Below are 61,191 nucleotides of genomic sequence, written 5' to 3'. Positions count from 1 at the left end.
ACTGCAGAGGAAATAGGAAACCAGCAATGATCACGAGGCTAAGCTTGGTATTTCTTCGAAACTGTCTACCAACTGGTTGGGCCGATGCTATCTCTTTTGTACAAGGAGCAGAAGTGGGCTTCCTGTGTCAGCTCAGGCAGTGCACCAGATCTTTTCACTGTGTTCCTACCTGCAGGTTCACCATTTAAGATCCCACTATGAAGCATTCTGTTAGTTCTGAAGTCGTTTTTATATTCTGTATTGAAATTATGTTTATAAACATGTAACTGCTAGTGCTGGAACCTCAGTCATGTGCATTATAATAATTTTTAATATTTTTTCAGGTTGAGTTTTCTTTTTTAAAACCTGAACCAGCTTGAAAGGAGACAATAACTTGCATCTAGTCCAACACACTGCAAACACAGATATGCAATTACAGAACGGGCTCAGAATGCATATTTTGCAAATGATGAAACACTTCCTTGGTTTCAAACAACACTGTGTGTGACAACAGAGTCGAGGTGAAGCAGCCGTGTCTAGGCTAAGAATGGAGTGTGTGGCAACCTTGCTGCAGGTGCATGCGTTGCCCCTCTGTGTTAAATTATTTTCACTGGTCTTGACCGATGTGTCATGTTCGAATCATTTACACGGCATGCCAATACATCTTGCATTTCCCATCATGTAGCATTTGTGTGTATGTATGTGTATGTGTTTCTCATGACTGATTGGAGGGTGGGGAACAGGAATGGGTTTGCAAAGAGGCAGGCCTGTAGCCCAAAGTAATAAATGCCCTTTATTGTATTTTACTTTAGTGGAGAGCCAAGGCTAAATTGGTGCTACACCTGAATCACCTTGCATTCATTTTGTTTTCCTTTTAGAGCTCTGCCTCTCAGTAAGAGTCTTTGAAGAGTCTTGTCTCGTTCTTCACTCTGCAAGGCGCGGCAGGTGTCGTGCACAGTTTCACTCCTGAGTGGGATGCTGCAGCACAACGGTTCCCATGGCAGAGCAGCAGCATCGTGTACTTGTGTGGACTAACATTGCCATGTTGTGTGTATACTTCGTATACATTTGCAAAATATGAACAAAGAGCACAAGCGTGTCACCCCAGTGTCCTGCTGCACGGGGAGAGAGTGAGCAGCACATTAAGTGGAAATAACAGCTACAAAAGATTGTTGAATTGAACTTGTGAATAGAGGATCTATATGTTACATAATTTCACAGCAAGCTGTTCAGTGTCGTGACCCTGGAAAGTGATTATATAAGAGTGCAGTAAAAGTGACAGCTAAGCTGAAATTTACAAAAGGAGGAACATGTTGATTACTGACAGGCTGGACTATTTCAGTCAAAATTCTAACTTACATTTATGATTAGAAGAAAGTGCCATCTTACTAAAAAGTAAGTTGCAACTGAGTACAGTTTTGTAGATTTCTATTAGCGAGTGGGCCAAAGTTTTGATTTAATCAGACCCTTAGTGATGGAAAGAAAATGTGTAAAAGAATTGATCAATACCATGTGGGAAACTGCACCATGGATCACCATCAACATTTAAGGCAGCTGTCAATAACACATTTCAGTTCCAATACTAATGGGCACTTTTTATTTGACAGAAATTTCTTCCTTCTACCTGATGCAAACCAGCTATCAAGTACAATATTTTTAATTTTCCCACGGCTTGTGGGTTTAAATCTTCCATAATAGGAACCTAATGTTTGACAATTTAATTGAAAATGGTAGATATGGATCCAGTAACCGCATTCAGTGCAATAACAGGTACTTCTTACAAAAACCTTAGAAAAAACAGTGTTCTTTAACTCCCTTATCTGGGCACCATGTTGGCGTCATAGAAACCTCAGAACTATATTTTTGTTGACTGTAATCTATGGCTCATTATCTTCATTTGTAGAGATGTTTTAACTCCTTGTAATGTTGTGTACACATAGTACATTGTATGCTAGTCAGAAAAACACTAAGTCATTTTGGAAAAAGTCTTCTGTCAAACAACATAATACTATTACCACTTCTAATGACAAGTGCACATTAGATTAATATTAATTATGGACATTCAAAGTTTGCAACACTCTCCTCTTCATTGTTTATATAATTGTGTAGATTTAAGGTATTCTAGTAGAGGACTGCACTCTTGGTTTTGTCAAGGTATGTCACCTATGCCTTCTGGCCTCCTTTTGCCCCTTTAATCACAATGGAAGGAAATGAATTAAATAGATAATACCTTCCTTTGTGGTGCGATATTCTGAGAACACTCTTAGTTTAAGATTTTCCTTTCAAGCACAGACCTGCTTGAAACATCACTGCATGCATTCCAGCCTTGTCTATGCTTAAGAAGTGTTGCACACTTTACTATGATTGTGTATAATAGAGTTTGAAAGAGTATAATATTTCTTATTTACAAAATATAGGGCTTGAGTTTTTCATTTGATTATTTTGTTAGACTATCTACATAACATGCATACAAACTGAAAATGTTTAACTCATATAAGTGTCATCAAAGGAGCTTTCTTCTAAAATTAAAACCACTATTTCTCTTTAGTACCTTTAAAGATACCCTTGGCACCTTTAGTAAATAAACAAACACAACGAGTATTCTGACAGGTAAACTAACAAAGTTAAACCTGCAGTTCAGACACAAAGTTTAAGCAACAGACATGGTATCCCTTCATTGTTTCTTGAGTAGTAGGGTATGTGATTGTGTTAGGCGGGGGTTGTTACACCAGAGCTGTTATTTTGGCTCAGCACTATCCAAGTACTTGTTCCCAAATTCAGAGCCTCTATATTTGTAATACTTTTCCCTTTTGAGCTCCCACTATTGATAAAAAACATATTCATATTAAAGCTCACTGCATTCACATAACATATGTTTGTTCAGTTCTACTAATCAGGCAGGAAATATGCACCTTCTTCAGACCTCAATTACTTTGCAATATGATATTAGCCTTTGTGCTGAATTATTGCAGCATGGCTGTAGTCAGCTTGGTTTCATCTGCAGAATGGAAGCAGGGGTTTAAGGTGATAGTGGGTTAGAGAAACTTATCATTGCAGCGGATATACTGACATCCTACTGCTAACAAGTGTAAGCTACTGTAGCAAAGCAGCTCTCTATGTTAGCCAAAGCTTTTGGTTACAGAGGCAAAGCTTGTCTGGTCAGACTGCTTGACAAACTGCAGAGCAGATAACACCCTCCACGGATGGGCAGCTATGTAAGTGGACTGTGGGTCTGATGCATTTTAAAATTTATTTTAAGCTGCTGCCCCAGTCTTCCTAATGGGTACTGAAGCAGAACTAACTGCAAAAACACTTAATGTGCTTTTAGTGATTCTCTCATGCAGAATCTTTCTTCAAATAACCTATTTTACTCATCTCCTGGTCAAGGCCCTTATTAGTCTAGTCTGTATAACTGCAACCCTTTCCGGCAAGCTGCCCTCTCCAGCTGATTTGAAACTCTGCTGTTATACTATTGCTTTCGTTTTTTGTTCGTCCTTTTTCAAAGTAGCTCCTTTGTTTGGGACTTTTCATGGGCTGCATATCTTGGTTCACATTGAGTTCAAGATCCTTGTTTTTCTATCACGCTCTTTGTCACTGTGCTACTTGCCATCTCCGATCCTGTATCTCCAAATATATCCCCTCTTGTATTCCTTGCACATCCCCAGCAGGTTGATAGTTTGTACCTTCCTTCCTATCTCACCTGCCTTCATCCTCCTCCCTAGCCACCTATGACAGAACCAGCTACCTGTGAACATCAGGACTGAGCCGTAGCTAACCTCATTTTGTAGCCACTTTCAAACTTGCCTATTCAGCATTCACCTCAACATCCTACGACTCCAATCTCTCGCCTCACAACTTCACACCACCCACACTGAATATGAGATGACATTAGAGACTGAAACTTCTCCTACTGCTGCATCCTCACTGCTAAGGCATATTGCATGGGGATATTGCTATTGCTATTGTTTGTGGTTGGTCTTACAATATCTTGATCTGTATTTTAAATTCAGTGTTTACACTTATTGCATTAGGATAATATAAATGTTATATCATATAGGCTATATGATTTATTTTCCTGAATATTCCCTAAAAAAAATCTGTTATCTGTTATCGTTGGCTACACTTTACTGCCCATGACTCTATACAGCTAGAGAGAAAACAAAATACAGTAAAGAACATGGATTTAATACACTTCCATTGTTAATTTTATTGAAGTTTTTGAAAGTGCATATATATTTATATTCAGCATGTACTTTCCCTTAGCAAACAACAATAATACATTATTACAGTGTGATTATATGTTGTACAGTTGTTCTGCATAATTGCATGTTAATAATAACAATAATAATAATGTTTCTGTGTGCATGAGTCTGTCTGTATATTTGTCTAACTCTACAGCCACCTTTTGAAACAACACTATTGTACTGTACTGTAGAGATTATGGCCATAGTATCATTCAGACCCAGGGTATAGCCAACCATTGCAGTTCAGTCGTTGTTGTATAGCCAACTAAGTTTGTATTCTGTTTTTCCCAGGATTTAGTTTCAGTTCCTCAACACAGAGTAATGAACTTGCATATGCTGCTTCAAAATGGCTTCAGGCAATGCATATGACTCACATATAACAGTGTGTTAATATAATGTATATAATGTATAATATAATCAAACTTACGCGGAAAGCCACATTGGCGGAAGTGACGTCGCATCCCTGATACAAGTTTATGTTGGAAACAGTTGCTAGGAACTGGAGTGTCTCCCTCAGCAGCAGGAGCGACTGAGAGCAACATCACCTAAACTCTGCTGTTTCATTTAAAACTGCTCTTTGTATCCTTCTGTTTCAAACAACTAGATACATACATTAACATGGCATCTGTTTTACAGCCGCAAAAGGAGGCTGCCAGTGGCACGTACACGTTTGCCAGCCGCCCCAGGGCTGTGCAGAGCCGAAGCAAGTACAGAGAAACTGTGTCAGAGCAGTAAGTATCCATCGTCTTGACCTACAGATACAGATAACAACCACAAAGCCCGAAGTCGTGCGGGTAGACCATGAAAAAGGGACATAGAGGCTAAAATGTAATACAATTTGAAAAATGCCCAATTGCTGTGACCGGTCAGCACGATTTTCAGACTGCTCTAATCTGTCTGCAGCTCTGATGACATCATCCAGTATATATAGGGTCCCATTTACTTCAGGTTATATATTTGTTTTGTCACATGACTGTCTTCAAAAGTCTTTACCCAATTATGAACTCTGTATATATTCTTTAGCCAATGTGGTCGGGATACTTCCATATACTTTTTGGTTTTGAATGGTTGGTCTTATAAAAAGTTATGCCATAAAATGGGAATTTAGATATTGGATGATATACTGACCCCTGATTGGTGGAAGTAATGCAAGCTAATCCTATCTGTTGAAACTGTGGGCACAGGTCTATTCGCAGAGCTACATTCACTCTTATTTAACTTCTGTTAAATACAAATACATGTGTTTTGGGGCTTTTCTATAGATAATTACGTTCATTTCACAAAGCTGTGGAAATAAGTCTCAGACCACGTAATTAAGCATGATGTTAAGATGAGGAAGTTTGTTTGTTATGTCTATATAATATCATGAGAGTTTGTTAAAAAAGAAATTACCATTCCCACTAACTCAATCTTACTTAGCTATAGAAAATAAGAAAATGATACATCTTTTTTTCACTCCCTGGTTATTTGTATTACAATATGTCATATAACTGTATGCAACTTGTTTTCTTCCTTGTGATATAGAACGGAGGATCAGGTTAATTATGGAAATATTATGTATGACCGCCGAGTTGTCAGGGGAAATACATATGCTCAACACATACTGCCAATTGTAAGTACCATGTGTCTATACAGTGTGCACCCCAAAATGTACTGAACTACTTTAAAATCCACATTCTGTTTGTTTAGACTAAGATGTAACTAAATCAGTGTATCAGGCCTTGCAGTAATTTCCTGTAATGTGTGAGCACAAAGAGGAATGGAGAAATTGAGTCATGTCTTCCTCACTGTAAGAGCTTGATGCTACATGGCTTTGACTGGGGACTCAAAAGGCCAAAGTCATGGTGTTTTCATTTCATAGGCAGAGAATAGCAGAAGTAGCTAATTTATGTACTGCACTATTTTGGTCAAGATTCTTATGTCTTCGAAACCTGAAAGAAACAGTTTTCAAGATAATTAAATGCACATGGATCTTCAGCCAATGCTGCGTTGGTTTGTCAAAATGAACAATAAGCAGCACATCCCTCCTGTGCTTTATGTTGTAGTGGTTTAGTATGTCCCAGGATACACTAATGAAGAAGTAAAAAGTTTATTACAGAAAACATAAATACAGGTTAACCCGGAGCTCTCCTCTCACATGAAGTGAAGAAAAGAACTCAAGATAAGAGTTTGGAGACGCTTTTTGTACCTTCAGATAGGCAGTAGGTTGCAGTCTTATCTATCAGAAGTGATTACATCTCATTAAAATACAGTTGTACAAAATAGTTTACCACATGCATAATAATTAACATAAACCTAAGTTTGTTGTTGATGTTTAAATGTTTGATGAGTTGATTGGTGCTGGTCAGCATTCTTAGGCAGCAGATGTTTATCAAAGAAATTGTTGTAAGTCCTTAACCAAATACCTGTGCCCCGAAACACACAATTTCTATACTGTTTGACTGTTTCAGCTGATTGAATATCCTAGAAGACAGTGGCTGAATGAAATCATGAGAAGACAATGCTTGATTGAAGTAACCTTTCAGACAGAATAAATACAAATTAATGATTGCTTCATAGATAAATCTGAAACAATGTATACTATAACAACATGAAACAATTAATAATATATACAGAATATAAAGGAAATAATAAAAGTAAATTTTCCCACTACGGTGTTTTGTTTTAAGTATTATTTGTTATCTCCCTTTTCTGGATTTAGCGCTGCGTGTGCAGCTTCAACATGCCTTTTCTTTAAAGAAGCAATATAAGCTCGTCCTCAGTGCCCGTTTTCTGTAGTATTGAAGTTCAAAGTGTAGCTGAAGCAAATGTTCTTAAGTGCTCTCTAAAGCCCCCTGATTTGCAAAGTTGTTTCTTTATAGACAGCCCAGGCAGACCCCATAGAGGTGCAGAGACAGCAGGAAGCCAGAAGGAGGGCAATAGCAAGAAAACGGGCCAAGGAACAGTTTCGGCAGAGGACTCCCGAACCATTGGAAGGCAGGAAACATATTGATGTGCAGACAGGTACTAGTCCACAACTGACACACGCTTGAAAGAAGACTTCTCAATTTTATTTTATTTATTTGCAAACATACAAGTTTTTATTTTAAAGGTTTGTGGAGCCCACTCTCTAAAACCCATCGTCTGCAATAAAATGTTTTCCGGACTCTCCTCTTGTAGTATCAGCTGTGTTTGTTGCTTTCAGAGTTATACCTTGAAGAGCTGAGCGATCGCATTGAGGAGGCCAATGTGGAATGTCAGACTGATGCCTTCCTAGACAAACCGGCCACGCCTCTCTTCATTCCGGCCAAAACAGGGAAGGATGTGGCCACTCAGATAGAGGAAGGAGAGGTACTGCTTTTGGGCTCATACGTAGTGGAGCAACTAAATGATCTTAGATGTGTGTTATTACAAATTCAAGTTCAAAACTTACCATTTGATTCACATATGTATTTAGTTGCTTAAAGAGATCGCAGTGTCTTTTGTGTGTTGACCTTTCTTAGACACCTAGACAGTAGACAGTAGTTTGTTAAATATATACTACACATGAATTATAACTTTTAATGCTTTTGGCCCGGAATCAGTGAGTCCCTTTGTCCACCTCCCTCTGCAGCTGTTTGACTTCGACATTGAGGTGAAGCCAGTCCTGGAGGTGCTGGTGGGGAAGACGGTGGAACAGGCCCTGCTGGAGGTGATGGAGGAGGAGGAGCTGGCCAGCCTGCGCGCCCAGCAGCGGGCCTTCGAAGAGCTGCGCAATGCCGAGCTGGTGGAGGTGCAGAGACTGGAGGAGCAGGAGAGGAGGCACCGGGAGGAGAAGGTAAAACGGTGGGCCGGGTCTGGGGTCACAGGGAGGAGGAGACTCGGATCAGCAGCTGATGTTCGATTCCACTAAAGTAATTTAGTGAATGTGCGGAGTGTTTTGTTAGGCATGTTTGGTAGGCATGTTGAATGGAATGACAACAGAACTGAAGTGAGCTATATTGTTTCATCTGTGTCTCAGGAGCGCAGGGTTAAGCAGCAGAGGGAGATTCTTAGGCTGGAAAAGGAGACTGCAGAGAAGATCGCAGCGCGCGCATTTGCACAGCACTACCTGGCAGACCTGCTCCCCTCTGTGTACACAACACTGCGGGACAATGGCTACTTCTATAACCCAGTTGAGCGGGGTTAGTTCAATGCTAATTTGTATTTACTTTGTCATGGTGCTTTCCGTAAATGTGGATATTATGTGCTGCTATTAAGAAATGTTTAAATGAATTAGGTGTCAGCCATGACTGATGACATTTTTGGCTACTTTCTCCTGCTTTGTCCATCGTGGTTCTTTTTCTTTCTGTCTGTTTGTAGATGTGGAGACGGGATTCCTGCCTTGGTTAATGACAGAAGTCACCAACAAATTGGACCGGGGTTCCCTTGGTAGAACAGCACTGGACAGTAAGTTATCGTGAGGAACAAGCATACACACAGGAGATGTTTCCCCGACGCTGACGCATTCGTATTTGTACCACACACGTGTACAGATTGTATTTTCAAAGTGCTGGTGTCTCAGTAGGACAAGGAAAAGTCTCTTTCCCTTCCTCTGAAGTCTGACGTAAAAGAGGTTCAGTGGCTTGGCCTCACTGGTGTTGTGTATTTTTAAAACTGGGAAGTTGGTTCTTCCTCCCAGCCTCCTGTGGTCACATGCTGTATTGTTACCTCTGTCTTTTGGCCACCAGCCAGAGACACACTATATGCATTTGGAGAGAAGGAAACAAAAGTAGTGATCCTCAACAGTAGCCCTTGAGGACCACAGGCTTTCCATTTTCATTCCACTTGAGCTCTGGTTGAGAAATGTGAACCAAGCATTCATGTAACTGGACCAGTTGACCTGTCTCCCCGGGTCTGAAGCCGGTAATGTCTTAAAGAAATGTATACATCATGCTGGCCTGTGCCTCTAAACTGAAGCAATTAATAATTTAAGGAAGTATGTGGAAGTTGTGGCTTGTAATTTCAATTGTTGTTGGCTGTCCCGCTTCCTGTGTCATGAACTGAATGCACCATGCACAGCAGTCATGTTTCATTGACATTTTTTTGTTTGTGTTTAGTTTGCGTTTCAATGATAACCATTTACACGCCAGGGAGACGCGTTCAGGTTTCTTGTTTAACCAGCATGTGAGCACCCCCATGTGGCAACTTTTGACAGAGCAGACATAGACAATGAGAGCAGTTCAGCGTACTGTACTTCACAGGTATGGAAACTAACTTTCTGAGGGAAAGGACAGTGAGGCCTATTATAGGTATAGATATGTGCTCAAGCTGGTGTGTTTTTATTTATCTATCTATCTACCTATCTATCTATTTGTTTGCTGAGCTATTCCTGAGAGAGGGAATTTAGTTGCCAGCCACAACTCAATAGGAAACTGAAACAGTCAACGAATAAAGGCATGTCTGTCTGGCATGGAGGCACTGTGTTTTCATATCTGGCTCAGATTGCTTATATGCAAAGAAAACAATGGTGTTGCCCATATTAAGCACTCAACACCATGACTGATTATTTCTAGGAAACGACCTGACAACCTCTCATATTTACAGAATACTTTCTCAATCAGTTGACTTTGAATTTGTTATTATCTGCAAAGTAGAGTTATTTACCTACGCACTAATCTTCCATTCCATTCTGATCTTCCACGTGAGCAAGATTGTCAAACATCATCGTCGTGGCCTGAACTCTCCATCATGGTGCTGGAGATTAAAAGTCTTTGGGTTCACTTTGCCCATGTCACGAATGGCCACTTTTTTGTGGGGAATAAAATCAACATGTTGGCTTGTCCAGCAGTTATCTCTGACCTTGCATCCATTGAACGTGTTGAGACATGCTTGGCAGGCGTCTCCAAAAGCACTGACAACTCCCACAGAAACTACGGGAGTGGCTCTTATAGGAAGAGCTCCAGTTTCTCAGGCAGAACTGATTCAGCTCCGGTAGAGGCCTGACACATCCCTGCCAAGCCTGCCTCGCTGTTAATGAGGATGACTGATGTCATATGAGCAATGACTGTGAAATGCTTCGACGTTTTTCCTTAAATGTGCCACTGAATTCACTCCCAGATGATGAGGCATTTCACAAAGTTACCTGTGAGTCTCTCTCATGGAATGCATTTCATTATTGTAATGATGTGTTGGGTTTCACAATATTAGATGAAAATCACCTAATTTTGTGAGCAGTATATATTCAAATTAATCATTTTATCATTTTTATTCTTACCAAATTGTATTCTTTCATTGCTGAGGTTTTTAAAATGCAAAGCAATTAAAACTTAACTGAGAGCTGGAAATGGCAGTGAACTTCCAATGAAACAGGACCCCACAGCTGTCGAGGCATTATTTTGATATCTGGGGTTGTGGCATCAAAATGCAAGAAAACACAAAACTGCCATGAAGTAGTATTTTTACACACAGTGCTACTGGAAGTGTAATGAACAGTCTGCTCCAATTACACTTTTCTTTTTGCATTCCTTACATTTTTTACATATTCTACATTCCACAGAGTGTGCACTATAGATTAGGATGAATGCAGAAAATGGAATACAATGTTCAAATCATGACCAACATTTTTGTGTTACTAATAACATTAAAATTGGTTTTATTCTGATTTATTCCCATATAACAGCCATCAAGTTTGGAGGTTTCTCATAACGTGTCATAACCTTTTTGTCTGTTTACAGTGCTCATCCGCGATGTAGTTGACAAGAGACTTAAAGACTTCCAGCAGATGGAGCAAGAGCCACCTTCTTCAAACTGAGAAATTGGCAGTGCCCATACGCCGCTTCACTGGGTAGCACTGCATTGCTTTTCTTCTCAAATCTATAGTATGAGAATACTTTATCACCATTGTTTTCACTTCTGTTGTCTAGAGTTTACTTAACATGTTTGTAGCATATTTTTTTGCTTTTTGCTGGCCTATATTTAGAGACGTAAAATGACTGAGAAATTGGAGAGAAGAAGCCATTTATCCTGAAAAAAGTAGATCATTACGTTAAGCCCTTTTTATTTTAAACAATACCTTGAAAAGACTGATCTGGTGTAAACAAATGCTTTTCTCTTTACAGGAGCAAAACTGCTGTGGGAAAAGAAAAATGAACAAAGGATATAATTTCATGAATGAAAAGTAAATCTGACATGGAGTATACTAAAGGGCTATTTGAAAATGAATATCTAAAGAATTTATATTTACATGATTCTGGCATATACGAAAGGTTGGCAAAGATCAGCTCAGCTCTTTCAATAATTGTTTGTTGTTTAATATTTGTATCCCTTATTTATTAATTATTTTTATTCCTTGCATGCATATGAAGTTTCACAGATTTATTCCCCGCAGACTTGTCATAGTACATGTTACTATTATTGCCTTGACTGTATTGGTCAAACATTTTACATACTAGGAAAGTATAACATTATTAATATTAGATTAGCATTTGCATTTGGGTTCATAGACAAATCTTCGTACTTGCACTAGCATGGGGGTTATGAGTTATTTAAAAAAAATTCCAGTTATGGGAAATTTAAGATAATACCACATAATAGAGTAACAGGTGTAGCTGCCAAAACTCTGTGTTTATGGGTTGATGATATAATTTACAGAATGGGACCAAGAACACAAAATACATCAAGAGATAAAAATGGTTTTAATAGCAATGTTTTTTTCTTGTCTTGACTCATTATATAATACGTATTTAAAGCCTAGTGATAAAATGCTCTTGTTAAGTGTAGTATTTCACACCACACTGCAATTTCACAGTGATGATCCATGTTCTTTGGTCAAGCACGTTACACCTACTGTTCAAAATCTTGAGGATATACAGACCAGCCTTAATAATTAATGTATTTCAGTGCTCAACATATTCTACTATCATACATGACTCATTTCTGATAAGCCTATTTGCTGATAGTAAATCATCTTGGCTGTGGGTTTGCAAAGCCAAGGAAATATGTAAGACCCATTGGATCCAATATGTGGAACACCTCTAGACAAGAATTTTCCTGAAATTTCTGCTGGTTCTAACATCTGAACATTGTGATGACTTGTGTGATGACTGTAATCTTAATCTAGTTTTACGTGCTGACTGTCTGGCACTGCTGAAACCCTTTAGGCCATATTCATAAAACCTTTACTGTTGGGCTAAGTAAATGCTTGTGTTAACACAAAGAAGTGGGGAAATGACACATTAAGCTTTCAGAGAGCTATTGTAAGCTCGCAAAGTTATTTTAAATGATCTGTAATTTGTACCATTGTTGATTTTTTTTTTCATCTGTTAAAAAGTTAACATGATGTTAAAGATGAATATGCATGGAAAGAAATGTGCTTACACATTCAGGTAGTAATCTGCATGGCTTATAGCCTATGCTGCAATAAAAACTCATTCTTGGAAATCATCCATAAAACTGTCTCAAACAATCCTTGTCATGATGCCCACGTTGACAATTATACTTCCAGTCAACGCTGTTTCCACAGAACCATTTTCTGAGGTTTTTAAATAAGGTATGTACAATATGTTTCATTAAGTCTTAAACATTTAATTTGTATTCATGAAAAAGAAGATAAACGTCACTTGATACAACTTCAGAAGAAAGCCAGAAAGAGAGTTAAGTCATTCCTTTTTGCCGTGGCAGATTGAGTATAAGAGTTGTTGGTCTAGGTAATTGTTAACCCTGTAATAACTGTCATTTGGGATGTTTTTTTTTAAAGGATGAATGAATAACTAAAGTGGGATGCATAAGCTATATAAAATAATACTTAAATGTCATGGGAGAACTCCTTACAGACATTGGTGATTGAGGCAAAACTCTGAACAGCAAGTTAAATCCTCTGCAATATTGTACGGAATATGCTACACTCTCAGCTTTGTCATATGGCAATATTGTGTTGGTTGGTGTCATGCCCTCAACATATTATCAGTACAACAGCAGATAACACAATGTGTACTGGTGACCATGGAGCTTTTACAACAAAACAGCCTTTCTGATGTAGTACATTACCCTTGGTATATTCTTATACTGCTGGAGGCAGGTTTGTCCCATTAGTTTTTGGTACTGAGTGTGTGTGTGTGTGTGTGTGTGTGTGTGTGTGATCCGTGATGTACTGGATCCTAAGAGACAAATCTGACCAAGAAGAAGACTTGAAAAATTGCAGGTAATTTGCCGTCAAGGAAAACTGAAGACCGGTGCAAGAGTCTTGGGAGGCCTCCTTCCCTCTGAAGTACTCTAACAAAGGCTTAAGATTATTATTACACACACACACACATATATATATATATATATATTCCCCTTATGTAGCTGTTTCAGATATGTGTTTTACGCATGCAATTATATTACACAATAGCTCAGTAATGCTATTTTGAAATGTTGATGTATATATGTGTGTTTGTGTGTGGTTATGTAAGCTACACAACAAAGGAGCTAAGAATGTTTTTTAAATAATCTGTATAGAATAAGACAGACAACTATTTTGACGTCATACAATGGTTGTATGCTTGATAATATATAATCTACTACATACAGTGTAACAAGTCCCGTTCTGTAACTTTCACTTGAATACAGAAGTGTCGCTGTTTTATAAAACTGAGCCTTATTGAGAGTTAGTTGAACACTAGACCAAGCACAGGCAGTGCTCATGAACCTGTTGCATGCAGGTTTACTTTGCTCCGCCGCATGGACCGCGATATATACGACTCTATTTTAGTCCTGGTCTGCTATTGGTCGCCTCGGCCAGCTATGAAACCTCCCCACCTAGATCACAGCGCCACCGAGTTTGTCATGGGCGTGTGTTCGTGTCAAACCCATTGAACACTCCCACACAGTACAATTAGAAACGCAAGGCTGGCTGTACATATGGCTGGCATCATGCAATAATAGACACACATACGTGCACATATTCGCTGCCGGACACTGTTGCTATGACATGCTTTGTTGTGCAGCACCGTGAGAGTGACGTAATGCCACAGAAACTGCCCTCGGCCACAGGCTGGAGGCTGACGCTATTTTTACTGTTTAGGATGCTGAAGCTTTCTGCACAGGAAGATAATGTCTAAAATAGTATTGTATTGGGAAAAACCCGCCTATTGTTCATTAATGAAAATAACAGCTAGACGGCTTTAGTTCCCCGAAAACCGGTTTTATGCTCTATTTCTTCAACGGTGGCTTATCTTGATTTTGAGAATTAAAAAAATATCACTCCTAAAAGCTTTAGAGATGCGTTACTCTTTTTGGTGCAAATGAAAATGAAATGTAGAAATCAAACTAATTACTGTTTATATTAAGAACAATATGAATAATTATACTACATGTAATATGACTAAATGTATTTTAATCATAGTAGAACACAAAATGATCACTTGATGAATTCTATTCCCAAAGAAAATACTATACCCCAGACATTTATTATATGCACTTCACAATAAAAGACATATCGGTTTCAGATACAGATAGGTATTGCCTTGTACACATTCTAGGAGTTATGTTGTGATTTGTGTGCTAATACTGATTAGTGATATAGATCACATTAATAGTGCATGGTGACAGTGTTGTAGTTCTGTGTCAGTTTTCCACATTGTCAACTGGAGGCCCAAGTCCTGCTAAATGAGTGACTGCCACGTTAGTGAACAGCTTATACTTTGCAAACATAAGGTTCAGTTTTAATCAGACTGCTTTAATCTGCAGATTAAAGAAGTCCTTGCAGGTGCTGTGGTGACCTTAGCATTGTCTCAAAAATGTCCTTTGAGGAAACCCAGTGGGGCTGAATTCAGGACTTTGAAAGGATCAAGGATCTACCCCATTCATTATTATACATTTTTGTCCCAGACCTTTTTCCATTTTGTTCATGCATACCTTGAATCACATCATTAATATTATTTATTGTATTAAACACACTCACTGAATTCCTCCAGTTACAGACAAGGTCCCTGGCTTGATCATCATTCACAACAGACCAAACAAAGACACCAGAGACATTTTGCTTTAGGGTTTAACATTGCATTCAGAATCTCAACTTAAGACAAATACATAAAAACATTTTGACTGTCCATAGATGTTATTCTTTCTGACCAGTCCCCATGAACCCGGTGAACCAGTCTAAATCTACCTTGGATGGAGTGGCTCTGTAAAAAGTACTTTTTTGTCTGTGCCTCCTGTTGTAGGTTATGTCACAGGAGGGCTGACATTGGACTGTCAATCAGACCCTTACCATGTGGTGTAAGAGTTGTTCTGACAATAGAGCATTATGAGATACTGTCATTGGTATTTGAATGATTGTAACGATTAACGAAGTGAATGTATATCTAGGGATACAGCTTTACACAAGCTGTTTGAGATATTACTAAAAGAGCAGGACACAGCTCACTTTTGCTTTCAATACATCTCACCTACTATCTATCTATTCAAATCAATTTGTTTGTCCAACAGCCCTTGTCAGGGACCTTATGGCCACCACACCTCAGTAGCATTTATTTTTAACATTAGCAAGCGTGACTCATTGTACCTCCTATATTTCTAATCTTATGAAGACAAGTTTAGTTATTTTCTTTTAACTTTTTTAATCTTAACTGCTGGGACTTCAAGTGAATGAAAAGAAAAGAGATGGCAAACAGTTATATATTTCAAACTTCTAAGACATATATTTATAAAATAGATCTAAATATAATCCAATAAATTAAGGTGGTGCATAGGTGCTCTGGATTATCTGGAATGGGGTTAATTTCTCAAGCAGGATTCACGTGATACTGCATTAGTATGGGAAGTGAACTTGCTGTGAAAAGCAAGTGCAAGTACTGTCTAAATGAAGACAAAGAAAAATACAGGAACAGAAATTAACAATACAAAGGGCTATGACCTCAAACAGACATCGTTGGTTCTGTCTCTTTGTTGACAGTGAAAAGGTTAAAGGAACTGAACCTCCTTAGTCTACAATAGAGGAAAACTGAAGATTTGGTTCTGGTATTGCAAATCAACCCAAAAATCAGCAAAAAGGATAACCAGATTTAAGACTGAAAGAATTAAGAAGTATATTGAGCTCAAATGTTGCTGCAACCTGACAAATACAAATTCTAGGTATGTCAGTTTCTGGTCATTTTCATTACGCCATATACTTCTTGTCACTTGTAAAATAAGAGGCTAAGTCTAACCTTTCAATTGCGAAAAGTGCGAGTCATCAGTGGGTTGAAGGCGTTGCACAATCTTAAACCAGTTACACAGAATCTAGGAGTTCCAGTAAAAGATAAAACAAAAGTCAGTATAATAGTGAATAAAGAATATCCATTGTTTCCATCTCAGCTTTATATTAGATATCATTATAATCATTCAAACAACAGACATTTATCAAATTTAATTTGAACAAGAATTGTTTACTAACTGATGAGCCAGTAAACTCCTATACTAATGCAAATGTGTTTATTGCTTAATGGGAAATTTTAAAGAACATTTAATCTAATCCTTTCAACAAAAATATTACTGCTTCTTAATCCTTCTTAATACCTGATGTGTGAAATATTGTAATTACAAAAAGGAATGTGAATGTTAAATACTAGGAACCATACCTTAACAAGTATTTTTCTCTATATTTTAAAATGCAAATATCCCTTACATTACCATAAAGCATTACAAAATACTTATATGTTTTACTCTTCAGATAAACAATTCTAGAAATAAACCTACCATATCCAATTGATAGATTGGCTACATACACCGTGTCATAGGAACTTGTTATCTCTAAAAGATAAAGTCGTCATAAACTTCCCATACTTTAGGGTGGTTTCCCTACACCCAACGGCTATAGCAGAATAGACAGATAATAGATTAAATAATAATAATATAATCACCAGTATTGGCAGTAAATATTCAGTTTAACTTGCATTCACTTCAAGTCAAGCTGCAATACAATCTTATGAAGTTGCACTTAAGATTTCCATTAGAGGTGCATATTCATTTTTGTTTTCATTTTTATAAAGTGTAATATAGATATCTACAACACTACAGACAATCTGTTGCGACAGGTTGGACTTTGCTATTACAGATTGTAACAGCTCCTCTGAGATTGAACAAGAGTCCTGTGTGTTGCTTTACTCTGCTGGTTCTCATCCCCCCTCCGCGGAGGTAGGCCTTGCTGGCGGCCGGTAGGAGGCGCTGTTGGGGTCGCTGCCCAGGAACCTGGGAGAGGACTAGCAAGCGAGCTGTAGGACAGGGAGACGGGTCAGCCATATTGCAGTGCCACTGACTTCATCTGAGGGAGGGGGTGCCCGCGGCGGCTGCTATTTCTCACTCTGCTGAAATCACTCCTGCTGGGGCGAGAGCCACCGTGAAGTATTTTACAGTAAGTTCAGTGATTTTGTCCGACAAGCCGGGCGACGGTGCGGGCTGTACGGCAGGGCTGGGTTCTGCACTTGTTCTGAGACTTACAAAGGAAATCTCTCAACAGGTGTCATAGGGATTAATGTGGGCTGGGGTTTATAACAGAAGCTTAGGCGCAACAAATGTATTTCTAATTGGAAATGGTAAGAACTAATAATGATACCAGTCACGTCGTTGCACTCCTCTGACTTGAGACAAAGTAAGTTTGGGCTACAGCTTCATACAAATCTGACTGGGAGGAGGACACAAAAAAAAAAAAGTTAGACGTGCCATTTTAAGCAGGATTTTATTTCTCTACAAGACAGCAGCAAACACACTTGTGGTGATGTGTGACCTGCTCGTCTTTTCAGTTGTATGTATCTAATGGGTGATGCAATCTAGAACGTCGGTGTGATTTTAGAATGCCACTCTCTAAAAACACAAGCGCTTCACCAACTATAAAATAACACGGAGTTTCTTCCCTGCTTTGGCGTGTTTTAAATCGCGTCGTTGTTTTATTTCCTACGAATAAAAGGGAAGGTTTCGGAAGCCATAGTTCCTATCTTGATCAGTGACTAGTATATGATCTGTGGTGCATTTAGTTCTGTACGTCCAAGGGTCACACCTTGCTTTAGATGTGCTGAGGTAAGTATTTACCAAACAGGGTGGAGACTATGCGACCTTTAACTAATTGTATCACACACTATCGGACGACTTTTTTTTCTTTTCTGTTTTTTCCTCTCTCTCTCTCTCTCTCTCTCTCTCTCTTTTGGGTGAGGCCAGGGCGCTACATATCTAATAATGATTCATAAATGCATACTGGCGTGCCTGCCTGTCTGACACAGTATCACAGTTGAGCCACAAAGGACGGGTTTGTTCAGAGCTGTTTCTGTTTCTGCTCTCAGACCATTTCTTGCTTTTTTTAAGGGGCAGACTTGAGAGGCGACCAAGTGATCAGTCCTTTCCGCCCGAAGACCGTTTCTCACAACTGCGGGTGAAACTCAACAGAACTGAAAATGCCCAAACCAGTAAGTCATATTTCCTTTCTACTCTTGCCTTATTGTTTTATTTTGTTAGAATGGGTGTGTATACATACAATACAATGTATCTTTTCGTCCATTAAATGATTCAGTACATTTAAATTGTATCAGGGTACCCAGTAAGTTGAAAGCATTATTTGGAAATAGTTTCCCTGTGAGCTTATTTTAGTAGCTGAACTTCATACTCTGAGGAATGCAGAGAAACCGATTCTGAACTTTCATAAATGCACCTCAGATGCTTGGTCTGTTTAATTGCGGTGTAATTCCCATCACTTTCATGCATCCTTTAGCATGTCTCACGATTGTAGGGCAGAGGGGGTCAACCCTCCCTGATGGTGCCTCTGAAGTGTGTGCCACAGCAGCGGGTTTGTGATGGGATGATTGGAGAGACTCTCTTGATTGATCAAGTGTCTGGAATGTTCTTTTCATGACCGTAAAGCACAGCTCTCCTTGTACTTTTAAACATCATAAATCATACAGGACTCTCAGGTCAGCTTTCATCCATTACAATCCCTACACCTATGATTGCACCATTGGTTTTCACACTGTGGTTGTGGTAGTTACTGCTTCGGTAGGCCAGTGGAGAAAGTTAAGGTTTGCTTGAACCTTGATATCTCAAAGAAAGGAAATGGAAGCACACTCTCAGTGAAGTCCCTCGCCTTGGTACAAGCAATAATAATTTAAAAAAGCCTATTTTTCAATACATCTATTCTTTCTTTTCATGCTACATGTCTTTGCTAGATTACAGATGCAATACAGATGATAGATTACAGATTATTTTTCCTTTCTAATATATGGAGCTGATTTATTTAGATGTCCTTAATTGTGGACCATGTAGAGCCATGTTCTAACCAGACAGTATTATTACAGTGGTTTTAAATGCTTTTGTAATGATTGATCATCTGCCATCAACATGTCTAATGTCTATTTTATTGTATGAGCCATGGATTCATGTAAAATGGGAGCCCACAGCACCTTGTGGTTGATTTATGGCAGTCTTGACTGCTGTTTGACTATCAAAGGTATAATTTTATGTTTTGGTTTTGCTGTATATTTTAGTGTTTTATATAGTAAGAGGTTAAAACTGGCTTCAGCAGAGATCTCTGTTCTTCATCCCAACTCCCTACTGCTATAGAAAAGTTGTATTATTATGAATGCTTCCAGTTCAGAGTGCTGGTTATTTCCAATTCCTTACTGAGAAGTCAATTTATGATAAATGGCTATACTAATTTCTAATGGCTTTTGTTAGTCATAAAATTAATCCCTGTGGGTGAAACCGATCATTCTCCTGTTGCATCAGCAATCATGATGAGAATCTGAGAAATATAAAATGTATTTCAAGGTGATTTGATTAAAGGCAGCATTTGGGGAGGGGAGGCAGGGAAAGAAAATAAAACGATGCATTAAAAACGTTTGTTACACTAGAAGCCCTATGCATTCATGCAGACACTGCTGTTGTGTGGCTAAATGTTATTGTCATTTTGTAAAAAATAAATCTTACAGAAAAGTTCAATCACTCCAAGACTTTGGTAAATGGAAATACATTTTAGCTGAAGGTATTGTTAAAGCTGTATTCAGTAACCATTCCCCATAATTGATTATACAGGTTATGCAGAAGGGGTTTGTACTCTATATTCTGATTTGTTGCTTAAGTGTCGACCCGGTGCAGGTACAATCTTTCCAGTGAAGCTTGCAGGTGAAATAAAATTGTGTTAAGCACAGAGGAAGAGGAAGACCAAGCCCCCGTACAAGTCGAACAGTTCAAGTTTAGAACAGGTTTCATGTTGGAATGTGTGATTTTGTGAGAGAGAACAGGTTGGTGGGGAGAAGACATTCTCTTAGGCTAGTTCAGGAATCCAGTTTCAGCAATGCACGTTTTTAACACTAACGCAAGAGACATTTTAAGCCCAACAAGATGCATTAGAAGGGCACGCCTTGTTTAAAATCATGTGCCGGTGAACCTCTTGTTTTTCCACACTCTTGTTCTGAAGCAAAGCACCAAAATGTCTAAGTGGCTTCATGCAAGGTGTGGCTTTAATCCACTGACAGCTCTTTGTTGTCATCATTTGTTTTGCTGAATAATTTATTTTAAAAGTAATGGTTGGTACACCTTCAGGGTGTATGCTGTACCGTTGTTATTGCAACAGTTTAGTATGTTCACGATACCTATTCGACTTCAGAGACTGCAGATGTTGGGAGGCCAGCTGATGTTCTGTTTACTCTTCCTGTGGCTCCTTCAACATGATCTTTTTTAGACGGAGAAGTCAGTCTCCTAAATAATTTGCCCATATTAATATCTCCAATATCCAAAAAAAACAATGCATCCATATGAAGGTGACCAGTATGTGTAACAGTTTTCGGGAATAATTAAATTAAACTATTCATACAGTACTTGCAGACTGTTCACAAATTCTTAAATAAGTGCAAGACATACCATGCGTCTCTTAAGAAGCACTGTTTTAAGATGCATTGCTTTGTATTCCAAACAATTGTTTTTTATTCAGTATGTTTTTTTAGAAAATGTTTATGTGACTATAAAACAAATGACCAAAAACTGCTTAGATAGCCCTTGTGTTCCTGGTTTGTTTATAAATTGAATCTTTTATAAATGCTAGGAGAAACATTGTAGTTTTATTGTGGGGGCATAGTCTCTGGTGAAATGCTCATTTCCCCTTTAGGCAGTTCCAGCAAGCAGTAGGTCTATATGCTTTTTGTTGAGTAGCCTAAAGGCCTTGACTAGGGCTTTTATTGTTAGATGTACAATTTAATTTGAAATTCTTCATCAGTGAAAATGAGCATTTAAAAAAAAAGAAAATGAGGTGGAAATTGCCAAATCTTAAATGTGTTTTGTGTTAATAAAGATAAAAATACATTTTCTAGAAGGATATAGGAGGTAATAGGCAGAAATGTACTGCTCAAAGTTGCTGGTTTCAGATTATTTTTCTTCATACACTGATTGTATGCCATGCAGTGTGTTCTTATAGTGCTAGTGAAACATGCATTGATTCCAAGCTAATTAAAAGTTCCTCCTATTTATGAATCTAATGTATTATAGGAATGTAGTGACATTGAACAGGCATATGAAACCTTGAGAATACATGTTGCTGTGTGAACACTTTTGTGCTTATCAATTTAATTATTTTATGGAATGCAGGTTCAAGTCTGAGTGAACTTGGGCTCAGAAACTGTAACGGGTTGATTTAATAAAACCATAGGCTATTTTGTGAATCTCTGCTCGTCTGCACCAAACATCTCGGATGTAGAAACGGGAAGAGATTTAGAATTATGAACACTTGTACTACATTCGTTGTTCGACAGGGTAGGTGTGATAAAATGGTAGCAAATGTTTTCTCTTGAGCTCAGGCAAACATTTAGCCTGCCCTTTGTCAGCTGAATATATTGTATTGGGCCTCACTGTAAGCATTCTTTATGCTCAAAGTTCAGGGTGGCTAACTTTTCATAAAGCTAATTATTTACAAGGCCTAATTTAAATCTTTCACAGTCTCAAAATTCAAGTATCAGGCTAAGAATTGTTTTCCCATCTTGACGGTCAACTCGAGGGCCTGGAGAAGAGGGCAGAATATCTTTGTCCAAAGATGTTTTTTGTGGTGTTAAAAAGTATCTTGTGATCTGCAGAGGTTTCTTATGCCATGCAGTGTCTGTTTTCATTTTAATATATGAGGCAGCTATTATTTTTTTTTTTTGCTGAAACAAACTCAAACATTTAATCCAAGGCACTGTTAAAATGCTAGGAAAAATCCATAGCGATGAATGAAATCCCAGGGTTTGTGAGGTTGTGCTTTTACAGTGCTTTTTCTGCTGATTGGGCCATTCACTTTCCCTGTCTGGATAAAACAGAATCTGCATGTGCTGTTTGCACTTGCAAGAAAAATTAAAATAAAGAAATCCATTAAGCCAAATAAAATATGTAAAAATGCACCACTGAAAACAGAGAACCATTGAATGAAGCTGATGAATGCAAAGCATAGTCAGTCTTTGCTCTCTCTTCTGTGAAAGTAAGGAAGTAGGCTCCAGAAATCCTAAAGTAAATCACATGGTTAAGGTTGGTTAAATAAAACGAAAGCAGGCTATACGTCTCTGAGATTGTGCATCTGTCTCAATGCGGAAAATGTTATGTCTAGTAGAATGCGGAAGTTTGAAAAATATGATTGTAGGTCTTAAACAAAAAACAAAAGCAGCTTACAATTGTTAAGCGAATAGAGGGATGTTATCAAGTGTATATTGTCATAATGTTCATAATTATTTCACTGCCTCAAAGGAATAGTCGGAATAAAGAATGGAACCCAAAACCAGCTTAGTGCTTCAGATCTGTCCTGAGCTATGGAGTCTATCAAGACATTTTAATTACTTTAAACATCGGTTTAACACCTTTTATACGTGGGTGTGTTTCAGTCAGCTGTTTGTAATGAGAAGGCTCGTTTCACAATCGATGAGGCTCTGTATACACAGCAGATGAGCCCAAGCTGAATAAGACAGTTGAAAAGCACCAATTTACTGTCTATCACAACCAATATTATCAGGAAGACTATACTTGTTTGATCTGTAACTTTAAGAACTTATGCTTTTGCCCAACATCTTCAGTGGTCATTTTCCACATCAGACCAGGTCTACACTTATAATCAACCGATTACAGAACATTAAAGTAATTTGATTTTATGTATAAAAAAATATAAATAAAAGTGGGTACTTGTGTAGGTGCTGTAATGGCTGGAGCAGAATTTTAAAGTAAGTTTGTACATGTACAGGACAGTATCAATGTTTCAGCCCTCTGTGTTTATGTAACAAACATTGCAATTGTTTTGGAATTGAATCACATTTCTAGGTGCTGTTTACATGATTTTTGTTTTCTTTTCTTTGAATGCACGCTATACCAGAGACCATACTTGCTGTCAGTTATGCTTGTGGTCCAGATTTAGGCCTACAAGCTCAGACAGTTTTCTAAGGCTCTGGTTCAGTGGTTGTGTTAGGTAGCTTTCAAAACAGTGACTCAATAAGAGATTTATGAAAATTTCCACAATTACATCATTTTTTAACAAGTCTGCCTTTATTTGCAGTTCTATATGGGGAGGGAGGTTGTTTTTTTTTTCCTCCTTTGGGATATTTTAAGTTCCTCTTGATCCTAAATGACAAACTGGCAATTGTAAAGTAAACTGTCAATATTTATGCAAGTTTCCCTTTCGTGTCATGGTTTGAGCTCTACTCTAGTGCTTCCTAAATCTGATCAAATATGCAGACTCCAGGGTCAATATCCTCAGCAAATGTCCGGCTTCATCTTTCCCAGGATGGAAAAATAATGGCATGTGCTTTCAAATGTTAGGAGAGTCCTCTAAATGTCTCTTTCACGATCACCCCACAGTGTCTGTTTTTGTCAGACTTATCCTGCCCATTGAGAGGGAAGCAGCCCCCATTAAAATGCACAGTGTTATGAATGTACACTCTAGCGCCAGAAAGAAACGGTTGGGAATGTGTATGTGAAAGGAAACCTTTGTGTTGCTATGGGAATGGATTTTGTTTCTGGGTGAAGTTTCCCAGGGGCTGCAATACTTCTCTGAAGGGCTTCTTATGTTAAGTGTCAGGTTAGATGTGCTGCCTGGGACTGATGAATGTGGCTTTAAATTAGGGTTTGAAATCACATTTACACATTCTTTAATAACTTATTCCGCGGGATAGACATTCAAATGTACAATTTTTCTAGTTTTAAAACTTGAATACAATTGCGGGTTTTAATACCATTTGCCTTTAGTGGAAAAGAATAGGCTACCCCTCTTTTTTGTGGTATTTTTCTTTCATCTGAACAGTCAAAGTAAGACCAGTTTATGAAAAGCAGTACTTTTGTTGTTGACCCTGTGATGGTTAGATTTGTATTTATATGCATCTGAAATGTGTTTAAAATGTTAAACAAAACAAATTTGGCTAAAACTGAACAGGCTGTCTTTGTTTGCAGTTGGGACGTCACCAGCTGCTCTCTTGCAAATGTATTCACTGTAAATTCAAGAAGTGCCTGTGAGGGAAGTGACTTTTTTTTATTTTATAAAGGGTCATGTTACCCAGGCAAAATTTATAATTTAGCCGAAAGGTGCTGGGCTTGTCAGGATAGCAGTCATGCCTTTTATTTGGCTGACCTATCCAGAAAGAGTTTGGGCTGCTGGATGGAACAGAGCATTGTGTGTGGAAAAATCACGCTCAGTGAGATGTATCATGCTCAATTTTGTCCATGCCCTGTAAAATGTTGAAAATGAAGGCTATAAATGTCATCCTGCCGCAGGAATTTTAGTCATCTGGTAGTTTTACCCAGGGTGGTGATGGGAGCATCACCTTGGTTACCACTGGGTCTAAAATAGGATCATACGCACAGGAAAGATCAAGTCTGCATCATCCTTTGTGTCTGCTTTGTATCTTCTGGTGCTGGTGCCCTTATTAGAGCTGAGGGAAGATCCAGAAATCTGCCAAAGAACAGGTTCCCCCTGTCAAGAAGCTTAAGCCTGGTCACAAATGGGCTTTCCAGATGGATAAATGATCTGATGGCTACATTCAATCTATGGCCAAATGGTCAAAGAGGCGCACCATCAATCATCAATTTCTTTGAAAAAGTGTTAGATTTTATTTAAATCCCTGCCACTCAGGAATAGTCAATTGTTACCCGACCAGGATCATAACTGCAATCCTCATTTTAGAGTAGAGGATATGTATACAGATGTTGCCTGAAGTGTCCCCTGTCCAGCCAGCCATGATTGTGCAGCGCAAATGGTGTAGCCTTGCCGGAGAGCACTAATGCAGCTCTTGCTAATAACACTGTAATCCTCACAGTGCCTGTAGTATGGTGTAATTCATGGCTAATGGCACACCTAACTCAAGTTATTCACCATTCCTTGGGCTATCCCCATCGCTGTCTATTCTGTAGTAATCCACCTTTGGACCAGCAATGCTTGGGGTGTAAGGCCCAATCTGCATCCCGAGGTGTGGTGTTAACTGGCCGAGCCACTTTGGAAGGCCAATTAGTTTGCCGATTTTGTTTTCTTTAATAATACTTTTTCAGTATTCCTCTTCTCGTGATTCCTCCTGCACTGACCGCATGGTGAACTTCATATAACTTCCTCTTCCCTTCAAACTGTGCCTAGTTATTCCAGGTAGGCATCTATATTTACCTAGCCGGTAGCAGTTAACAATTTTTCCATGTCCATTGTTGTAAATGACGAGCTCTGCCTCAAACAACCTGGCTATTTCGGGCAGGTGCAGTCATTTGTACCTCGTTCAGGAGCAATAGCTGTGAATATTTATTCTGCAGTGTTAGTATAGTGGTTTGGACGAAAGAGCAATGCTGGCTATTGTCAGCATATTAAGAAGTTTTGTGATTCAATGGCAGGTTTAGAGTTTGAGGTGAACAAACCAACACTGACAACACAGAGATCCAAGTTAGCGCTCACTTGGGCTGTCACCTAGGTAAGCCGGAGACATCACGTTAGACACTCTGGTGGCACGGCAAACTAGGGATCACACTACACGTGTTCCACAGTCGGTGATGAAAGCTAACAGGACCCAGGTATAATGAGGAAGATGCAATGCCAACTCCAGTGTGACATTAGAAGTTGCAGTCCTTCAGGGATTTACTTGCCTACTTCTGGTGTAATGCTGGGTTACTGTTTGTCAAATACAAAATGGGTGAACAGTTATGGGTTGTACAGTGGGCAAAAAGCAATCGTATCATTCGCTGGCAATGAGTGGGGGGTCTGTTAGAACATGGACTTATTCTCCTTAAGACAACCTGACATGTACCAATTAAGTGCTGTATAACCAGAATTAATTGGGAATACTGTGATTCAAGACATGCTGTTTCAGACCGAACTGTTTAATCATTAGCAATTCTATAACAAGGCATTTTTACATATGAAAAATAAATAAAGCAAAGAAGGGAGAAATGAGGATGATGGCTGACGATGGTTCTGCTTCACTCTTCTCTGTCGCATTCAGGGTTGCCCTCGGTTGTTAATGATTTGATCGCATATCTGAAAGCCAAGGTGTTATTGTTGTATCAAGGTTCAAAGGAATTGCATTGGTGCTCTACGACATCTATACAGTAGTATACTTGGCCCAGTGTGATTGTGTGGTGCAAGAAGCACGCATGCTTTAAGAGTTTATAAAATTCAGCCTATATTACCCATTACATTCATTTATGCAGGGTTTTAGAATGTATTTTCTCTTTGTAAGAAAGACAGTGTTAAAATATTTCACTTGGAACGTTTCTCTTCTCAGAATTCTGAGAATAGTGTAAAATGCGTCGCTTGATTTTTAAAACTACATTTGTAATTTTAATGTGTATTGAGTGAAGATTACAAGAAAAATAGTTCCAGCTGATGTGCTTGAAGTGGTATTTTAGTATTGTAACTTTATTCTGCAGGAGGTGTCCAATGGTTGGGTGTTGCAGAGGTGTGTTGCTCAGACTTACCTTGAATTGTCCCATAAAGAAGTCCAAAGTCTAGATGGAAAGGAATGGCCAAAGAATGCTTTACATACGGTTATGTTGCTGTCATGCACATTTAAGTCACACGCCTTGATGTGCATTTTAAACATTATGAGCAGGTACTTGTAAGTCTGTCCCCCACCTGTTTTTAAAATGGTAGTAATTGTACAGTGTGTATGCAGAAAAAAATATATTGCCCCTGGTGATGTTTAAATCTCCATTGTGTATAAATTTCCTTACCATCAGCCCATATTGATCCACTGCTGGATGAAGGGCTCCCCAAGATATTTTCACTTGTTTCAGTCTACAGCTTCTCTTTTCCATGTCACGTCACCAAAGTTTATTTAATCTTCCCAACTTTTGTTTCATGGTCTTCTACGTCTTTCTTCATCTCGTATAAAACTTGTTTTCTCCTTCACATTTAACCGTTTGTTTTACCTTTGGGTTGAACCCTGTCCGTTTTGCCTTTGCAGGTCAATGTCCGAGTCACCACCATGGATGCGGAGCTGGAGTTTGCCATCCAGCCCAACACCACAGGCAAACAGCTCTTCGACCAGGTTTGTTCTTACAATTCGGTGTCAGAGGTGTTATCTCCACTTACGTGCAGGTTTGGTATGTGTGGCAGTAAGTTATCTGCTTTCTTTCAAGGAGCATGTCAGCTGTTTTAAAGAGTGCTAGTATGCATGAATTGATTAGGGTTTTTTTTTTTTTGTAAGATTTTGCAAGAGATAAAATATAGTGTAATTTACAGAAGGTAAATATTTAAGAGGCTGTTCTCTTCTTCAGTTGTAACGAATTGCTAACACAGCACTGACCTCTATACAATAGGCCATGTCATTCATTAGTGGATCAGCAAGGAACTCTTGGTCTTTAGGATAATTATTTGTGTTGACAAGCCATACAGCACCACTTCTCCTGCCTCAACTGTAGAACACTGTAAGAATCTGAAAACTAATCTGGAACACTTCAGTACTGTCATTTGAGATTTGTTTTAATTCAGTTCTCTTCACGTGCCTACATGCAAATTTAGCTGATGGTGATAGCCTGACACAATGGCCATCCTCTGTGGCATGTTTAGAAATTAAGTTTTCAGAAAGGAGGTTAATAGTGTTTGCTCTCTTTATGGCCTTCCTTCTCCCTGAAAAAGAGACGCACATGAAATGCTATACCATTTGAGAAAATGAAGATTAACTTATTTTGAGTTTGTCAAAATACCACATCTGGAATAAGTGCCTCCTCTCACCCCCTGTTGGAAATCTTTCATTATAGGTGTAGAGGTCCCACATGTTATATTGTAGGATTTTGGGTGGTAGCTACTTCCTGACTAACCAGGTTTTTTAGTATTCGGGTAAATATTGGGATTTACCCCAATGCAAATACTGTTGTATGAGCAATTTCACAGTGCAGCGTGTTAATACTTTCTAATCAAAGGTGTTGAGCTAATTCACTCATTTGGACATCGTTGTCATCACTTCTAATAACTGTATGGAAACCCACAAATGACTCTTTATCAGAATGTAGACTTTAAGCAGGTGTCTTCTACATGGGGTGTGTCTCAATTACTTTTCATAGTTCTTTTTGACGTTTGTTAGAATGAGATCATATTTTTGTGTGACAAAAATGTGGATAAATCTGTCTTTTACCCTTCTACCAAGGTAAAATATAGTCTAGGAGTCTCGACCTGAGGTACTATATATACATGTGCATATGCAATTTGGGGATCCACTGCTTTGACGACGTAAACTCAACGTAATGTGGTCAGAGCAGTGAAAATAACAGCTGACTGCCTTGGCGCACGCATATGAGAGCCGATCTGTGAGAAGCTTGACTTTGCCCCAGCATGGCCCCTCTCTTCTACTCATATCAGCTACTGTATCAGAGAGTCATTGACTCTTCCTAACTCCACTGTGACCTCAGCCCAACTAAGCTGTAGTTACATATGCTAGAACCACACCCAGGGGTGAAAAGCCTTGAACTCGAACATGACTGAGTTTGGCATTCTGTAATGAATGGCAGCCAATCCCATCTGATGTATTCAGGAAATGTAATGTTTTTAAGCCTCTGCTGCGCGTTTTTGCTCGGTTGAACATTATGGTTTAATTTTATCTTCGGTTTTAAGATGGACACTACAATCTTGCTTAAATTATCCTGCAGCTTTACGAGACAAATTTTAAAAATCAATGCAAAATGTATTCCCTTTTTTTGTGTTAATACACTTCGATAACATGACATTGTCGTCTCACATTTACTTCATTTCTGTACTTTAATCTTATTTTAACATCGAGGTGCTTAATTTGAATAGGTTTTGTTCTTTTACTGATATGGTCATAATAAATATGAAATAATACTGATTTAATCTTTATTTGGGGGAAAGATTGGTATCAACATGCTTTATATACAGTGACTTCAATATTTTCAGACAAATCCACACAATGTACGCTACGCATTTTATTTTTTCAAAACGTGTTCCTTCCCTAAACTTTATCCTCTCCTGGGTTTGTGATGCATACTTTTGCTTCACATAACCGGTTTCACTTGAATTCCAGCTCTGTTGACAGAATCAAAATTGTAGCTGTGATCTTCTCTTGGCTTTGAGCTGAGACAGGGTGTGACGTTCTTCAGAATAGACTTTGGAACTCTGTGAGTCAGAGGATGCAATAAGTAATGTAGTGTAGGAGAATAATAATTTAAAAAAAAAAACTTGGCTTCACAGAAATGTTATATCTTAACTTGTAACTGGGATTCATTACTCAGTGCCTTTCAGTGTTAGCCCAGGTGTGTCACAGTGTAAATATACTTAAGATTTAGCGGTACTTCAAAATAATGGCCTCCTTTCATGCAGAAACATCTTGCCTTGTACGAGTGCAGACGCAGTGCCATGATTTTAAGTGAATGCGTTTGACTTGTCGTTGTGAAGTCAGTACTGGGGTGAAGTGCCATGTACAACATCAAGTCTCCTGCTATCAGCTGTGTCCATGAAAACAAAAATGAGTTCTGAACATTGAATAAATGATTGGCTTATTAAAGTAGATCAGATTATTTAGCTTTAATGCTGAGGTATTGTTTCTTTATAGATAGGATAAGGATTTTAAAGTTTCTTTAAGGACACAGGGATTTAAAAAAAATATATATAATATTGCTCACTATCAGTTGGACACATTCACAAACACCTGATGATGCTATTTATATTGTGCAATATGATGCCAATTAAGTTTCTCTTCTGCTCATGAGCTTTAAAGCATCTAATCAACTTCTTGGGGTGTATTTAAGAAAACAACCTAAAAGTAAATTTTCATGTTTAAGGTATTTTAACACATTTCTTATTTTTACATTGACACACTGTTTTAGTGTCAACATTCCCCACCTTGATTCCAAAGTTATGGAAAGTGAAGTAGTAGATTAAGAAATAAAGGAGTGTTTAATTTGTGTTTTGGCTTTAACCTTGAATACAAGTCTAATCTGATAAACCAGGCTTGGTCTGAGTACTTTTATATTTACTCATGCTTCAATGAAACTAATTTATGACGAGGAAAGGGCCTCTTGCGTTCACGATAAGGCACTGAAAAAGACATGGCATGGCCCTGAGAATTTGACATGTTAAATCCTTGAGACGTCTGCATTAACCTTTTTGAAGAAATGCGATCGGATATTAACTTGTCAGGTGCCATGTTTCGTTTGGATCAAAAAGGTTGCGAATTTATTATTTTATAAGAACATAAAGTTTACAAACGAGAGGAGGCCATTCGACCCATTGTGCTCGTGTCCATTAATAACTAAGTAATGTTCCCAAATTTTCAGCTTCAACAACATCGCTTGGGAGTCTGTTTCAGATTGTAACAGCTCTCTGTGTGAAGAAGTGTCTCCTGTTTTCTCTCTTGAATTGCCTTGAAGCCCAATTTCCATTTGTGTCCAAATTATGTTTTGCATAGAGGAAGACTATCTTCATATGTAGGGAGATTTTATAAATCAAACTTTCCACACTTACTGTACTGGAAATGTTTTACAGTTTCACATGTATTGTGATTGTATACATTTTTATGCTAGGTGGACACCTGTGTGGCTCAGTTCAAGGGGCTGTGTGAACAAGCAATCCCACTTTGATTTACATGATTGCACAATTTCAGTTTTAAGAAGTCCTACCCCATGATCCCCATCTAACACCCCCCCACCACCACCACTCAGGAGCAGAATTATTTGTCTTGTACTTACTGTGGAATGGCTGTGACATTGTCCCTCTGTCTTTCTCTACAGGTGGTGAAAACCATTGGCTTGCGTGAAGTTTGGTACTTTGGACTTCAGTATATGGACAGTAAAGGATACTACACCTGGCTTAAGCTTGATAAAAAGGTAAAGTAACTCCCCTCCTCCCAGTTCTTCTGTTACTAATACTTTTTATTGGTCATGTATAATAAGTGAAGTTTTTCCTTTGTTGTGTGTGAGAGTATAGCAATGAAGCTTTGCAGTAACTGAGGACTTAACGGAGGTTGGTTGGCACATCCCTTCCTTTTCAGAACAGATACTTCAGGCCTGCTGAGATTAGTCCAATTATGTATTATCAAGCAGACAGTCATGAGTGATTGAGTGAGAGAATGTGCTGTGTAATGCCTGGTTGCTGTGGCTGTGACAATGAGCAGTGAAATGGCGCTAGCCCTGCTAACCTTTGTCCAAATGCTAATGCTTGTTAAATTGTTTCACTGTGTGTGGCATTGTGCTGATGCAGCAGCCCAGTAGGACACAATGTAACTGTTAACTGGATGCTTCCAGCCCTATGCAATCACAGAGTCGCTCTCTCGTTTCATTTCAGTGTGTGACCCTTATTTATTCAGTTTCATCTTTCAATGTGCAAAGCACGTGCTTAGCAGCAGGTTTACAAAAATGTTTGATTTGAGCAAATCAGTTGGGAATGTGTTTAAATGTAGCCAAAGCATTGTTCTGTAGTAACTGCTGATAATTATAACATTCCACTCTTTTGTGGATATGTTTTCAATCCCATTGTAGACTTTTGGTTGAGGGAGAAGGCCCAAAAATGTGGCAGTAATCCCACTTTGTTTGACTTACAAAGCATTTCACACACCCTTGGTACTGCTAGAATAACCTTTGTCTTTGTACAGTTATTTGCAGAGAGGATATGTTCTGCCTTTCTTGCTTTGTTCCTTTTAAATTCGGAATATAATTGTATCGAAGCTATTCAGTCACTCTCAGGAGGTCCTGTCTGATTAAGATAAGTGTGTTGGTGATATTTGGCATGGTGTGGTTGCCATGGTCACCGCAGTACAGTTCAGAGGTCATCTGCATGCCATATGGTTATCCTGCCAGAATATACCCTGCAGCATTGTAATCAATTCAAAAGACCCCAGATAAGTAATGTTATGTGACAATTACACACAGTCACAGTCTTTTTTAAAACACATCACAAGTCACCACAAATTGAACATTTCAGTCATGTAATTTTAATTTGATCTTTAAAAGATTTTCCAATAGAATATAGAACTGTATGACATTTTGTTCCAGAATTGTATTTCTAAGGATCAGTTATTTGGTTTGTGATTTGTTGCATTTATTACATTGTAATACAATTTTTTTAAACAATTTATGTTGCAATACTTTAAATCAATAGTTTGGCTTGTGAACCACAGGTGGTGAAATAATGCATCCTTTCTATATGGTGTCATAAATGGTTTTAATGAATGTTGGCTAATGGGTAGATGAATAAGCAACTGCTTGGAATTCATCAAAGTCAGTTCTAGGATGCACTCAGTGATGCTTTTAAGGAGGATGCTCTCTAATCCACATCTGTTCTCCTCTGCAGGTTTCCTCACAGGATGTGAAGAAGGAAAACCCAATGCAGTTCAAGTTCCGCGCCAAATTCTTCCCCGAAGATGTGTCCGAGGAGCTGATCCAGGACATCACGCAGAAGCTGTTCTTCCTGCAGGTGAAGGATGGCATCCTTAGTGACGAGGTCTACTGCCCGCCTGAGACGGCTGTCCTCCTCGCCTCCTATGCTGTTCAGTCTAAGTTTGGAGACTTTTCCACGGAATCTCATAAGTCTGGATACCTGACCTCTGACCGCCTCCTCCCTCAACGGTGAGTGAAGTTCGTTAGACTTCTAAAGCTCTAGAATGACTGGGGAGGGCACGGAGTTGGTTGGATGGTGGGATTTATCAAGACCGCACAGCTCGGATTGTGTTAGCACCTTTATCGATCCTCCTCTTGATTTACCTGAGTGAGAGACCTCTTATTTATTCACTCGTTCATTGTATTTTCAGAGTCCTGGAGCAACACAAGCTTTCCAGGGAGCAGTGGGAGGAGCGCATTCAGGTGTGGCATGAGGAACATCGTGGAATGCTGAAGTAGGTTTGGTCTTTGCTCTTTGTCTCTCCAACATGTTTTTTCAGCATGACAAAACTTGCCATTTTGCATTTAGTGTGAACTTAATTGCTTTGGTTTGAGAATTGAGTGTGGGATGATTCGTACAGAATCTGTTTATATAGCAGGGCATGCACAGATGTCGTTACACTGGGCAATAGTCATTTTTTCATGTATGACTGAAGTGTTGAACTTCTTGGCCGGTTTAAGTACTTTGTGGGGCTGCATCAAAACCTCACTAACCTTTTTACTACAGGAGTGGCTTTGATATATTTCTGGTCTCATTATTTTGAAACAGGGAAGATGCAATGCTGGAATATTTAAAAATCGCCCAGGACCTGGAGATGTACGGAGTAAATTACTTTGATATCAAAAACAAGAAAGGAACAGACCTCTGGCTCGGTGTGGATGCTCTGGGACTCAACATCTACGAAAAGGATGACAAGTGAGTTTCTCTATTGGATGCATCTTTACGACTGTAGCGATCTCTCTTCCACATGGCACAATCTTATTATGAGGTTATTCATAATGTGGTGCATAATAAGTTGGATATACTTGCAGTATATCAGCTTATATGGGCACCTTGTAATTAGCTGGTTGAAACCCTACACTCACAAAGTTATGCTGGCAAAGCTGCACAGTCCCTGCCATTCTTATTGGCTTGTTAGGACGTACTTTTTTGTATTCATCCTTCAGCTTTTTGTCAATTTTCCTTTACATACTTTTTCTAAAGTATGTAATTTTGGTACCTTTCACAGAAGACCAGATCTGATGATTCTAGACTACTATTACAAATATTATGAGAGAGGAGGGGGTGGGGACATGATCAATTTGTCAAAGTGTAATATCCTGGCTAAGCCTAATTATTTATTCATATGTTCCTTAGGTGTACTTTGCCAAGCCAAACAATGTTTTGGGCAGCATCTGAATATGGAGATTAGCTGGCATCCAAGAATGATCTCTAGTACTTCAACCATTTCAATGCATTTGCTTCAGGTGGTTCTGACCTAGTGAATCAGGAGAGTACAGTCTTTCGTGGTCCTTTCATCTCAGGGCAGGCTTGACATGTTCCACCACCATCTGTAAACTGTGTGCCGTTTTTTACACAAGGGTTTCCATGCTGTGTTTGCCAGCCTTCTTTTTTCCTTTAATATCACCCTCCCTTCCTGTCAGATGTTCTTTTCTACACTGCAGCTTGCCAAGTAACAGTACATAATTTGGAAATGTACCTTTCTGTTGAAACAAGCCATCTTTGTACCATGGTACTTCAAGCTTCCCTTCATATGTCAGAGATTGCATTGTTCTTATCTTTTCAATTTAACGGAAAAACCGCAGCTTTTTGAGAATAATTGTAAATATTCCGCAATTTAGAACAATTACTTGGCTGTAATTCACTGTTGCGTTCACGTTTGCTACAGACAAATCTTAACTTGACCGTACACTGAAGTTGTAAGAAGTAGTGAGGAAATATTCCAATTTAGATGCATGAAAGGTTTTCCTTAATTTCTCAGCAACTACTCAATAATTTAAATTGTTTTAGGGAGCTTAGAGTATTAAAAAATAATCTGTTGTCAAAATGAACATTTTGTATTGTGTTTTCTGGTCGATTTTTGCTTAAACGTTAATTCCTTCTTTTTGTTTGACACAACTGCCCATATGGGTGAAAAGGGTGAATCAAGTGCCTGGTTTAACTGGGTTAAGGTAGTACATATGTAGGTCATTATTTTAACATGCTTCCATGCTATGTACTTTCATTAAAAACTGCTAAATATAAGAAGTTGTTTTATGCTGCTGGTTTTCTTTAGTGGTTATGCCCCAAATCTCTGGAACTGCATTCCCAACTAAACAGGAATTTTGCTGATCTGTGTACTTTAAATCATACTTAAATGCATCCTTCTTCAGAAAGAAATTTTTGGGATTGTTTAATTGCCTGTTTTTCCCTTTATTTAAGCCCACTGTGCATGATTTATCACTTCATGTTTTTGTGTATTTTTGGAGCTTTCATGCCTGCTTTTAAAGGCATTCAGTAAGATAGTTTATATATTTTCCCAACTTTGGAAAATCAGGCCCTATAGATTTATTTTCTAAACCTTGAGAAACTCTAAACACTGTTTGTGTTAAGTTGTACCCTCCTTTGCCCTCCCTCATTAGAATGGTGGTGTTACTCTGAATGAGTTATATAATGATTTTATCAAAGAGCCTTTTGAGTTAAGAGAACAAAATATGATCCAGTAATTAAAGGGTGATGATTAATGCCATACAGAGTGCTGTTGGATGTATGAATAACTCAATTTTAAGTTAATGAAAGTGGCCTGTTCAAGAACATCCAGAACTGATCAAATCTGCCAATCAGGATTTTTGTAATCTTTCTTTTGACCGAGAGATTATAAAATGTCTATGTATGTTCTTGCTGGACAGGAGAGTGAACTTTTAAACCTTTCCTACCTTCTCAAGTCAACATCCCTCACTGTCGTTGTGTACATGGGTGTGATTTTTGATATGTATTTTTATTTTCAATAATAAAGACTGGAAACCTGTTGCTAATGAAATGGGAGGGATTTGCTAGATAAAGGTGGGATCTGTCTGTACTCCACTCCTTACCCATATTACTATCATTACCCCTTAGTAGAGCACTCACCCCTTTTTGAGAGAGCAGTGATTTCTGGGATAGGCGGATGAATGTTGCTCTCCCACAGTGCCCTCTACTGTAACCATGGATACTCAGACTGGTTTTTCAAGCTGCGCCAGTGCCAAAGAATGTGGGCCTAACCTAAAGCCAGGCCTGTGTGCGCCATGATTCGCATGATGCCGTTTCCTCAGAGATGTGAGATCTGGGTTCACAACCAGACTGAGGTTATGAAAAGTATAAACAAAATACATAAAGTTCTTTTGCAATATATTTTTCATCCCAAAGTGACCCAGTTCCTTATTATTTGGGCTATAATCTGTTTGGAAATGTGAAAGTAGAAACTTAGATGCCTTGTGGCATTGAGATCTCAATTAAGAACACAAATTCTTGCACAAAAGCACAGATTGCTCTCATGTGTGAGTCCAAGATATAAATGCTGCCAGTCGAACAGATGCTGTTTACATTTGTTGAATCCTACTTGTAAGTATGCTGAGCCTATGCTTTATTTATATCCATTGAAATCCGTTTTCTAGCAGCCCATCAGGAGTGACTGATTTGTCACTGCAGAGTCACCCAGAGACATCCACATGTTGTGTGGATTTCATGTCACTAATTGCAGGAGCAACACCTCTCCTCAAAACCCAAGATCTTGGAAGACATGCATGAGAACCCAGCCCTTTAATTGCATTAGAGTTAACACTCTGTACAAATAATCCATAACACAGACTCTGAAAATCCTTGTCAGTCCAGTAATCCTTTAGCAAGCCTTCCAGATTAACATTGTTAGTAAATATCAGATAGTGGCTTTTCAGTGGAAATCACCTGCTGCACAGAGAAGTGTCATCTAAAGACTTGAGTTTTATTCTATGTATTGCATGATTTAAAAACTCTCAATGCATGCTAAGTAGCAGTAAAACATAAATGTTAGGGTCATGCATTGAAACTGTATATGGCCCAGCCATGTCTCCCTGAGTTCAATATAGTTTTGAACAAGACTGGAACACTTTCTATTTCAGGTGTTCTGAAAGAGCAGTACTATTCCAATAACAAGGTGCACTAGTAAGACCTGTTCTCAGGTTTGGGCAACATGTTACAAAAACAATATTGCTGCTGGAAAGAGTTCAAACAAGGGGAAGAAAAAAAAACTCCCTAGTTTTCTAGTCTTAAAGAATTTAAATGAATAGACTTGAATATTATAAATTATACTGAAAGCTATGTTCAAGGTTTGAGCCAAATAACAGCTTCAAGCTCCGCAATGAAGCAAGGGCCCGAGGACACAATGTCCAAATAAGAAATATAGGACATTGTAAGGCTTTGCTGCATGATGGGAATAGTGTGTATACATTTGTTTTAATTGTCATCATGCATGTAATAATGCAATTGGAGATTAATTAAGAGTAACAGGTTGATTTAGTAAATAAATAGATGGGAAGAACAGAAATGCTGTTCAGTCAAGTCAAATGTCTGATCCTTTTAAAATAAAATGTATTGAAATGTTAGATTATTCTTTATTTTGGAGCTCTTAAGAGTAGTTTTTCCTTTCTGAAATTGTAATGCATAGAACTATACTTCAGCCATTTTGTTAAAAGGAATATAGTGTGTGTATGTGTGTGTGCATCGTGTGGCTCTTGCATGTATGAAGTCATTATTTTACCTATGGCATGAGTTTCTTACATTTGTGGATGTAGACTTGATGACATTAATAATAAATAAATAACTCTTCTTTCAGACTGACCCCAAAGATCGGATTTCCCTGGAGTGAAATTAGGAATATTTCCTTCAACGACAAGAAGTTCATTATAAAACCTATTGACAAGAAGTCTCCAGTAAGTATATGTAGTTGGTTCATAATTATTCTGTAATGTACTGAAGTTAACAGGAAAATAATCCCTGTTCTGAAGAGGCGTCTTACTTGATGCTTTTTACTGGTCTCTATCCATCGCTGAACTCTGCCTTTCTGCAGCAGCAAGTCACAGACCTGAAGTTTTACCTTATTTGGTAAAGAGTCCAAAAGTTCAGAGGCATTAGTGAGTTAATCATTGTTTGGTATCAAGTATGAGAAAGCAAAAAGGCAGTTTGCTGCTCGTATTGTGAAGAAATTGTAATTCACATTGGGGGGGAAGGGGGGATTGCATGAATGTTAGTACCTTCTTGAATAGTGTAAGAAACATTTAAAACAATTTGTAAAATCAATACAGAAATAGAAAGCATATTCAAATCTGTATTGAAGCATTTTAAGTCAAGGAAAGCACTGGTCTTTAGTAAGTGTAACCTACTGCTATGGAATTTAAACAAAGTTCTGTTAGCAATTGTCAACTCTGAACAGTTATTTGATGCCCTTGATGCTTCAATTAAAATAATGTAAAGGAGATCCATAAAAGTGTTCAGCTAATTTTAATGCATTTAAAGTGGATTGGTGTTTTGCCCTGGCGAGTGGTAGTTCGGTATTATGTTTCCATAGAAATAGAAGATTGTGTTTACTGTCCTGGGTTACCGCAGCAGACACGGATATGGTTTTATTAAGGGGTTATCAACAGGATTTCTAAAAACTTTTGCCAACTCCCCAAACAAATGTACCTAAAGTCTCCATGACCCTTGTTTGGCACACAAAAGTACAGTTCTCTCTCGTATGGCAAAAGGTGCTTTTTGCTTTTGTTCTCCGTTATATCAAAGGCTCAGCGGCAGCCATGACTAACAATGTCAATAGAAACCTGGCTGAAGTACAAGGCTTTTCATTGATAGGGATTTTTTTTTTTTTTGCACTTCAAGAGGATACCTTGGGAATGTTAAGAATACAGGCTTATTCTCCTATGTTTGTTCAAGGAGACTTACGACTCCGAGAGAGTGCTTTACAATCATTCTCGATCGACCAAATGAAAATGATTTTCATTACGTAACGTCACCAAGTCCTCTATCCTCTGACCCTGAACTATTGTCAATATGCTGTCATTTCCCAAGCCTCAGCGAGAGCACAGTAGGCATTTCTGTCATGTGGGACTATGCATCCTGGTTGCAGGTATGAAGCCTGATCAATGTGATGTTAAGCCAGGTAAAACTGAAACTGTCTGGTTGTTCTGCTCTTAGCAGATTTGGTACTAAGGGTTGAGTGTCTCAAAGGCCCAGCTTGTGTGATTTGCAGTAAACTTGGACATAAAGGTGCAAGAGCGCCACCTTAAGGAGATGAGATTGTTTTCTACAAAGTGCACATGTTTTCTGTCACAGCATGGAGTAGCTACTGATGGATATGAAAACCACTTGCAAAAACAACGTGCAGGCTAGTGTGATGTGACTCTTCACATCCCACAGGTTTCAGAAGTTCGGTTTCGGTTAAAAGCTTGGGTGATGTGGGTGTTTGCGTGCACTGCGGATTATTTCTTTAAGCTGATTCAGCTCACACTCCCATTTACCTGGCAAATTGCAGAGTTTAATAGATCAGAGTTAAATAGTGCTCAGCCTGCAGGGGTCTGCAGCCATAGTTTTACCTCAAAAACTCATCATTCAGAATAGTAATGGCAGTGGAGAATGTCATTTCCGATGAGTTTAAGTATGGATCCAGATTGAGGGGACAACTCGCACAGTGCCAGCCCATTTTGGGGAGCTGTTTAAGGTCAGATGGTGACATTTATAAAAACAGAAATAATTGTTTTGTCAAAATTAACAAAATTCCTGTATTTGTTATATAAAGTATATATAAAGTGTGTGTGTGTGAATGTGTGTATATATGTATGTATGTATGTATATATATATATATATATATATATATATATATATATATATATATATATGCCTACATGTACACCAAGGAATTGTCTTGTTTTTTTGTTTTCATTGAATGTAGTCATCACAACAAACAAGTCAGTGGATTTCCAAAATAACACATAGCTGTTATGCAAAATCAAAACCAAGTGTCTGACCTAGAAAGCACTTGCAACAGGGGCCCTTTTCTACTCTGTAGGATGTGAGAGTGTGATCCTATCGGCACTGGCATGGCACTTTTGCTAGGCCTCCTTACAGGAGGCAACTGGTGATACATTGGTATTGCAGTAAAATAATTGTTTTTTGGTTATGCGAGTGAAATAAGAAGGAACACGAGAGTAATGAGTTTAAACTACACTCACAAGCTACACTTTTTTTCCTACTCGTAAGTTTGATCTGTCACTCATTGCCTTATTGTCCCATCTCCCACACAGGACTTTGTGTTCTATGCCCCTCGTCTGCGAATCAACAAACGCATCCTGCAGCTGTGCATGGGCAATCACGAGCTGTACATGCGCCGCCGGAAGCCCGACACCATCGAGGTGCAGCAGATGAAGGCCCAGGCCCGTGAGGAGAAGCACCAGAAACAGATGGAGAGGTGAGCTGACCGCCATCATACCCGCAGTCGGGGCCTGTGTTTTTAAAAGTAAAAATTAATGGAACATTTATTTCAATGTGAAGTCGTCTCATCTTGAAGTTCACTTTAAAGTAAGCCTGTATCTGCAGTCTGGGAAAATGCCAGACTGATTTCCAGGGCTTGAGAAACCATGTCTCGGTTATGAAAGTCTGGAATTTGACTAGTATCATGGGAAAATTAAAATAATTCCACTGTTATTAATAATAATTGATCTTGAAAGCTCTGCAGGTTTAAAGCTAACTCCACCTCACAATATACTAGCAACATCTTGCTTGTGACCAAATCCTGCGAGGATTGTGTAACACCCCCTGACAACATCCTGACAACATCCTAACAACCCAAGCAATCCTATTCCATATCCAATCAGCGCACGGGTATGTGTCACATGACTGTGCTTCATTGAAACGAAGGTTAAATGAACGACACTATGACAGTCACAATAAATACTGTACTCTGCTCACCAGTATCCACATTGTTATTTTGTTTATGAAATCATTAGCATTGTTCTTCTGTGTGGATAGTGGTTGAAAAATAAGTGAAACTCCAATAAAACATGAGTCTGGAAAAAGTATGAACCCTGCATTTAAGAAAACTGATAGTTACAGATTGCTAAATAATTGTATCTCCATTCACGATTTGATTACTGCTTTTAAACAGATGTATTTATTGATCATTGGAAGATATTCAATGTTGAAAGACATTAAAGATGTTATGTACAGAGTACAGAGTCTGCTATTGCCTTGAATGGGTCAGAATTTCCACAACCATGTCCTCAAGGGTGTGACATCCTTTCTGGTTATGGTAGAAGTCTGGAAACCACAATATTTTTGAGAGCATGATGTTTTTAAAGTGAATTTGAACATTTCTGCTTCAAATTAGGAAGTGAATGGGAAAAACAAAAATCTCCCTTAGACGTATACACCTAACCTCTCCAGCAGTATACATCTGCATCCACATCCACATACAAGACGTGTTGTTTAGATATGATAAACCGTTAAGAGGTGTGTGGTCCGCAGGGTGGAGCTCAGGGTCTCGTTAATCCCTGCAGCCAAACGGGGGTTTCAGAGGAGCTGGCCCAATGCAATGAACAGGCACCCCCGACTATACCGTCTGATGCTCGGCCTGTATCCTCAGCACTGTCCCAACATCGTAAACAATATCAACAAGCCTGTATTTGCTTTGTGGTGTGTGTGTGTGTTTGCATGTCACTGTGCGGGTATTGTGCTCTGCTGCTTTGTTAATGCTGGCCAATTCTTATCTGCAGAGCCCAGCTGGAGAATGAGAAGAAGAAAAGAGAGGCCATCGAGAAGGAGAAGGAGCAGATGGAGCGAGAGAAGCAGGAGCTGGTGTTCAGGCTGCACCAGTTTGAGGAGAAGACCAAGAAAGCTGAAAAAGGTAAGGGGGCTTTTTGATCTGCTGTGACACAGGGCTCAGGGTGAGATACGGCCAGTAGGAGAGCATTCTGGGTGAAAGAGAACCAAATCAGATGGTTTGTGTACGTGTTGTATGTGTGTTACAGGAATGGAGAATGTTTTTGTGTTGAATTAATCGGCCACACCTCGATTGTGTTAATCTAGTGGAGGTAGCTGGGTGAACAGATCGTGCTGGTCGATATTTCTGGGAGGGGTTGAATAGGGCTGGCTAGCATTTCAGCCTTGGAGAAATTGTGGTTTTCATTTGTAATGAAATGCAGATGTCTTAGCAGTTTTAATGCCAGCATTTTATTTCGATTTCACTTTTTAAATGTAGTTGTATTTCATTCTATTTTTATTTTGTTATAGTTTTAGCTTTTTTGTATGTTTTGTACATTTGAAGACTGCCACATTGCTGTAAGTCAAAGACAACAAAAACTTCAGAACCATGTGGTCCAGTTTCAAACCTATTCTGGTTTAAAGGGTGGATCCCGCACCATTTCATTTTTTTTTGGCTGACGGATCACCACAAACCTAAAAAAACATCTTTTCATAGGCCTAAGAATCAGGTGCTACTCGCAAGTCTCACCCTAATTTCGGTATTCTTTGTTAAACCTTTTCCCGATCCTGCAAAAACCACACTACGTTAGAGCTAAATTGCAGCACAGTGACCCACTCTAGTCTGCTGTGTAGAGGAAGCAAGAATGGCTGGCCAGCGAGACAGGTGTTGTCACTATGCTGTAATTTTTGATTTTATGTTGAACTGATTTTCTTTGGCACTTCTGTCATGGGTGCTTTCATACCTAAATCACTTGCAGTTTACACTTCATAAAGACAACTCAACATTTCACTGTGATCCTCACTCCTCGTCATTCTGCAGCATAGTCTCTGCACGGGAGAGCCGAGGGGCCCAGTTGCAGTGTCACAGTTGCTGAATGCCCGTGTGGCTTTTTGCAGACTTGCAGGAACAGATGCAAAGAGCCATTCTGCTGGAGAACGAGAGGAGAAGGGCAGAGGAGGAAGCGGCACGCCTGGAGGGTGACCGACAGGCCGCTCTGCTGGCAAAGGAGGAGCTGGCCAGACAGGCTGAGGACCAGATGAAGAGCCAGGAGCAGCTGGTGAGCAGAGCATGGCTGGCCCTTTTCTTTACCCCCAGTTTTGTTAAAAGCATTAAAACAAAAACAACCCCCCCCATCTCTAAAATCTGTGCTAAATCTGTTAAGGCAATGTCTGCTGTAGCTTTACTGATCTTTCTCATTTCACAGGCTGCAGAGCTGGCAGAATACACAGCCAAGATTGCCCTGCTGGAGGATGCGAAGAAGCGCAAAGAGGAGGAGGCAGACACTTGGCAGCACAGGGTGGGTGAAATATGCAGTGTAGCTCCTTCCTGACCTCAGTGTGGTTTGCACTTACTGTCTGCAACAGCCTTTATAATTATATTAAGAGAAACTTTTATCACGCTTGCCAGTATTTAGTAATACAGTAACATGTTTATTGATGTTTTAGTTAAATCAAACAAAAACACTTGGGCCCTGTCCACACTCAGCCAAGATTTAGAAATAAAGCATTTTATTTAATCTTCTATGAAGTCAGCTGAAGTAAAATGTCACTTCTCCAAGTTTAAAATAAGCAATGTAAAGTAAAAGTACTGACACACGATTATAGAACACTGACCGCATAAATCATGACTAAACTACGGCTCGACCGAAATGGAAAAACATGAGTTTCATATAGGATATTCTAAAATAGGTTAGCCATGCTGGCAAGTCAAGTCTTTGATGTAATCTTTGTTCAGAAACTCAGAGGTTTCTGGCAGACATTTGCTGTTAAGCCAAGGTTATTATACACACAAGATCACCAGACCCAGGGAAAACGTGACATCGAAAAATGTTTTATTAGCCTCCTTACAAACTCTTTCCCTGATATAATCTGGAAGACTATGGATGTTGATACTTATCACATGGTCTCTAAAATAAGAATGTATCAGACTAGAATACCTAAATATACCAATGCATTCAAGTGCAAACAGACTGGGAACCAGCCATCTTATTCATGCAAGGTAGAGTCCTGAGGAACGAGGTTTCTGGCGAACTGAAGCCATAATAAACATGTAGTTTGTCAACACAATTGAGTCACCCAGAGATCTTTCCTCAGGCCATGGAGGCCCAGGATGACCTGATGAAGACCAAGGAGGAGCTGCACATGGTGATGACTGCACCCCCGCCTCCCCCCCCACCCCCAGTCTACGAAATCGCGGACGACAATGAGCAGGACGACATGGAGGAGAACAACAGCACCTACAGCGCAGAACTGCAGAACGAGGGCATCAACGACCACCGCAACGAGGAGGACCGTGTCACTGAGGCCGAGAAGAACGAGCGGGTCCAGAAACAGCTGATGGTGAGCTCCCTTTCCCATGGTCCTGGGGGTGAATTCCAGCAGGGTGTCGCCCCCCTTGCCCAGAGAATCTAGGGCATTTTGTCTGTTTGTGAGTCCCAAAATAGTATTGTCACTTCATCAGCTGCACAATGAACAGCTCAGGTGAAAGGTGGTGGTGTGGTTCAGAAGGATGCTGGGGGCTAGACTAGTCTATTACAAGTTAGTCAGTTGCATAAACATTAAGACTTACTGAGACTTGAAGAGTTAGCCTCCTCACCCCTAGGCTAACGTAGAATTTGTCTATCCTGCCATTGAAACCGATGGCTGGAGACATGGACGCTGAGCCTCCAATAGCGCTCTCACACTCCACTCTTGCCCACCGGGTATCCCCCAAAACATCCCCAAAGATTCCAATATCCAATCCTGTGGTCCATTTAAGTTTTTAGGGACATCCTCCTCCTGTGTGGATGTTTCCTCTTAGCATATTCTTTTATGGTTTCTGCCTGTCTTTTGCAGACCGCACACACAGCAGGTTGACACGGTATATTTTATCTCACGCCTTGTTTGAGTGCATTAGTGCCAGGCTCAGAAAATGTTGCAAACAGTATACATTTCACTGCATTATATTCCAATAACAAGCACAGATTTGTAGTATCTGAAATGGGATTGTCGCTGTTCTAGAGAAGTGTCCGCCGTGTTTTTTTTTTTTTTTTTCTCTCAAGTGTCTTAACCTCTATTTCCGTACAGGCTCTGAGTTCGGAGCTTGCCCAGGCCAGAGACGACACCAAGAAGACTCAGAACGACCTGATCCACACCGAGAACGTGCGCGCTGGCCGTGACAAGTACAAAACACTGCGACAGATCCGGCAAGGCAACACCAAGCAGAGGATCGACGAGTTTGAGGCTTTGTAATACCACAGTTTGCAGGGTACAGGGCCCATTGGCTCGGGCAGTCTCGAGTGCAGATCTCCCACCTTTACACTTTCTGAGTGGTCACTGTAGGAGCTCCTATAATTTCCTTAATTGTAACCACTATTCATCACCAAGATTCTGCACACAGAGGACCGTTTTCTAATATAAATGCAATTCAGTTTGGTGGTGACAGGCATGTAAGGGCTTATCATTGATTAAATGCATAACAACCTATTTAAGTTTTGTAACATTCCAGTGCCAAAACTTGTTTTGCATTTTCTTTTTTTAGCAATTATCTGAATCTTTTTGAAGTGAGCCGTCTTTAATAATCTAGGTAATTCAAACTAATTAAGGAATAAAGATGGCTCAATTGTGTACTGTAGAAATTATGTAGATGGGTGGGGAAAACAAAGGGTAGCCAAATAGTGTGCCATATAAAGTAATAGGATCTAATAACTGCTGAGTGGCAGGATATTGTGACATGTATGATGATTTTCTATGTATTGTATTATGAACCCACTGTTTAAGATAATTCTTTGCATCTCATTATGACTGGAGTTAAAAAGGGTAATCTGTTTTTGCAGGGACCACTCAGAAAATATGAGGAGGAAACCGTGTAAGACATGTATCATTACCTGCAGAAAACTGTACACATTTTCTCTTTTCCTATTATATTTGAACACTCACTTCCATGCATTGTTTAATGTTGAGATAAATAATCATCATAAATAGGTTAGTATTTATATATGGGTTATTCCAAGAAAATAAAAGGGTATTTCTTTGCTTTGTATATTTTTGCTATTCCACTATTAAACTTGTATCATAAAGTTGACCAAAATAATAAGTTTTGTGTTACGTATGGTTTCTTTAGATCAGTTAGATTTGTAAATTATTCTTTTTTTAATACAGAAAAAACATTCAGCCTGTATGTAACTCTTTATATGCATTTATCATATTTCTAGATATTTTTTGGATTTCCTTATACAACTTAAGGTATTAGCATTTCTGAAAAACATACAGACTCCAGAAGTAAAGCCTTGTAGATGTATATTAATTTTGTGTGTATGTGTATTATATATTTACACACACTTTATATAAACACCTAATTTTTTTTGCATGTTTGTAATCACTGCACTATATAACGACTGAGTAATGCAAAAGACTGTTAAATAATGTCACACTTTTACACACCCATTGTGAGCACTAATGTTTAAAATTACCCTGATGGGTCACTTTTGGAGTTTTCTCCCCAAATGTTTATTCCATAATATGTTTTCAGAATGATGCATCTGTATTTTACATATTTTGGCCAACTTCCTGTACTCAAATGGTTTAGCTGAAAAGTCTCATTAGCACTGTAACAGCATAAAGACGGCATTGCTTTCCAACTGTTTTGCTGGCTTGTATTTAAACAAACTTTTTACTAAGGTGTTCTTTGACATACTGGCAATAAAGATCTGCAATATATATTTTTGTAAGGCTCTGTTCATATTGGTAGGCCCACGGTGAATTAATATAACACTACATTGAGACAAGGAGAATCAGGTCTGTAACAGAATAGGGGAATCCCTTTGATACTGTATTTATTTGCTTCAGATATCTGTAACTTTTGCAGTGCAGTGTTAATGCTGCAAACTCCTGAAGCACACTGGGTTCCCTGCTCAGTACTTCAATATGTATTGTAGTTAATAAATGTAAACTATAGAAAGGATTATTTGAATAGGTTAGAGATTGAATTTAGTACTGCATACAGCATCTGCTTACATTTAAAAAATAAGTGCAATTTAATATTTACCATTAATAACAATACCATGTGCATTATATAGCATCATAAAACATGCCCTGCAGGGATAAAGGGGAATTTTGATTTTAGGTTTGCAAAAGCACACATCCTAGACATACCTCTTAAACAACCTCTAGGCACACAAGCTGACCTTTTCTGCTCTTTTGGTAACTTCATTCCCCCCCGTTTTCAGAAAAGCATTACATTATTTACATTACTGCAGTCATGAACTATTTTAATTTGAAAGCAGTCCATAAGAAGAGCAGCATGCAAACAGGTTGTGCAAGATGCACAATTTCTCAAGATGCAATGATAACAGGTGCCCGGAAATAACAACATACTTTTCAACACGCACAGATAAGAGTGTGCTTCAAATACACTGTTACTGCAGCCTGGTGAAAAGCATTGTGCACGTTGGCATTGTTCATGAAAAGGAAAACACAAACAAACAATAGTGTCTAATTTGATCAAATAATGTTCTAACAAACTTTACAATGTATATACATTTAAAAAAAAAGTAAATTGTGCAGTTTTGAGAGCTTAAGTAGATGAAAATTAGATGGCTAATGATTGATCCTCCTTCACCCCCCATTAATGGTCCCATTTAAGGCTCTGGTCTATAATTTTGGATTTGGCACATGATATACTTCACTTTTTTTCTTTAACAAAGATCAGGCAAAGACCACTGTAAAGTACATTTTGTTTTTAGTTTGTAGCAAAAATAGAGTTCAATTGTTGGCCTTATGTACAATGGTAGTCAAAATAATTACATCCATAAAACTTTTGACTGCAATGGCACTAAGAGATGGATCTGAACAAATTAATGTATGTGTGTGTGATATTTTTGTGGCCGAGAAACCTATAATCAGTGACACATTTTGCCATCCATCAGTGTGTGATACAGGATGAAGAAGTGGTTTTAAAAGTGCTATTTAAGTTTTCATCATGTTTATATTAGGATGAATGATCAAGTGGAAGTTTTGCCATGTGTTGGGCCTTCTCAGTAACTGTTGCCAAGGCAGCTCTGCAGAGCATGACATCTGTGCTGTAGCTGTTCAAAACAAGAAAATCATACATCAGTAACTCTGCACCACATCCTGTCGAGGCTGAGCACACAGAACCGGGAGCTGCAGTGTTGAAATGCACTTTTAACAGCCACTTCACACTAATCGTTAACAAAAGCAAACGATACTGCTGGAGTATAACCCCATTATGTAAATGTGAAACACTTTAGACAGGTGGTTAATGAAGTTTGAGACCCTGTGGGTTATACGGTAGGATCACGTCAAGCACAAATACAAAGAAACATGTCATCCTGAAACCTCTTCGGGACAACAGTTCTTCAGCAGGGCAACTTAAGACTAGGTTCTGTTGTACTCACCTGGATTTTAATTTAATTTTTTCTTCCCTGTTCTTGTGTTGTATATTTCTCAAAAGGGAAATGCATTTACTTAGACTTACCTCGGTCTAACTGGGCTCCTCCAAGGAAACGGTCAGAACGGCCAAACGGGGCCTGGTCCCAGACTGAGAGGACCAGACAGGCGTCCAGCACCTCGGCCTGGGAGACCCCGCCAAACATGATCTGATGATTCCACTGGGGGTAGGACGTCCTCTTCAGGACAGGGGTCTTCTGTTTGAGCTCCCTCTCTCCGGGCAAGGTGAGGCACCTGCACATGATCAGTGAAGTGGGACATGCTTTTCTTAAACGGCCATAAAAATACGCTCAGTTTACCAAGGTTGATTATATCATAAGATGCAAACGTGCGATCAATGACAAGACCCTAAACGTCAACTAGAAACACAAGGTGACTGGACCGTGTTCTTACGCCTTGATGAATGCGTTCACTGTCCCATCAGGCCTCAGAGACGGCAGGTTTTTGGCTTCAATGATAAGAATAGTCAGCTGACCAAAACCAGTCATCTCCATCAGGGTTTCTGTGGGGAAGGAAACACACACTTTGGTTTTGTTTTGCGTATTAAGAAATGTCTAAATCTGGTACATTATCTTAATCTGAATTTAAATTAATTATGAAATTAAGCAGAATTGTATTAATTATGGTTTTCCTATTGAAGCAAAACAAAACAAAACAAATTCTGAATCTTGACCTAACAGCAGCAGATCAACTAAAACAATAGATAGGTATCTAGCAGATCAACAACCAAAACTACTTCATCCTCTTCAGGTTATCCATCTATACACTATGCGGATATATATATATATATATATATATATATATATAATATAATATAAAAACATAACAGTTTGTTAAGATGTTAAAACACTTAAGTTATAAATTATATTTGGGGTCTAAGCAAGATGTCAAGAACTGTTCTGTTCGCAAACTCCTTTCATATGAAACTGCTGTTTGTTTGAAATCAAATCCCATCATTCAAAAATATAAACTGCCTGCTTTAACGAATTCCCTCATATTGAAGGTTTTAAATATTGTTAAACATACCATCCTTCTTGGTGTGAACAATGGACTCTTGTGATGTCAGAGTGAACTTGGCCTTTATCAGGAGCTCCCCATTGTACTGTGCCTGGATACATTCATCATACCTGTCGGGCTGCTAAAAAGATAAGGCCTTCACCATGATGCTGGAAACTGAATAATGAACAAATCCTGAGCATATCTAACACTGCTTTTTCATATCCTATTTTCAGTACAGCTTGTATTTTTTTAATTGAAAGATTCCAACCAAATGTTTGTAACAACATATCCAGAAGTAAAATGAAGCCATGTTTATTGTTACCTTGGAGCCGAGCGTGTACCACTGGTAGGACTGTGTGGAGCTGTCATCAAATCTCCAGACACCCAGGGGGATGAGAACTTCTCCCAGAAACACTTTGCGCTTCAGTGTTCCTGCGTGCCAGACCGACGCGTGCAGAGTCCTGGTCTCCAGCTGGGAGCGGTCAATGTTGTACTGTTGAGGTTTAAAATAACTGGTATCAGATGGGAAATGGAAATTAGTGCATTCATTCAAACTGGTCAAAGCTGTTAAAGTACACTTAACTCAACTGGTGCTCAGACACCCTCTATGACTGTTCATCTTGGACCTGCTAATCTGTGTTGTGCACTTAAAACTCAAGGTCACTCACTGATGCAATCCATTAATGAAGCAATCTGCATTATTGAATTTCCTATTCCAATATCCTACTTTACCCATAAGGTCTCATTAAACACCGGGTCCACTGTATTCTTCTTTATTGCGGTCTTCTGTTTGCTGTGAGGCTTGTCTGGAAGCAAATAGACCTTGATGTATCTGTAAGTGAGGAAGAGACCTTTTTAAATGCCTAGAATGGGGACAGGGCTGGGGAAGTTAAATAGGAGAACATGATCAGACAATATTTTCTTTTGCTTTGGGAGTTATATTTACGATTTATTTTAAGGATTCATCATATTGGTACAGTATTATTGCAAACGTATTTGTATTAATCTCATTTTAAGGTAGACATTCAATCCTCCACCCTGGTTAGTAAGGAGCATGCCATACTGTATATATCACATGTACGTGTTGAACACATGCTGTGGACACACGGTACTTGCAGATAACTTACGGGTTACACTTTTTCCTCTTTGCGTCGCCGTATGCCAGGTTTTTACAGGTTTTAATGGAGATTTGTAAACAGGTGCTCTTGAAGTCGTACACGATTCGCAGCTCCATTTCCCCCGTCACGCTGGCATTGTCGTAGTTGCCAGGGTCAGTGCATGTGCTGCTGATGCTGTATATGCTGTCCTGAACGAGAGCCGGGAAAAGGAGTAACTCAGTCAGAGAAGGCAGGAGTCCAGCAACGTCATCATGTCTCGTCCTGTGCAAGTTTCCCATATCCAATATATTATTTAGCATCGTTTGATTTTTACAATATTAGTCATGAACACTGCACGGACTAACCCTCTTCTCTGCTCCTGAATACAGCGTGTTGGTGGATCTGTATTCATCCATAGAGTCACAGTTGTCATCTGCCTCATATTCAACCTTCTTGTACAGAATGGGAAGACTGGGGGCCTTTGTCAGCTGTTCAGACAAACCACATTTCACACTGATAATACGGACACTTTGAAATTCTGACCCAAGAAGAATAAGAATACTAACTAGAATTGAAAGTATCTGAAGATACCGTGTCTGCACGTGACAGTGATTTTTGCATGATATGTTAATGGATACATTTTATTGTAGTATGTAGTATTGTAGTGCAAGTAGTTTTTTTTTTTTTTTTTTTTTTTTTTTTTTTTTAAATCAAACTTGTGACTGCGGCAGACACTCAAAACTGGATAGGCAGTGTGGTTTGGGGCTGTTGTCCTTCGGATGATCTTAATTTTAAATATCTTTACAAAAAGCACAAGGAATGGTATTGTGGGTAGGTATTGTGGTATTGCGGTGAATCAGTGTAGAAAGTTTGGTGTGTGTAGGCATTAGTGTTGATTAGAATGGAATCATTAAAATATTGAAGATCTTGCGAGACAACAAGACTCAGCCTGTTCTCAGCCTGAGGCAGACTAATAGGAATAAACATAAACCAAAGAACGAAACCGAAATATTCTGAATTCACACCAGAACATGAAGAGTTCCTTTGTAACATTTACTTTCACCAGTTATTTCCTGTATTCTTTCTATAGCATTGCTGGAAAAATTATAGATTTTGTTTGAGAAAATCTGAAGAGTCTTCTGAAAGGTTAAAAGTTGATATTTTCAGGAGAATCTGGTGACAGACCTTCACAAAGACTTCATGTACACATTTACATTGAAATATATATGAACTGTGGAGTGATGAGGAATATATAATGAAGAATGGCTGATTTGTAGCTCCAGTGGCTGATGCTCTCATGCTCCCATTGACACTTACGGTTGCCGATGTGTTGATAGCGGGGTCTGACAGGCTTCTGCGCTCTTTCCTTGTGCTCTCCCCATAATCAGCAGTCAGGAGGGACTGGTCCACAGTTACATCATTCTGAGACTTGGACATTTCTGGAAAGAGAATGAGTGGAATACTTTAGGGTCATTATGATATTCAAACATGAATACCGCCACCCACACAGAAGGGACTGAGCAACAATCTCTCTCTTGTACTCTTGTACATTCATTCTTAATGCTATCCACTCTTTGGAATTCAGAACCAAATCGCATTCAAATGTCCAGAAGGTTAAATTATTCTAATGTGCTTTTGCAAAATATGTTAATGAGATTTCTGTATATAATTACAGCTCATGACTAGACAAGTCAATATTTGTGTTGCTTCATCTGTTGCTTGTGCTACTCAGGTGCCCCTATGATTTTACGGTCTTTTTTTCTTCCAGTACAAATTTGCATTCCCTTCATGTATATATAAATGGAACAGAACACTGCAGACACAAAGAAAAAATAACTTACTCTTCATATGCGTTGTGAGCGACACAAACAGGTTTTCAACTGATTTAGTGAATCCTCTCGAGTTTTGCAGCCCCTGCAAATCATAGAAAACGATTATATTGAAGCTATGGAATTAATGTTAATCCACAAAACAAAACTGTCTATTCTGACATAACAATCACACATGCATTGGATGGATGCATCATATATATATATAATTATATATATATATATATATATATATACACACACACACTCACCTAAAGGATTATTAGGAATACCATACTAATACTGTGTTTGACCCCCTTTCGCCTTCAGAACTGCCTTAATTCTACGTGGCATTGATTCAACAAGGTGCTGAAAGCATTCTTTAGAAATGTTGGCCCATATTGATAGGATAGCATCTTGCAGTTGATGGAGATTTGTGGGATGCACATCCAGGGCACGAAGCTCCCATTCCACCACATCCCAAAGATGCTCTATTGGGTTGAGATCTGGTGACTGTGGGGGCCAGTTTAGTACAGTGAACTCATTGTCATGTTCAAGAAACCAATTTGAAATGATTCGACCTTTGTGACATGGTGCATTATCCTGCTGGAAGTAGCCATCAGAGGATGGGTACATGGTGGTCATAAAGGGATGGACATGGTCAGAAACAATGCTCAGGTAGGCAGTGGCATTTAAACGATGCCCAATTGGCACTAAGGGGCCTAAAGTGTGCCAAGAAAACATCCCCCACACCATTACACCACCACCACCAGCCTGCACAGTGGTAACAAGGCATGATGGATCCATGTTCTCATTCTGTTTACGCCAAATTCTGACTCTACCATCTGAATGTCTCAACAGAAATCGAGACTCATCAGACCAGGCAACATTTTTCCAGTCTTCAACTGTCCAATTTTGGTGAGCTTGTGCAAATTGTAGCCTCTTTTTCCTATTTGTAGTGGAGATGAGTGGTACCCGGTGGGGTCTTCTGCTGTTGTAGCCCATCCGCCTCAAGGTTGTACGTGTTGTGGCTTCACAAATGCTTTGCTGCATACCTCAGTTGTAACGAGTGGTTATTTCAGTCAAAGTTGCTCTTCTATCAGCTTGAATCAGTCGGCCCATTCTCCTCTGACCTCTAGCATCAACAAGGCATTTTCGCCCCCACAGGACTGCCGCATACTGGATGTTTTTCCCTTTTCACACCATTCTTTGTAAAGCCTAGAAATGGTTGTGCGTGAAAATCCCAGTAACTGAGCAGATTGTGAAATACTCAGACCGGCCCGTCTGGCACCAACAACCATGCCACGCTCAAAATTGCTTAAATCACCTTCCTTTCCCATTCAGACATTCAGTTTGGAGTTCAGGAGATTGTCTTGACCAGGACCACACCCCTAAATGCATTGAAGCAACTGCCATGTGATTGGTTGGTTAGATAATTGCATTAATGAGAAATTTAACAGGTGTTCCTAATAATCCTTTAGGTGAGTGTGTGTGTATATATATATATATATATATACATACATATACATACACATATACACACACACACACACACACATACATATATGTATACATATATACACACACACAATTCCTAAAATCTTACCCCTGGTTTGCTTGGAAATGTGGATGTGACTTCAAGAGTAGGGGTTGGTGGGACAATACATATATCACTGAAAAACACAGCAAGAAGAATGTTTAATTTCTCCTATTTTTAAATTGACAGACTCTCAATCTCAGATTCCTTAGCTGTCATGAGTTGTGAAGCCCAACTCAACTCTCTGCCTTTCCTATCTCTAAATTAGGAGAATATACAGATTTTATATCATACTAAAGCCAAGACTAAACCAAAATACTGACCCACCTGCTAATTGTACAATTTGCTTCTGCCTACCCTGCATGCAGTATGTTGATTTTAATTTGTTATTGACAGGTGGGTCTAAATCAGCCTAAATCTGCAGTTCACATGCCATGCACAAATACGCCTTTTTAAAAGGAACTAATTCTTAAATAAACAAACAAATAACTACATAAATAAATTAAACTACTTAATTTGTTAACCCAGAAATGTAAATGCCGTTATTAAATACTGTGACAGTTTGCACACACATTTCATGCCCCATCTTGCCAATTTATAAATCAATTTGAAAGCCGTTGATATTCACGAGACATGGAAAAAGCAGGCATCCGTAGTTGACTTGCAGATTTTAATATCATGACTTTGATGCAATTCAGAATGGGACTCTTTACTTTTTAAAACTGTGTGAGAAATCCACTGGCCGAACTCTCTCCACATCCCCTCTAGACATCACTGCTCTACAGGAAATATAGAAGAGCAAATGGGCTTTAAGGAAAAATAATAATGTTGTAGCATTTACTGGTATATCTAAGTATGAAACCATTGGTAATTGTGTTCTTCTTGATAGATGACTTGAAAAGTTTAAATACAATACTAAGATTAAAATGTAAATGGGAGCAGTCATGCAATGTACTTAATCCAGCATGGCTGTCACCAGACTTTTTTTTTTTGTCTGGTTTAGGGAAGACATTTGAATGGTTACACAAATAAAACAGTTCACAGTCATCCTACCAACTACTATTTTGGAAAGCTTATTTTGTCAGCTTGGTGTTATTATACCTTCTGTCCTTTTATGAAGTAAACATGTTTGTTGTATTCCCATGAGACTATCTCTGCAGAAATCTCTTTCACATAACAGCATTTTCTAACACATCTGATCACATCTCTGGAGTATTTCTTGATTTACCTTAATCTCTGGCAGGATTTTAACAATCTCTCTCCAACCGTCTCGTTCTTCTCTGCAAGAGCAAAGATACATTCTTACAACATATCATGTGTCGTTCAAACTGATAAATGCAAAACTGTGGAAACACATAATGTATTAAGCAATATTTTTTCATGACAAAAGTTTGATCTTATTTGATCTGACTGCCTTGTAATGCACATCGCACACTTTGGTGTCTGAGGGTCAATACGGTTGATTCGGTGGATTGTTTTCTGCATGAAGACTAATTTTCTGGCTGGACTGATTTCATTATTGTTTTACTTCGAATGTCTACTGGATGTGGGTGGAAATATTCAAAACAATTGCTTTTTAATGACACTAATGCTGAATCGAAGGTCATACAGATTTCCTCTGGGATTCTGCACAATAAAGCTTTCCTAAGGCCTTTGAGAAGGACATGTGTTCACTGTAATTGCACCACATATCCCTGATCAAACCTATCATTCTCATTAACCTGTTATTATCTTTACACGGCTGCTATTTTTTTGTATTACCCTAAATTTAGCTACTGGTAAATTAGATGAGGCAAATCTCTAAAACGAATTTCAGGGCACTATAATTTGCTTCAATAATTAATCAGTTTGCAATGTGTCTACAAATATATATTTAAAGAAAGAAAACGTATTGCTGTGACTTTGTTACAAAACACTCAATCAAACCTCCGTCTGCTGGGAATTTCTTCGCTCTTTCTTCCAAGAACCATTCACCAGATTTAATTTTTACTTCCCTGTGGAAAACATAGATCATTTCAATATTCAGCATGAACAAAACAATATATAGTTGCCTATTTATTGAATACATTAGGATAGAGTTACAGGTCATCACAAATGACTTAGAAGCGACTTGAGAAGGACATTATTCAGTTCTGCCTGCTCCCACACGAGTTTCCATGCCAAACGCAATATCTCACCCGTACGCGTAGCACACTGTGCATTTCCACACACGGGTGGCCGTGGTGACCCTGCACCGGCTGCAGATGCGGTGGCTGCAGCCTTTGCACACAGCACCTGTGTTCCACAGCTTCCCCAGCGGTCTCTGGCAGCGGGCGCACGACCTCTGCATGTACTCTCGAGACAGACTCTTCACTCCCTTGCGCCGGATCTCCTGGAGTTCCAGCTTGAGTTTCCTTTGAGAAAAAGAAAAAAGAAAAGAAAATATCTTAATGACTTCCCTTAATAACGACCCAGTAAATAATCAGTTTCTTTCCTGGTGGTAAAATATGTTTTCTTTATACAGTGTTTCATATATAGATGTTTTTCAGATGTGCTATGCATCAAGGTCTTCCTTGCTTGCAATGCATAGGATAACTTAATATACTTACACAGCTGGGGTTTGTCTCAATTCCCATACCACCCTAAAAAATAACTATTCAGATCTATGCATTAAACGACATAAACAGGGATCACCTTTGCAATCACCCCTTACATAAGAGTTTTAATATGCCCCCCCCCTGTTATTTCCTGGGTACTCCACAAGTACAATTCCCTTTAATAAGGGAACTTGTGTTGATTTTAGGAATACGTAAATAAACAAATGCATATATACCTTATCCTCTCCTCATCAATTGTACGCAGACTCCTGTCTCTCTGGAGCACTTCCAAGACTTTCTCTCGCTCCAGTTCTTTGAGGAAACTAATGTCCATGTCCTCAGCAGTGTTGAGTGTTCTTGAAAAATACATTTTTATAATAATACTAATAATACCAAAGAAGTCTTCCCACAATTACAATATTAGAAACAAGCAGGATGTTTTACAGCCTTTCTGTAGTGACAGTCTGGTTGTACAGATACATTCTTCAGATACATCTTCTTTTTGTATGGGAGGGGGACTCCCAGTGCACATGATGTTGCAGTTTTGTCGTTATGCTCTTTCAGATCGTAGGTTTGATATCTGTGCTGTCAATGGCAGCTTTCCAACATTGCATATATTTTTTCAGAAGTCAGGACAGATGAGAAGTCCTCCGATGTAGGCTGTGGAATATATAGGTTGCCTAGAGTAAGAACTGCTCTCATTCGAACACTCGATCAAGCATCTTCTGCCCAAGGTGCATCTCAGTGGATGTGCAATTTGGCCACTCCATACAGACCTTAAAAAGGACAGAGCAGTAGAGAATGGAGAGAAGTAATCAACAGTTTAACCAGCAGCCCACACAACAGTGCTTCAAGACAGCCAGGAAGGAAGAAGTCTTAGATTGGATGCATTGATTTCGTTATGATATGATCGTTTGGCCCATTAACCAGAAACTGCCCAGCTCCAGAGACTCAGCCACAGATTCCATTAGCACTTGCACTCTCATCGCTTTAATGGATTAATAATGTGCATCTTCTCCTCAAAACTGCAAATCACAAATGTCAGTCAGTCGTGCACAGAACCATTACTGGACAGCCCCTGCTGCAGAAGCAGGAAAAAGTTCGAAATTAACAAATGGAGAAAATATATATGAGTGTGTGTGTGTGTGTGTGTGTGTGTGTGTGTGTGTGTGTGTATATTTGCTGTTTAAATGTACTTTTGAAGTCTTTAAAAGGACATACTGTGGTGCCTTGTTTGTGAAATATATCATTAGGAGCCCATGAATAGAAAACTCTTCATAAATCACAAGGTTCCCTTCATGCAAAGTGGAGATAAAGGCCTGTTCCCTTATCTTTCTTTGCCACGATTCAACAAAAAATGGGGGTCACAGTCAAACCAAGGGCTGTGTCTTGAGTTATTATTTCCACACAAGGCAGGAAGAACTGATATAGTGGCAGAAGAGGGTAATTTACCCACTGAGGGAGGACCAAAGTGCCTAATACTGAAGAGTTGTGCATTGAGTTACATGATACAAAAGTATACACAGGTAAAAATCTAAACATATCAAACTCTTTGACAATTAGTAGTGCTGTGTGTACCATGTTACTCGATGAACAAATGCTTTATTAACAGCATTATATCAGGAAGGGAGCATAGTTCCCAGATAGGCCTCAAGCACCTAGAGAGGTCCATTACATAGTCGTTTTTTGAACTACTGTTGAAATATTAGCTTCTCAGTAACAACTACAACTCTTATGCTAGATTCACATTTGACCACTGTTAGTGATGCTTACTCTCAATACTCGCTGAAACTGAATTGGCAGTACTGTATTTCCGTAATGTTTATTATACATTAAAATCAAAAGATGACTTCAATATTAACAAATGCAGGTAGCAAAGACACGCTTCAGTGGCAAAATATTTTCTTGTAACAGATGCCTTGCAAGCATTGCAACATGAACTATTGCATTTGCAGCGTCACAGAGACGATTATTAAGAGTAATTTAATTAAATTGAGTTATGCCTCCCCTTCCACACTGCACACGTCTGGACTGACTTCTGCTATGGCTGCAAGTCTTTTGACGTCCACTGGCCTTGCTCAATAGCTTAACAGACACCAGGTTAGTAAGAGTAAGCAAGTGTAAAATCAAGCTCAAACTCGGAAAATAAGAACAAACTGTCAGCCTTAAGGATGTAACTATTCAACTATTAAAAACAAAAAAAGCATGTCCTTACCACACGTACCATCAAGAAGTTGTCCAGCAGCAAAGACAAGCTGATCGTCCTATTGAAGAGGAATCGAGGAGTGAGTACATTTTAAAGCCCCATGTAAATAATGACACGACTGATAATTAAACTACCGCTACGGATCCCAAATAATGTTTAGACCAATCAGAGCTCTTCCCCATGATCGCTTGTTAGTTAGGCCGGGAATACACTAAACTATACTCCTAACATCGCAGAGCCGCTCACACTAAACGACTGTTGATCGACACGACACTGTGGCGAAAACAAACCGATGGGTGGTGTTTATTTACCCCAGCCCATAGGTGCATGGCAGGGTGCGGTTCAGTGGCTGCTGCGGGTGGCCGGGCTATCGCGGTCCCTCTGGCGGCGGCGGGCCTCAGCACTAGGCCGCGCTGCTGCTGCGTTTCCTGCTACGCAACTTCCGCTGGTTTCCCGAGCGCTCTGATTGGCTACTGCCGGGTTCGTCTCTGCAAACGTGCGGTCGCACCTCTCATACTACAGCATTGCAGATAAACATGTCTGACCATAGTGCGACGACTCACAAACTGCATCGGTAGTTCCCGTCTCTGACCCGCGCTCCCGAGTAGGCAACGACATGAGGATTTTGTCTTTGATCGCTTAAACTTGTGGGTAACAGCCATCGGGGCCAAACTCGTCTAGTGCACAGGTTTAACTGACTGCACCGAGTCAGTGTGATGAAAGTCAATGAGTGTTTAACCCCCTGGCCTCACCTCACTTGAGACAAGCGGAATCACTGCTAGGCTCAAGCTGTGTGCAATAAAGTCTTACAATATGATACATAAGAAGCTAAGGGTAATGGAGGATATTAGTGCTTTCAGCTCCTCCACAGTTCATAGATGCGCGCAGTATTGCCACACCGCAAAACAGGCCATAGAAGCCATACATACACATGGGTGAATTAAAAAAAAAACTGAAACATTTACTGCTAGTAACTCTTTCCATCAGGTCTTTTCCTGGAAGGGCTGGGCTACTTAACCTCTGTGCATGAACGTATCTGGACCCCTGTGAGAACTAATGCAAAACACGTCATTTCACAAAACTTACTGGCCACAGCTAGAAACCACAGTCTGTACAAATTGTAGCTTTTTTTTTTTCTCCTTAGAAAATACAGGCAAATAACAAATATCAAAAGATTATAACGCTCTGCTAAAGACAGATCAACACAAATCTCAACCTCACATTCAACCAATTCAAACATTGACATGTGTTCCAAAAAGAAAACTGACCCTTTTAAAATTTGTGATGTTCTGGGGGTAAATCTGCAGCAGTTTCTCTTTCACAAAGCATACTTTATTACTCTGGTACGAGACATCAAGCAACACAGACAAAGCAACAGTCAATCCCTTGACTGAATTAAACATGAATAAATCCATGATTACAAAAAGGGTACAAAATGCCTTCAGGGGAGTGAGTACCAAACTCACTTCAAAATATTTTGCTGGGCCCAGAGAAAATACTCCTTTTGCAGTCACCACAAAATCATTCAGCATAACATGGTCATATCAGTTACCTTCGTTTTCTCTGAACCAGCTGAACTATTTGGTTTCAATGTCTGTGGCTCCAGCATCTCTTTATCTCACCATGTTTAAATGGTATGTTATATACACCAGGCATGATTTAATTCCAAAAAAGGAAGCCTAGAACAAATATTAAAATAAAAGTGTTTCCAAAACTATTTAGTAAGGTACAGAGTTTCAGAAGACATGAAGGGCTTACCTCTTAGATGTGATGCAGATCTAACACACTTCTGTATCAAACGGATGCAGACCTTTTGGTTTCAAAAAGTATTTTCAGGGAAATGCGTGTCATCATTCCTTCCTGTTCGGTACCCCAGCTTGCGTCACCGTCTTCAGATATGCTCTTGTGAGTCCTCAGTACCTGCAGGCCTGCTCTATGGAGGCGTGGTTTCACTATTTCTTTGAGGTTATTTCCTATACTCAAAATGACTTGGAGGTCTTATGAAAACCCCTTGTATAATCAGCAGAGACAGATTTAGAAAGTGTTTATCGAAGTATTATATTTACACTATTGCTACTACTACTACTATTTTGACTACTACTAATACTTACTTTGATCTGATTTCCAAATGCATAGAGTTATAACTGAGGGATAAAGCATGATAGAACTTGAGTTTATTTCTGACACATTCTTTAATTTCAGTTAATATATTATAAGCTGTTATTCACTGTAAACAGATAAAATAACAGCAATAAGGATATTTTGTTCCTGATCGCTTACATACATTTCCTGACATATTGTGCTACTTTCTCATAACACTTGAACCTGAGTACATCCAAATAATACATGTTTTCATCTTAAATAAAAGCTCACATTATCTCACGATGGTACAATTAATAATAAATACAAGCATCACTTGTGTTATGCTATGAATTGCACTGTATTATGTGAATTGTAATTTGTAAAATGTCTTATGCCTTGTACTGCACTGTATTTTTGGACTTTGTATTGTGCTTATATTATGTAAGTCGCCCTGGATAAGGGCGTCTGCTAAGAAATAAGTAATACTACTACTACTAATAATACAGCATGA

At 39.0% G+C, this 61,191-nt stretch overlaps 3 protein-coding genes across 9 annotated transcripts; 2 read left to right on the top strand and 1 right to left on the bottom strand.

Annotated features, from left to right (window-relative positions):
• Positions 1–4,716: 4,716 nt before the first annotated feature.
• On the top strand, positions 4,717–12,605 carry rsph3 (radial spoke head 3). Of its 2 annotated transcripts, none has more exons than XR_010816982.1 (9): positions 4,717–4,954; positions 5,748–5,835; positions 7,085–7,226; positions 7,408–7,553; positions 7,816–8,019; positions 8,203–8,365; positions 8,544–8,630; positions 10,898–11,041; positions 11,282–12,605. XR_010816982.1 is itself a non-coding variant. In XM_066706452.1 (9 exons), exons 1-8 carry the CDS (start codon positions 4,842–4,844, stop codon positions 10,972–10,974), a joined length of 1,020 nt encoding a protein of 339 aa, XP_066562549.1. In that variant the 5' UTR covers positions 4,718–4,841; the 3' UTR covers positions 10,975–11,007; positions 11,282–12,605. The 2 variants fall into 2 exon arrangements, 1 of the variants encoding a protein (XP_066562549.1); XM_066706452.1 differs by having other exon boundaries at positions 4,718–4,954; positions 10,898–11,007.
• A 4,774-nt stretch (positions 12,606–17,379) lies between these two features.
• Positions 17,380–46,626, top strand: ezrb (ezrin b). Of its 3 annotated transcripts, none has more exons than XM_066706419.1 (14): positions 17,380–17,532; positions 18,477–18,577; positions 27,542–27,625; positions 31,320–31,415; positions 32,878–33,152; positions 33,335–33,418; positions 33,733–33,879; positions 37,793–37,889; positions 40,254–40,417; positions 41,721–41,851; positions 42,826–42,986; positions 43,134–43,226; positions 44,023–44,268; positions 44,995–46,626. In XM_066706419.1, exons 2-14 carry the CDS (start codon positions 18,566–18,568, stop codon positions 45,157–45,159), a joined length of 1,755 nt encoding a protein of 584 aa, XP_066562516.1. In that variant the 5' UTR covers positions 17,380–17,532; positions 18,477–18,565; the 3' UTR covers positions 45,160–46,626. The 3 variants fall into 3 exon arrangements, with proteins under 3 accessions (XP_066562516.1, XP_066562534.1, XP_066562525.1); XM_066706437.1 differs by lacking the exon at positions 17,380–17,532 and adding an exon at positions 17,617–17,769; XM_066706428.1 differs by lacking the exon at positions 17,380–17,532 and having other exon boundaries at positions 18,298–18,577.
• A 1,004-nt stretch (positions 46,627–47,630) lies between these two features.
• sytl3 (synaptotagmin-like 3) lies at positions 47,631–58,967 on the bottom strand. 4 transcript variants are annotated; one of them, XM_066706379.1, is made up of 18 exons: positions 58,910–58,967; positions 58,608–58,656; positions 56,629–57,168; positions 55,994–56,209; positions 55,743–55,810; positions 55,045–55,096; positions 54,530–54,595; positions 53,886–53,952; positions 52,313–52,385; positions 51,789–51,910; positions 50,837–50,959; positions 50,502–50,680; positions 50,107–50,206; positions 49,697–49,867; positions 49,402–49,513; positions 48,769–48,877; positions 48,404–48,609; positions 47,631–47,993 (listed from the first exon to the last, which is right to left on the bottom strand). In XM_066706379.1, exons 3-18 carry the CDS (start codon positions 56,760–56,762, stop codon positions 47,875–47,877), a joined length of 1,917 nt encoding a protein of 638 aa, XP_066562476.1. In that variant the 5' UTR covers positions 56,763–57,168; positions 58,608–58,656; positions 58,910–58,967; the 3' UTR covers positions 47,631–47,874. The 4 variants fall into 4 exon arrangements, with proteins under 4 accessions (XP_066562476.1, XP_066562485.1, XP_066562494.1 ...); XM_066706388.1 differs by having other exon boundaries at positions 58,617–58,656; XM_066706397.1 differs by lacking the exon at positions 58,910–58,967 and having other exon boundaries at positions 49,402–49,510; positions 58,608–58,895.
• Positions 58,968–61,191: the final 2,224 nt, after the last annotated feature.

This window comes from Amia ocellicauda, chromosome 1 (genome assembly GCF_036373705.1).
Source record: "Amia ocellicauda isolate fAmiCal2 chromosome 1, fAmiCal2.hap1, whole genome shotgun sequence".
Classification (NCBI taxonomy): domain Eukaryota; kingdom Metazoa; phylum Chordata; class Actinopteri; order Amiiformes; family Amiidae; genus Amia; species Amia ocellicauda.
The sequence above is the reverse complement of the archived record's forward strand: the minus strand, read 5'-3'. Positions and strand labels throughout refer to the sequence as shown.

Coding starts and splice junctions, on each gene's coding strand:
- sytl3 (XM_066706379.1), bottom strand. CDS start 56,762: ATGTATTTTTCAAGAACACTCAACACTGCTGAGGACATGGACATTAGT. Junction 52,386..53,885: donor CATTTCCAAGCAAACCAGGG/GTAAGATTTTAG, acceptor TATGATTTGCAG/GGGCTGCAAAACTCGAGAGG. Junction 50,207..50,501: donor AAGAGGAAAAAGTGTAACCC/GTAAGTTATCTG, acceptor CCTCACTTACAG/ATACATCAAGGTCTATTTGC.
- ezrb (XM_066706419.1), top strand. Junction 37,890..40,253: donor CTATTGACAAGAAGTCTCCA/GTAAGTATATGT, acceptor TCTCCCACACAG/GACTTTGTGTTCTATGCCCC. Junction 44,269..44,994: donor GGGTCCAGAAACAGCTGATG/GTGAGCTCCCTT, acceptor ATTTCCGTACAG/GCTCTGAGTTCGGAGCTTGC.
- rsph3 (XM_066706452.1), top strand. CDS start 4,842: ATGGCATCTGTTTTACAGCCGCAAAAGGAGGCTGCCAGTGGCACGTAC. Junction 7,227..7,407: donor ACATATTGATGTGCAGACAG/GTACTAGTCCAC, acceptor TGTTGCTTTCAG/AGTTATACCTTGAAGAGCTG. Junction 8,366..8,543: donor CTATAACCCAGTTGAGCGGG/GTTAGTTCAATG, acceptor GTCTGTTTGTAG/ATGTGGAGACGGGATTCCTG.